Below are 70,786 nucleotides of genomic sequence, written 5' to 3' on the forward strand. Positions count from 1 at the left end.
ATATTTATTCGGATGATTATGTGTCAAAGAGATCTCATGAGGAGAATCTGCCGCAACATCATGAGTCTGACAAGCATCTCCAACTAGCTCATTGGAGGCAGATTGAGCATCAGGAACCGTAGGTGCAACCTCCACATTTTTAAGGATGGGTGGGTCGAAGTGTGACTGCTGACCCATTGGTGGAGAAAACCGACGAGGGATGGGATCAACTAACACCCGACGAACAACCACATCCAAACTTTGGAACTGGCACTTCATAGCCAATCTCACATAGTTCTCCCACTGGTCTGCACACCTAGTTGGGATCATCTTTCTTAGGATGTTGGGAGGGAACCTATATGAAGTACACCCTTCACTGCGATGCCATCTCTATGGCAATGTAGCTCCTCCTGAGCCCTTGCAACCAACCCACTAAATGAAGGCTTCTCATTTAATAACACAGGCACGCTTTGCATCTCAACAAACTCAACGTATCCATAGCGATCTCTTTCCACGGTACCTCCACAATATATGCTCACTAGTTGCCCATCTAGTTCATACACAAATGGACTCACAATTCCTTTAGTCCAATATAAATGAAGCATACTAAGTACAAGATCTCTAGCATGTAATAACTAACTAAATAGATACTATGATACTATCAATTCACTACTAAGTACTACTAACTAAACTATGTCAAGTTACTATCTAACTAACTATGTATATTTAACTAACTATTTTACTAACTATATAACTTATGTAACTAACTATATATCTAACTACGTAAAGTATCCGTCAATCAACCTGTCAATCTAAATATTTTTCTACCGATCTAAATCATTACCTAAGTATCCATCTATCTAACTATCTATCTAACGAAGAAGAAAATTACCTTACAGCCGGTGCAGGGGACGGGGAGGCGTGGAGGCGGCGCCCGGTGCCCAGGCCGGCGGGGAGCGGCGCGGCGCGGCGGGCTGGCGGGGAGCAGCGCGGCGTAGAAAGAGCGCCGAGTGAAAGTTCATATACGAAACTAGACTGGGACCCTCTGTAAGCTAGCTTGGCGCCAAGACGTGGCGCCAAGATCTATGGCGCCAAGTTGGCTGCCACGTCAGCGCCCATGCCGCTAACGTGGCCTCGACCTAAGCGTCAAATCAGTTGGCACCGAGACTTGTAAGCTCGGCGCTACCAACAATGGCGCCGAGCTAAGGGTCTAGATTTTGAAAGCATACCTCCAGGAGCATATTTGTGAAACTTTAAAAAAAAGGCAAAAAAAATAAAAAATTCGGCATCGCCGCTCATTGCACATCCGACGGCAGCATCCGCTGAAACGACTAGCGCTTTCCATATGTGGTCTCACATCTCACCCCATGCTAGTTTGAAAATTCTGTTGCATCTTTTTTTTTGAAAATTCTGTTGCATCTTGATCTTTTAGAGAACTTGTATGGCTGTTTTGCCCATTGGATAGGAGCTATCATATTCATCGTCTAGATACATCTAGTGCACTATACTCCAGAGTCTACATTATTGCTTCTTTAATAGAGTTACGAAGTGAAGAGGACATCACAACTGAATTTACCTAAATCTTCACTAATTAGGTACTTACTATCGTACGGTCTCATGTTGTGCTATTTTTTTTATGTTGCATAGCTAAGCATGGAGTTGAATTATCATGTAAACTGGGATTTTGTGCTTTATTTTTCGCTAACTCTGGATGTGCGATCGGTATAACCGGTTTACGCCCTTTAGTTTTTGGCCCTAGTCTTGGCCCGAAGCTGCTCCCCTCGAGGCATGCCACCAACGAAACCAACATAACAAAGCAAGGTGACGCGATAATTGAGCCCTGGACTCGGCGCAAGTTCCTTCGATTTACCAATCGACGCCGCTCCATCCAAGTCCATCCCAATCCCACCTACGTAGCAGCTAAATTTAGCCAGTGCTGGTGGATTCAAACGGAAGCCTCGTCACGAAGATCCAGCAAATCTCCGAGTAACGAAACCTGGCAGAAATTTCACGACGACAATGCTCCCTGTCATCTTGACGTCATCACCGTGCGTTAGAAGCTCTGTTAAAATCTCAACCATCCGATCTGATAGGGAAGACGGTCATCGTTCAGTTGATGCATAGAATTTCATGCAACATCCATCAGCACCTCTAATCAGCAGGCGGCGTGATTCTAGCAGCGGCGCTTGAATCGGAGCGATGGATGCGAATCCACGGCGGGCAGCGAGATGACGGCGATAGATCGGGCCGCCGGACTCCGCCAAGGGGAGAACCAGGGACCGGCTGTGCCAGAGAGCTTGCCCGCCGGTGGCCGGTGGAAAGCGGGGGTTTGAGCCCGGCGGAGAGTTGGGTCTTTCGAGGGGAGTGTGTGGGCCTGAGCCGGCTAGCGAGGGGAGGCTGGGCCTCGGCATTTTAGGAGGGATTTCCAATAGTTAGGGTAGGTTTGGTTGGGCGGTGGCTTTTGAAAAAACTGCTATGAGCTGTGGACTGTAGAAAAGCAGCTGTGAGAAAGCAGTTATGAGAAAAACAGAAGACCGTTTGATTAGAGCAATTGTAATTTTTGAATAAACTGTCAAGTGAATCCTACATGTCATCCACAGTCCACCCCACCTCACTCTTTCCCTCTCTCACTAACAAGCGGATCAGCACCTTGTTCTTCCGGTGGCAGGGACGGAGCATGGTAAGGTCCACCCGGGCGATGCATGCCCAATCCAGGGACGACACGGCGACGCACGGCTCGCCGTGGTCGATTGCTTTGCTTTGTTCGAGGATGTGCTGCTTCAGGGACCGGATCTCGTCGGCGCGGAGCAGGAAGTTTCCTCTGCTCTGCTTCGTTATCTCTGGTTTGGATGACGTTGACCTGAGCTGTTCGATCAAATCAATTGTTCAGAGCAGACAAAATGGTGTTCAAGAATTGGGCCCTGTTTAGTTACTCCCAACTCCCAACTTTGACACTATGCAAAAAGAAGATTCCCCATCACATCAAACTTGCGGTACATGCATGGAGTACTAAATGTAGATGAAATTAAAAACTAATTGCACAGTTTTGTTGTACTTTGCGAGACGAATCTTTTGAGCCTAATTAGTCAATATTTGGACAATAATTCACAAATACAAACGAAACGCTACAGTGTGCTACAATGTTGTAACAGTAATTTGGCACCTCCCAAATTCCCCAACTAAACAAGGCCTTGCTTGACGTGATTCATCAAGAGAATGAAATTACCAGGGGCAGCGCCGGCGCGACCTTGCTCAGTACGGAGCGGGCAATCTCGGCAGACTTCGGGTGCCAGATGCCCGCCCAGTCAAACGTCGGCTGCACGAAGCCAGGCGTGGTGAGGGAGCCGTGGCCCTCCCGCGACGCCCCCGTCCGTGGGCCTCGTGACCTACACGGCGAGAACCGGGGTGGGCGGCGAGGGGTTGGGGCGGGCGGCCGGGGGCGAGAGGAGCCAGGGGTGGGAGGCGGTGGGCCTATGCATGAGAAGAAAGAATCGGGGAGGAAACGAACTTGGTATGCTCATGAGCATACCAAGTGATAGGTGGGTAACTTTTTGCTCCAAAAGTAGCTGAAAGAAGGGGAAAGGTACTTTTGATTTTGTACTAGAGCAAAAGCAGATTTTGGTCTAAAGCACTTATAGCTAGCTTTTAGATCCTTTGGTTGGCTTTTGATTTTTGTAAAAGCAAAAATAGGTTGAAAAATCCAACCAAAAACATCATAAGTAAGTAAATTGGGGACTGCTCCTGCTAAAAAAATACTCCGAAGCTAGAATTATGGACATCTAGCCACTGACCACAACAATCCTAGCATCTAGAATCCCAGCTACAATCCTGAGATCCACAGTTCCACAAGGTCTGGATTTTTATTATCTAGAATCTCAGATTCTAAAATCTCTATCTATAATCCAAAATCCTTATAATCAAAATCCAATCCAAACGTGGCATGATTATTCTCCAGCTTACAGAAAATCGGAAACTACATGCAAGAGCTCCCTTAGGTAAAAATCCTGACATGGCCCTGCTTGGGAATTCATGCGCACTAGAAATTAGTCCTAGGAATTTATGTACACTAGAAATTGAAGAATTGGTTGGCAAAGGGGACAATCTAGCGCAAAGACCCGTAGCCCCATGCCTGGACAAAACAAAATCCAAAATCACCGATGGAATTCGCCTCCGGAGCATCACCAGTACTTTAACCAAATTCTGACATGTTATGGCCATGGATACTACGGTAAAAGAATATTTTAGGATCATCATGGGACCACAAATAATCTATAAGCTATTCTTGCGTAGATAATTTTAGATTATTTATGGTCCCAAGATGATCTTTTACCCTACTACCTTGAACCATAATCCAATTTATATAATTTATGAGGCAAACAAACAGGATCATGTATCCTTACCTTCCAACCAGACTCTTCTAAAAAAAGTGCATAGCCTGACGCTACCGCTTCCTCCCCGTAGGAGTAAAGTTATGTGTGTATTAATAAAACTGAGTGTACTGCATGTATACGAGCCTCTATGTTATTTCGCGAAAATAAAGTGCACAGCCCGGGATAGTGTTTTCTTTTTTCCTTTTTCACACACACGCTATGCATTTTGCACTCAGTGTGACAGTATTTTTTTGTTTTCACAATTCCTCCGCAGTATCCACCTTTCATGAAACAACACTAAGGGTGCCGCTCTCTAATAACATGTCAGCAAACAAGAGAACTACGCAGCCTGTGCAGTGAGCCAAAATCAATAGACCAGCAATGTCCTTCAGTCCCAGTCTAACGTGTCAACAACTCCCGCAGGCAGGTCCGGTGTGGACGTGTGATCGTCGTGAATCGTGATTCAACATTTTCATGGTTCTACCCGCTCGATCGGTCGCTCCAACTTGTCACCAACCTTCCCCCGTTCTCTTGTTTTCTTTTCACCGCGCGCAGATGCGAGGATCGGATGGCAAATCATCCTGCTGGTTGTTCCCTGTACGCCATGGCCACGTGTGGGGAGTGCATGTGTGTGTTCTCCTTGGAGATGCAGAGGAGAACCAGACAGCTTCAGAAAAAGAGGATGCAGAAAACAAACGGGGAGAAAAACGATGAGCTCTCTCGCCCGTAGACAGAGCATTCCGTGGGAGACGCCATCCTAGGTTGAAGAAGCTTGTCCATACTGATTTTTGCTACTTCCCTGCGTGGATGGTGATCGATGGCCAGAAATTGCCAAGAGGCCACATGCTCTTCTTCAGATTTTGCAGGTACCTACCATTCCAGATGATGATCCAGATCGCGATGACTGTGTTGGAAACCCGCGTCCTCTGGTCTTTGCTCTTCCAAGCTAGCATACAAACTCTCTCGGCCATTTCTGGAATGGGACTCAGGGCGCCTGCTACTGAAAAGAATCAGAGTACCAAAAAGAAGAACTAACACGTCAACAACTTTCGTAGGCAATTAAACCCCGGTGTGGTCGCCGTGATTCTACATTCTTGTGGTTCTTCTACTTGTCACCAACCTTCTCTCCTCCGTTTTCTTTTCACCGCGCGCAGATGCGAAGTAGGAGCGCATCCCTGGCCCCTGATCTCATTAACTCATCACGCTTCCGGACGTAGCAATCAGAAATTTTCTCTGCACGGATCGGACACCATGAGGCCGGGATCTCGCCGTGCGGCTCTGTGCCTCCTGCTCGTCCTCCTCCTCGCCTGGCACCGCGAGCGCGCGGCGGCCCTGACGCTGTCGACGTCGTCGCGGTGGATCGTGGACCAGGCGGGGCATCGGGTGAAGCTTGCCTGCGTGAACTGGCCGTCGCACCTGGAGCCCGTGGTGACCGAGGGGCTCGGGAGGCAACCCGTGGGCGCGATCGCCGGGATGGTCGTGTCCCTGGGGTTCAACTGCGTCCGGCTCACGTACCCCATCGCGCTGGCGACCAACGCATCGCTGTCGTCGCTCACCGTGCGGCAGTCCCTCCTGGCGCACGGCCTCGCCGAGACGGCCGGCGGCGTCGAGGTCAACAATCCCGGCTTCCTCGACCTCACGCTCATGGAGTCGCTCAAGGCAAAGCCCTAGTCATTTCCTGATAGGATCTACGACAGCTAGCGCTGTTCATTTTGATGATCTTGATCGCGACGCAATGCAACGCAGGCTGTGGTGAACACCCTGGGGGAGAAGGACGTGATGGTGATCCTGGACAACCACGTGAGCAAGCCGGGGTGGTGCTGCGGCGACGACGACGGCAACGGGTTCTTCGGCGACAGAGACTTCGACCCCGACGTCTGGGTCGACGGGCTGGCCAGCATGGCCACCATCTTCGCCGACGTGCCCAGCGTCATCGGCATGAGCCTGCGGAACGAGCTCCGTGGCCCGAGGCAGAACACCGAGGACTGGTACACGTACATGCAGAGGGGCGCGGAGGCGGTGCACGCGGCGAACCCCCGGGCGCTGGTGATCATGGGCGGCCTGAGCTACGACTACGACCTGTCCTTCCTGGCGGCGAGGCCGGTGGGCGTGAGCTTCGCGGCGGAGGGCAAGCTGGTGTTCGAGGTGCACTGGTACAGCTTCTCGGACGCGCGCGCGTGGGAGGCCGGGAACGCCAACGAGGTCTGCGCCCGCGCCGCGCGCGACTTCGAGCGCCGCGGCGGGTTCCTCCTCGCCCGGGGCCTCCCGCTCTTCCTCAGCGAGTTCGGCGCCGACCTCCGCGGCGGCGACCTCAGGGGCAACCGCTACTTCCCGTGCGCCGCCGCCGTGGCCGCCAAGCACGACCTCGACTGGGCCTACTGGGCGCTGCAGGGCAGCTACGCGCTGCGGCAGGGCGTCGCCGGGATGGACGAGGTGTACGGCGTCCTCGACTGGTCCTGGACCAAGCCACGCAACGAGACCGTGCTCTCCAGGATCCAGGCGCTGCAGCGGCCAATCCAAGGTCAGCCCTCAGTTGTTGCGTCACAATATCAGTGCTCCCGACCTCCAGTGGCATCCTGTGCTGTGTCATTTTGATCGTTGGCGCGCGTGCAGGGCCTGGGTACGGCGAGGCGCTGCCGTACACCGTGCTGTTCCACCCGCTCACGGGGCTCTGCGCCGCCGCCTCCGCGGCGGCGGGGACGCTGGAGCTGCGCCCGTGCAACGAGACGGACGCGTGGGCGTACGCGCCGCCGTCGTCGACGCTGGTCCGGAGGGACGCCGCGGCCGCCGGGGGGCTCCTCCCGTGCCTGCGGGCCGAGGGTCGCGGCCTGCCCGCGCGGCTCGGCACCAAGGCCTGCGGCGACGCGCTGTCGACGTGGCGCATCGCGTCGGACTCGGGGATGCACGTCGCCGTCGACGCCGCGCCGGAGCTGGGAGGCGGCACGCTGTGCCTGGACGTGGGCGCGGACGGCAGGAGCATCGTGACAAACCCGTGCGCGTGCCTGCGCGGGGACGGGACGTGCGACCCGGAGCGCCAGTGGTTCAAGCTGGTCACGAGCACGAGGCGCGTCGCGCGCACGCCGCTGCCCACGCTCGCCTGAATGTGAATGGGACCCGACGGCTAGCTAGCTACCGTAGGTGCATAGGTCGGGTCTGATTTGGCTATTTCGTTTTCGGTAACGCTAAGACTCTGACGTTCGAAATCTTAAAAACAATCGGGCGTCTCGATGTATGTTTTAATAGTTAAACTATTATTTTCGCATGTTTCACAAATATTGCATGAAACAGAGTGTTAATGTTGTGGTGGAAATTTTCTATCCTAGGGTAGTCAATTTTTTCGTATATTTTTTTATTGTTGTAACTATAGATTTTCGATGTTGCAAATATTTTTATTCAATGTTACAATGGAGTGTCCGATGGGAAAATTCCCATAAGTGCCATTTCCTTTTTGTCGCTGATCGCGTTGGCTGCGAGGCCGTACGAATGAACACGCTTGGCATACGGCGATCACTACTTGGAAAAATTATTATAAAATGGAGGCTAATATAAAACGCACGCAGGTTTTCATGTGTCGCTTTAGCTCTTCAAAGATTCATTTATTCACATAGAGGTCGGATCCGTGGTGGTTGTGGGACTGTTATCTTCTTAATGAAGTGTTACATGATAGTGTTATAGAACAACCACGTTGTCGAAAAGGATAAGTGGGGACTAACAACGGCTTAGGCTATTCCCATGCTCTCTAGAGGTTGCACGTCGTATGATCAGATAAGCATATACAACCCATTCACTGCGCCTTTATAATGACGTTATTGTTTCATAGGAATGACAAGCCGGATAATTATTGCATGAATTATGTCCAAAAACAAGCCTGTGGTTTTTAAAAGTTGGTTTTCATCTCCGTAAAAATACTATGTATATCTCCTATTTAATTTTTGTGTCTATGCTCTTCTTTATAATAACGTTATTGTTTCATAGGAATGACGAGCTCAACTTCTGTGCAGAGTATGGCCGATGAAAGTGCTAGCAGTGACGTTAACGCAGAAACGATCGAGCCCCGCGGCACTCAGCTGAACAGCGCGCGCGGCCTCGGAGCCCGATTTGGCGACCGGTGAAGTTGAACACTGGATGGGCGTGCTGGTACCCGGGATCCGTGCAGATCGAACTAGCAATCCGGGGTCATGCTGATCCGTACGCTATTCCACGCACAGCGATATGCCGATGTCGCAGTAGCGCTTGGCGAACCACCACGTCCACAAACCCCATCCCCATGCATCCGCACACACGCATGAGTTCATGACAGGCACATGATGCGACGAAGTAGACGTGAAAACTTCCAACAAAAACCTACTTAGAAATGATGAAGATGGAATTGTGAAGCGATGCCCAACCGTAGAGCATCCATAAATGCACTTTTATGGCGAAAGCTGAGATGCAGACTCGTTTAATTTCGTGGAGCTTCATAAAAGGTAACAAATTTTATGAGCACGTGCACTTGAAGACAAATTCTAGAAACTCTGTCTCTATCGCCGCAGATGCACCGGAAAATTGTCATTTTTGTTTGATTCTTTTTCTTGATTGTTTTTGCATCTCCACTTGTGTGCGACGAAGTGCGTATGTGGATGATATATGGATATGCACCGTTTCAAAAGTTTGAATACTTTTAAGGCCCTGTTTGTTTCCACCCTCCTAAAATTTTAACTCCTAAAAGATTTTAGGCAGTTTTTAGGCACCTCCTAAAAGTATGTTTGGTTCCACCTCCTAAAAGTGACTAAATGCAATAATAAAGTGGTAGAATACCCAAAATGCCCTTCCTCCACGCCCCTGCATGCCCCCGCTGTTGGCGCTTGGCCCGCCCGCCGCCGGCCCCGGACCGCCCCTCCGCCGGCGCTGGCCATCCCGCCGGCGCCGCCCCCTCCCCTCCTCCCGCTGGCGCCGCCCCCAACCCGCTACCCCTCTTCCTCTCTCTCTCTCTCTCTCTCTCTCTCACTCATCTCTTCCTCCTCCTCTAGCCTTGGAAATACCGAGCTGAGCAGAGCCCGTCCGCCAGCCAAATCCCCGGCCTCCGCTCCACCATCTTCAAATCGTCACCTCCCACAGCTTCCTGACCCCCTCCTCTTCCCTCTCGACCACTCCTTGTCCGCCGCCGTAGCTCCTGGCGCCGAGGATGTCAGATCCCACAGCCGCCATTGCCGCCGGCCCAAGCTCGGGCGCCGCCGCCGAACACCACCTCACCGGCCTCCTCGTCCCCAACAAGCAGCCAAAACGGGGTCGTGGTGAAGCCCCGGTGCTCCTGCGCCCATCACCGGCCGCTCTCCCTCGCCGTGCTGGTCTCCCGGCACCGCTCCCCATCCGCCGGCCAAGGCCACGGCCGGCCATGCGTTGCCGGCTCGTGCCTGTGTGCGTGGGTGTGTTGAGGGTGCTGGGCAGCGGCGGGAGATGGGCAGCGGTGGCGGGTGGCAGGAGATGGGCGGCGGGAGTCGGGTGGGAGAGAGAGGGGGCAATAAATGAGGGGTAGTGGGAGTCCAGATCTAGTTTTAGGAGGTTTTAGGAGGGGGTGGGGGGACTAAAATTTTTGAGGCTCCTAAAATGTCACTTTTTAGGAGGAGTGTTTGGCACTTTAGGCAGATTTTAGTCACTTTTTAGGAGCTAAGGTTTTAGGAGGGTGGAAACAAACAGGCTATGTTTTTTCCTTTTCTTTTGGGGGTTCACGTGGGGAGAATTTGGTTTGCACCAATCATTCACTAAAAAGGTAAATATTTGCACAGAATCAATTTAGAATCAATTGGTCCTCTAGACTTATCGCGCACACTTTTTATATAGAATAAAATAAAAGAACTTATCACACACATACATCTGCTCATTGGGAAACGCAGTTGTGTGATTTTCATCAGAACTGCGCAAACATGACACAACACACACACACACACACACACACACACACACACACACACACACACGTGTGTGTGTATACATACAAGTACTGTATATATGACACTAGACGTATATGCTTTATCGACTCACATGACCTTATTCACCTCAATCTGCACGTACGTCTTCATGAACCCCTCTAGACTGGGTGGCTTGCTTATTCTTCCGTTCTTCCACAGCTTCGTGCTTCGCCGGCTGGACATCCCCCATGTCAATCCACTTGCCCTGTTCGACACGAAACCGATCCATCCATGAGGTTGGTAAACATGTATCGGCTACGTACGAAAAATATACTAGTTTTGGATGCACGAGCAGTCCCGCTCAATTACGGCTTTAGGCAGCCGGCGTTTAATGGAGCACCCACCTGCGGCCGGCACGGCGTGCCCCGGCTCGTGGCGCTGCTCCCTGCGGGCGAAGCGCACCATGAGGCCGTGCTTCATGTAGAGCGTGGTGTTGAGCTTGGGCTTGACAGCCTCCTGCCCCGGCAGCACCTCCACCCGGAACCTCGCCAGCACGGCCGCCGCCACCGCCTTCATCTGCGTGTAGGCGAAGCGCTTCCCGACGCAGAGCCTGGGCCCGGCGTTGAACACCACGTACTTGTAGGGGCTCTCGGCGCCGCCGGCGAAGGCGCCGCGCTTGTCGAGCCACCGCTCCGGCCGGAACTCCAGGCAGTCGGGGCCCCACAGGACCTTGTCCCGCCCCATGGCGTATGTGAAGTAGATCACCCGCTGCGCCGCGCGCACCGCCGTGCCGTCCGGGAGCACGTCGTCCTCCAGGGCCTCCTTGAAGTCGGCGGGGACGGGAGGGTACAGCCGCATGGACTCCGTCAGGGCCGCGTGGAGGTAGTCCATGCTTTTGCCGCTCTTGTCGTCGGCGTCGGCGGCGCGGACGACGTCGGCGAGGACGCGGGACTCCACGTCCGGGTGGGACGCGAGGAGCCAGAAGAACCAGGCCAGCGCGACGGAGCTGGTGTCGCGGCCGGCAAGGATGAAGCTGATGCAGAAGTCGCGCAGGAACTCGTCGGAGTAGCCCCCGGGGAGGTCGGCCGGCGGCGACGACATGAGCCGGGAGAGGAGGTCGCAGCGGCCGGCCAGGGTCCCCGTCTTGCGGAGCTCGGCGCGGCGCTCGGCGACGGTCCGCTCGGCGAACTCACGGACCGCGCGCGTGGCCTCCACGAGCGCGCGCTCGCTGCCCACCCCGAGGAGGCGCTTGGCCTTCCACACGAAGGGCGGGGTGACGAACCGGGCCAGAGACAGCTCGGTGGCGCGCTCGAACGCGCTCGCGAACGGCACGTCGGGGAGGCCCTCGGCGAGGCAGCCGGCGTCGATCCCGAACGCGGCGGCGCAGATGTTGTCGAACGTGAACCGGAGCAGCAAGTCCTGCATGTCCACGGCCTCCCCGCGCTCGGCGATCCGGTCCAGCAGCGGGAGCATCTTGCCTCGCACCAGGCCGCCGATGGTGCCCGCCGAGAACTCGAGGAACCGCGCCGAGTGCATCTCGGTGCTGGCGGCCCTGCGCTGCGCGCTCCAGGCCTCGCCATCGGCGTTGAAGATGCCCTCGCCGAGGAGCTCCACGAACCGCTCCCGGTAGTAGGGCCCCTTGGGGTAGTTTGCGAAGTTGGTCTTGAGGACGTGCTCGACGTTGGCGGGCACGGAGGTGATGACACCCGAGGAGCCCCCGCCCCACGTCCCGCGGTAATGGAACGTGCCACCGGTGCGGGCCAGCGCCGCCGCGCCCCAGTCGTAGATGTTGTCGAAGTGCGCGACGAGGGCCGGGATGACGCCGACCACCGGCCACATCATGGGCGCGCCCGGCTTGGTGGACAGGCGGTTCCTGACCGCGCTGAAGACGAACAGCACCGCCGCTGTCACGGCAAGGTCCGACACCCGCACGTACTCCCGGAGGAACCGCAGCGCCATGGCCACGAGCTCGCTCGCCATTTCGCTCGCTCTGCCAAGCTGCTGATCAGTGTAGATCGTCTCGACGTGCCAAGATGAGCTAGCTGCTTTGGACGATGCAGGCCGTGAGCTCACCCCGGTATTTATACACGCGAGCGCTCGTGCTCGGGCGGTAGTGTGTGGGCCTGGGGTGGTGCACTGGCTGTCTGGCTCTCGGTAGTTGGTAACTTGGTGTATACTAGCGTGTACGTGTGCAGGGGGTGGAGATCGACGGGTATCCGAATGGGACCCGAGCGGGTGGTGGCAGTGCGTGGTACGTAGCCGGGTAGGGGTGCGCGCGCGGCGGCCGCCGGTGCGGTGCGGTGCGGCGGCGCCGGCAGCAGGCGCGCGGTCTATTCGAGCGGTTAGGGAACTGGGACGGAGCCGGAAGGGATGAACTGCCGCATTGATGGTCTGGATCGGATGCCGCCCCTTGGAACGCGAAATCCCCAAGCGCCCATGCGGCACACTGGGGGGCTAGCTTATCCCTGCCGTGTACTATCCATGCCCTCATGGAGTCATGGCATGGGTTTGGGTTACGGCCGGCCTCTGTTTGGTACGGTGATAGAGCCTCCATTCTATGCTTCAGTCAGGAGCAGTAGCGAGAGAGTGACCACGGAGGGTGGCACAATGAAACGGCCATGCATCGCCCTCGCGTGTCACCTTGGGCCATGCATGTGCACTACCACTCCCTGTATCCTTAAATGTAATGGTTTCCCTACGAATTCAAGGACTTGAAATGGCTTAATCCACACGAATAGACAAGCTTTAATACTCTGTCAGCAGTCATGTCTTTGGTTACCTGAATAAGCAAGAATTAATTGGTCATCTACTACTAGAGTAGGTGCTTGATTGAGTGGTTATATATCTTACACGCACTACTCCTTGTATTTGTGCACCGAGGGCGTGGAAGCTAGCTTACGAGTGTCATACATTTTGTTGTTTTCCCCTCTTCCGACGTTGCTGAGCGTCGCGATTTTGTTGTCTATACCGACGTCGCTGCCAATCCGTTACGTGTAAATCTTGTACTTGTAGCGCACCAGCGCTCGCAAACAGATACCAACGTCGTGAGCTTTGGTCCACTACTATTTGAGAACTCACCTTTCATGCGTTCTCTTTTTTTCCGATTTAAAATTAGCCCGTGACTAAACGTGGCGCGTTACGGTAGGCTGAATTGGTGGAGTTTTAGGGTGTGTTTGGATGGAGGGACGGGATGGGATGGGATAGGGTCATCCCTTTTTTGAGGTGTTTGGTTGGGAGTTCCAGGGTATGGAACCATCCCAGATACGGAATATTCCACGTAGATTCGGGATGAAATGGTCCGTAAAAATTGGCCGGACCGATCCATCCCTGTTCCGCGCCCGCATCCCGCCCACGTCACGTGCCCCTCACGCGCCTCACCCCCTCACCTCCCCATCGCACCGCTTCACCTGCGCCTCATCCCGTTTTTTCTTTGCGACTCTCCCGTTCCTCCTCGGCGACGCCGCGGCACGCACCAGGTGCCTGGTGGCGCTCCTCCGCTCGCCGGTCGAGAGTGCGCCGGCCCAGTGCAGATCCGGTCGCTTGTCTACCATCGCTCCTCCTCGTCCATCCTCTCCGTCTTGGTGCAGATCCGTCCCTGCCGCCGGTCTTCCCCACCGCCGCCGGTCTTCCCTACCGCCGCCGGTCTTCCCCACCGCCGGCTTGTTCCTTGACGCCGACTTGTTCCTGGACACCGGCATCTTCCTCGACGTCTGCTGCTTCCCACTGTCGAAGGATCCCAAGGTACGAAATCCTAGCCATGGCTTCTACATAATTAGTGGCATGTATTCCCTGGAAAATAATGGACTCGCATATATGACATAGTGCCATGTATGTTTATATTTGATTGTTGTATTGTAGATGGAACAGAGGATCAAGGTTTTGATTTGTACTGCTGCAGCCCATATGTTTTTATCAATGATGACAATAGTGATTCAATCTAGGAAAAGGAAGAGGGATGTGAGGAGAGAATGCATTGGTTATGGGCCAATTGAACAGAGGGATAGGATTAGAATGGAATACCTAAATGCAAAAATATGGAAGGACGATACAACTTGTGTAAAAATGCTTAGACTCAATAGACCTCGTTTCTTTCGATTTTGCAAGGTTTTTAGAGATCGTGACCTGTTGAGAGACACCATTCATTTGTGTGTTGAGCAGCAGGTAGCTATGTTTCTAAATACAGTGGCACACAACCTTAGGAATAGGCCAGTTACTACTAATTTTGATAGATCCGGTGAAACAGTGAGCCGATATTTCAACATAGTTCTTCATGCCATTGGAGAACTACGAGAAGAACTAATTAGGCCACCTTTATTGGAGACTCCAACAAAAATTGCAGGGAACCCAAGGTGGGATCCTTATTTCAAGGTGTGAGGAACAACCATATCTCAATTTAATTAATTAGTTACCTATATCATTCCTAATATTTTGTTTGGATGTATTCAACACTAATAGGATTGTATTGGAGCTATTGATGGCACACATGTAAGAGCAAGTGTTTCTAAGGAAATGGAACCTTCCTTTCGTGGTAGAAAGTCCTATCCAACTCAAAATGTTATGGCAGCAGTAGATTTTGATCTTCGGTTCACTTTTGTCTTGGCTGGTTGGGAGGGGACAACACATGATGCTCTAGTTTTGAGAGATGCTTTAGAACGTGAGAATGGCCTTTGTGTTCCACAAGGTAATAGACTAATTTTGTAGCTGAATTTCTCCATAGCACTATGTTGATTGTAGATATGTGACCCATTTGTGGTTCATATGCTAGGCAAATACTACCTAGTTGATGCTGGATATGGAGACAAACCTGGATTCATGCCTCCTTTTCGTGCTGTCCGGTATCATTTGAATAAATGGGGAAGTAATCCAATGCAAAATGAGAAGGAGTTGTTCAACCTTAGTCACTCCAGTCTACGTATCACGGTAGAGCGGGCATTTGGGTCACTAAAGAGGAGGTTCAAAATACTTGATGATGCCAAACCATTTTTTCCTTTTCCTACTCAAGTAGATATTGTTGTAGTTTGCTGCATTATCCACAACTGGGTTATACAAGATGGAAGCGATGAGCTAATCATACAAGAATCAAATTAGCCAGTTCAAAATCACTCTACATCATCATCTGGCCAAGCAAATGAACATGCTGCCATGGTTGGTTTTAGGCAGCAAATTGCTGATCACATGTGGGCAGATCGTCAGAACCATAATGGAAACTAATTTATATTCATATGTATGGACAAGTTTAAGTTTGTACCTTGTTTGTATTCATATGTATGGACAATTTTAAGTTTGTACCTCGTTTGTATTCATATGTATGGACAATTTTAAGTTTGTACCTTGTTTGGATTATGTATGGACAATTTTGCTAGGAATGGAGGCTGAGGGAAAAGGGGAGCATTCTGATGGGAATGGAATTGCTTCCTGGACATCAAACATGTCCACTTTCATGCTTTCTTACCTATCCAATTTGATAGTCAGTGGTACTAGGACATCAGGAAATTTCAAGAAAGTGCACTTCAATATGTGTGCTCGTGCTCTGAATGAACAATTCAAGACCAATCTTAATGGAGAACAGATTAAAAATTATTTGAAGACATGGCAGCGCAAGTACAAAAATATACTTAGGCTTCAAAATTTGAGTGCTGCTTTGTGGGATGAAGAAAATAATATAATTTCTCTTTACCAGGAGCACTATAATGGGTATATTAAGGTAAAATCTACTGCTGAGTACTTAAACATATGTATATTTCAGAGTAGTACTCTACTGCTCTTATATGTGTACTATTAATACATTTGGTTTTTCTTGTAGGATCACAAATCTGATGCTGAGTACTTAAACAAACCTTTGGTGCACTACAATGAAATGTCTATAATCTTCAGTAACACCATGGCTACAGGAAAATAAAAGAGCTCAACTGATCCTCTTGGTAATGAAGATGGTGAAACTGAAGAGAAGGAGGACACTCCTGATGAAAATGGGGCATCATCATATGCTAGTAAGCCCAAGAGAGCGAGGACAATTATTGACATTGAAGATGACAGTACTCTGGTTGGTGTACTCAAGTATGTTGATGAGGAGCTCTCCAATGCTATAGAGAAGGTTGCTGCTCCTGCACCCCCTCCTCCACCCCCTCCATCAGATGAGTTGCCTGAAGATCCGTTTAATGTCCTGACAAGCCTTCCAGGCTTTGAGGAGGCACACATATCATACTATTATGCATATCTGGTTGCTAATCCTCACATTGCTAAGGCCTTCTACAAGCTACCTTTCAATCACAAGTTGAACTATTGGCTGCGACCTTTCTTTTGCTTGTACCACTAACAGTGCACTGTGGTTTCAGTTTGCTTTAATTTTGTTAGCTTTGTGGGCTGTAACCCTCTTAAACATGGTACCATGTGATTGGATTGTGCTCACCATTTTCTGACAGCACCAGTAATACTACCTAACGTAGTGCTAAAGATGGCGTGAGATAATACTACTGGTATGCTCATTTCAGTTACTGGAATGTATTCATATGAAGTTCTGGTGTTCTAGCATGAACTTCTAGCGTGAAATGGTCATGGAGTGAGATGTAGTGCTAGCGTGAACTTCTGATGTGATTACTACCTGATGGCGTGTGATGATACTACCTGATGCTCAGTTATGGCGTTAGATGCAAGCAAGCAATAATGGACAAAACATGGGAGGTAACCTTACCAACTAAACACAATGAGTGATTACATCTAGCCATCCATCCCAATTACTCCAACCAAACATGGGACGAGACCATTCGGGTTGGACTCATCCCTCCAATCAAACACGAAACAGGGATCGTCCCGTCCCTCCAACCAAACATGAGTTGGGATGAGATGGGACAAGCTCATCCGGGATGACCATGTCCCGTCCATCCCGTCCCTCCATCCAAACACACCCTTAGTCCCGGTTGTAAATACCAACTGGGACTAAAGCCCTCCCTTTAGTCCTGGTTGTAACGGCTAGATTTTTTTACCACCAACGGTCCCCCCCTTTTGTCCTGGTTGGAAGCTCCAACCAGGACAAAAGCCTCACCCTTGTATCCTGGTTGGAGTTACCAACCGGGATAAAAAGTTTACTCTGTTGGTAATTCCAACCGGGAGTAAACTCCCAACCGGGACAAAAGTGCTTTGTTTTTGTCCCGGTTGGAATTTTCAATCGGGACAAAAACTCCTACCCTATAAAATCGCAAGACAGAGGTCTCTTCTTCCTCCTTCAGCTTGAGCCACTCCACTCCACAAGACAAAGAGCTTCATCCTTCTCTCCATGGCGCCGAAGCAAGCAAAGGGGAGGTGCTGCCCGATTTTTTTCCTCATTTCCATGGGGATTTCACTCATCCAAAGTGTTGTGAAGGTTAGCTACTTCATCCTCCTTTCATTTATTGTTGTTATGCTTTGTTTTATGCTTTAGAGAGGAAGACAAATGAGTTGGTTAGAATGAGAGAGAATGGAGAGGATGTGTGTATGCAAGCAGTGCTAAGGTATGAATTTTTGTACATAGAGATGGCTTCTGCTGCTGGAGGTAGTGGCGATGGTGGCCCATCGTTCCTCTCGCAGCAAGGGGGAAACCATAGTTGGCCCTCATGATAAGCTAAAGAAAATGAGCACGTGGGAGAAAGCAATGCTTCATTATTTGCAAAGATATCATGAAGATGCTATTGCGGTGGGTCAGAAATCTTCTTTTGGTGGTCATTATGCTCCACCGCCAGTCCCGGGTGTTTCACGTCCACTTAATATTACCGTTGCAGGAGGCACAAATAAACCACAGGATGAGGCTGAGTCAGTGAAATCTTCGTCTTTGCCGTCCAAGGATGCTTAAAGTCCTCCTAGATAGTACTCAGTGGATGGTTTGTCATAGTGTATCATGTTGTTTGGATTTCAAATTTAAATATGTGTATTTCTATCTACATCTAAACTTTCAGCATCATTTGCACTACAAAGTTTGACAAGTTCTCAATCATAAATAGCATCTAGATAAGTCGTAAAGCGTATCAAATAACCATCAATAGGCACATAAAGATGAATTTTGATGCGAAATGGAAATGAGACACTTATTCGCAACAAGAGAACCTAATATTTGTAATTATTGAAGGATGAAGAAACAATATATTACATGCATGCTAAAATTCATATTAAAATTAGCTGTGTACAACAAAAATCCAGTAAAAACATATATAAAATCTATTTTGAAAATATACTTGCTAATTTAATATATTTTTCATGTTTGAAATATGTAAAGTTCTTATTTTTTCCATCCTAAAATCCAGTAAAAACATATATAAAATCTATTTTAAAAAAATAGGCGGGAGACGAAAAATGAAAAATTACCCTTTTGTCCCGGATGCAAATTGCAACTGGGACAAAATGCACCCCCTTTAGTTGCGGTTGCAATTTGCAACTGGGAAAAAAGGGTAATTTTCGCCTCCCGCGCGAACGAACCCTTTTGTCCCGGCTGCAAATTGTAACCGGGACTAGGGGGGTCTTTTGTCCCGGATGTAATTTACAACCGGGATAAAAGGAACCTTTAATCCCAGTTGCAATTTGCAACCAGGATAAAGGTGGGGGGGATAAAAGTAACAGTCGTTTTCTCCCTCCTCCACCCTTCAACACTTAGCGGAATTTTCATCACTCTCCAATATTCGCCGTGCCCATTCGCCTCTGTCGCCGCCCGTTCACCTCCATCGCTGGCCGCTGTGCTCCTCGTCGCCCGCCGCCCCGGCCGCCATCGCCTACGCCTAGACTGCCGCCTCCTTCGTCGCCCCGGCCCGCCACCGCCTCCTCCATCACACCCCATTGTCGCCGCCTTCCTCCGTGCCACCTCCTCCTCGTCGCCGCCTCCGACATCCGCGCTGCCTCCGTCTCCACCGCCGGTGGCCTCCTTGTCGTCCGCATTGCCACTCCACCGCCCCGACCGCCGTCGCTCGCCACCCAGGCCGCCGCCCGCTGTCCCGACCCCTGCCGCCCACCACCCCTTCGCGACCCCCGGCCTTCTCCACATGTACGGCGGGGCCATTGCTTACGCAAGCCCCCGACTTGCTGACGCAAGGGTCCTTTTTTATTTTTTTAGTTAGAAAATTAGTATGATTAGTAGAAAATCAGTAGAAAATTACTATTATTAGTTGAAAATAAATTACTATGATCAGTAGAAAATCAGTATAATTTAGTTCAGATGCTTAGTATAATTTTGTATAACTTTTAGAAATTACTATGTTTTATTATAAATGATTCAAAAATTAGTAGAATTTGTAGTAATGCTTAAGACTTATTTAGTATAACTTCTTAGTATAATTTTGTATACATTTAGTATAATTTTTAGTACATTACTATGTTTTAGTACAAATGCTTCAAAAATTCGTAGAAATTTGTAGAAACACTGCAAATTTGGTAGAATTTAGTAGGAATTAGTAGAAAAACTTGTAGAAATACTTCAAATTTGATAGAAATTCCTAGAATTTAGTAGAAATGTGTAGAAACACTTCATGTAGGATTCATTCAAGACATTTCGTGTAAGTTTCATTTAAGACTTTCATGTAACTTTCTTGTAAGTTTTCATGTAAGTTTCATTGGAGACATTTCATGTAAGTTTCATTCAAGACATTCATGTAAATTTCTTATAAGTTTTATTTCGTGTATGGTTTCATGTGTACGTTTCAATCAGTTTGGTTTTTTTCATGCTTGTTCTATGATTTCATGTATATAGCTTAACATACATGTAACTATGATTTCATATGTGTTTAAAGTAGTTGAGATGGCAGACGACGAGACCGCAAGCTATCTAATGGAGTAGATTATTGCTGGTGGTAGTGGTTACGACCTTCCCGTAACGTACACCGATGAAGAGGGTTCCCAAGCGGACATGTTCCTCAACATGTCCGGCGATAGCAATGAAGAGCCCGAGCCCCAGCAAAATCTTGCCGTGATGGAAAGTTCCAGTGAGGTATATATCATTTCCATTGTTTTACCCCATCTATAATGTCTTATTCATTATTACTATATACTAATTAACGAAACTTGAACTGTTAGCTCTCTGGATCGACAAATTGTCAGAAGCCCCGAGGTCGTACAAAGGTGATGGATGGAAGGCTTATCATCATGGAAGTCACAAAAGAGGGCAAGTCGGTTGCTCCCGAAAACGTGGCAAAAAAATTACCCATCAACATCCTGATGGTGCGAACGATGACGACGACACCCCCCTGATCACCGTCGTCGGGACTAAGAGCCGCATTGAGCAAGGAACTTGCAACACGAATTAAGAAGTCGCAACCACCGCCTCCCAAGCCATGACAGAGAAAGAAGAAAACAAAGGAGCTTAAATTGACTCCCGAGGAATGCTAGGCCCAAACCAAAGAAGAATGCACGAAGTGGTTCAAGAAAATGGCCGAAGAAAGAAAAGCAAAGGTGATGGAGCCATCGCTAGTAGATTGAAAATAATTAAATTTTTTTATAAAGATGTCAGAAGAAGCCAAGAAGACGCTGCCACCACTATCAAACTACGACCGGGCGTTAGTCAAGGCTGATGAGAGGCAAAAAAGGAAAGAAAAGTCATGTTCAAGGGGTACTGTCCCCCACCTCAGCCATCTACCAGAAAAAGAGGCTCAAAAGATAGCAGCAATGCCCTTCGATCAACAAGAACCAGTACTGAAATTCATCCAAGAAACAGGAATGTCCCTTTCTGAATGTCTAGGGCAAGTTGAGCTACCAGCTATACAGCCAGTTGTACCCAAATGAACCTTTGAGCTAGGCAAGTCTCTGGTAAGGCCTGAGTTGGTACGGAAGCTATCAACAACGATGTACGAATTCCATGAATGGTACATGAAGCAGTCTGCCGACGACAGGGAAATGTTCAGCCTTAAGGTAAAACTGATAGATTTTTTCCGCGAAGGCGAGAAAGTCCTGTGGCTGGAATTCAAGGATATGTACAAAGTGTACCATCAGGATGCCCTTATCATCTCTCTCATCAGCACCTGGGCTCTGTAAGTGTCCGTTTATCTATACGTAATTTTTGGCTCATATCCTTAATTTTTGTGCGTGCGTCGCCCTACTAACTTCGTCTTCCATTTTATGTAGGATGCTAATTCAGACGTGCCGATAAGAAGCGTACTTCCATGTTAGCTTCATGGATCCATCTATAGTTAACTAAAACAAGATACGGGGATTAGCCAGAGAAAATGTTGGTGGAAGTATACAATTTCCTGGACAAACAATATTACAAGAGTTACGTACTACTTCCGTACAATTTCAAGTAAGTATGTGTATACCGTCTATTTTCGTTTCTTTTTCCTTACCTGATTAATTTTAGTTGGCTCTAATATGAACATTTATGTACGCAGTTTCCACTAGATCCTCCTAATAATTTAGCCTAATAGAAGTCACGTCACTATCTTCGATTCATTGAGGAAACCACCGAAAGAGTACCAAGACATTCAAGACATGCTAGATTTGTAATAAGTCTGGACCTTTATCGTTATGCAAAAGTTGGTTTCCTAAATTTTCACTAACACTATATCATTCATTATTTTAATCCGCAGCGCATGGGGACAATTCATCAGGAAACACAAAGATCCATTCAAAGAAAAACTTACATGGAACACAGACTTATTAGTACGTATGAAGTTTGCACATTTTGTACATTCTATAGCACGGATATTTCATAACTTGTTTTTTCCCCACTAAAGTGTTTAATATAGGAACCCAGGAAGAATCTATGTGGCTACTACGCTTGTGAGCACATGCACAGTTTTGTGGGACCTAAGGGACTAAAGATGACGCTGCACAACTATAAAGTACGTAAAATAAAACTAATTAATTATTTTCTAGCTCATTATATGTAATTGTTCGTGTACTATTTATATATTTCTAAATTACAGATGTATAATATTCAACACAGCATCTTGGAGAAGAAAAGAATATGAGCAATATGTGAAGATCTCATGGGATTCCTGGTGGATGAGGTGGTAAATCCATAAGGAGAATTTTATTACGACGGACGGAAATTAGATGCACCGAGCAACACCACGATGGGAAGATCCAAGAAATGATCGGGGCAAATTTATATATATACACTAATTGTATAAATACTATGCTAAGAAATGTATATATACTAAGTATTGTATATATATAATTGTATAAATACTAGTTTGATTTCATTATTAAAAAAGTCTTAACTACCAAAGGGTAAGTAAAGGTACATGATGCATGAAATTACAGGCGCTATGCAGGAAGGCACCTATGCATGCACTTTAGTCCCGGTTGGAAAAACTAACCGGGACTAAAGGGGCCTGTTCCACGCATGGCGTGGCAGCCTATTTAGTCCCGGTTTGTTCGGGACTAAAGGGTATCTTTAGTTTCGGTTGAGCGACCCGGGATTAAAGACCTCTCTTTCGTCTCGATTACTTAATCTTAGATAGATTTTCAGGAGATTTAGTCCCTACCAACCAGGATTAAAAGTGAGTTTTCTACCAACCGGAACTAAAAGCGAGTTTCTACCCGCGTACGCTCGGATAAAAAAAAAAAAGAGGGAACTCGCCAAACGCGTGACACGGCTCGCTCTGTGATCTCGTCCAAAAGCAGACGACGCCTACGCGAGTCGAAGCGCGCAATCCCGACGCCGATCCGGCACGTCCCCAGCACGAGCGCACACGTTTTCCCGAACCGCCCGGGAAGCGAGCGATGGCGTCGAAAGGGTCCGCGTGACTGCTCAAGAAAAGGAGCAGAGAGCGCGGGAGGCACTTGTGGCGCGGCCCGCGGTGCACTCCACGCTGCACCCCCCCACAGCTAGCAGACCGGCCGGCGCGGCGCCTCCCGCGTGTGCAGCGTGCTGATGCGGCTCGTGGGAAATCCTCTCGCCGCACGGGCATTCAAAGCGAGATATACTCCGTATTTATGCGAGGCAGTTGTACGTCTGGAATACGTGCAGACAGCTCCATAGGGTTCCACCGAGGAAGGTTCTTTTTTAGTCACAGGGTGAGTGCACTCTTTGTGGGAAAGAGGTGCCGGGAGTACATATCAGAGATTCATAGCTGGGCCGTTTTGGTGAAACAAGTGGTTACCGGCCCGCATTGATCGGCGGTCAATGGCCTTGGTCGCACAATAAATTCCAAGTTTCCCTGCTCGCCGATTCCTCCTCCTCCCAGCTGAACATTTTCAGGAGCCTCGCTGTAGCGCTAAAATGGAAACGACACCTACAACGACCGGCTCTTCCTCCGACCCATCCCATCCGCAGTTCCGCACCGCCGCAGCATTAGCGTTCGTTCCTTGCGTGCCGCCTACGCCTTATTACACCTCTCAAGTCAAGTTGGCTCCATCCGGTTGGAGAAGGAAGCATGTCTGGTGAGTGAACAGAACACGCACAAGGAAAGGACAGGAAAAAAAAGCTATGGCCTAATGGCACGCACCAACCAGTGCAGAGCCAGACAACGGAACAAATGTGGTGATGTGTAAAGCTAAAGCCACATGCTCCACCAATTGCACCAGCCATCCAATCAGACGGAGATCGATCAGAGGGGGCATGGCATGCACTATAATCGCCACGAGCTGGAATTCTAGGCTACTTGCCCCGGTTAGATCGAGCATCCAACCGGACCGACACAGGACAAAGCAACCTCCATGCATACCCATCGCTCGGCGCTCGCAGAAAAACGCGACGCCAATCGCCAGATCGTCGTAGCAAATGGACCAGCCTTTCCTTGGGGACTTGGGGTCATAACTGTACGATTTGACCTCATCTGTAGTGTACCCTTTTCAGGTATTGATTCTTGGAAGCAGACTGTTCCCGTCACCGTCGCGTATCCGTTTGTGTGATGAGCTCCGGGGACGGCGTGGTTGGCAAGTGGTGATGTGGGCGCTGTCAAGCGCGCTGCAACAGAGATTGCTCCCATCGGCATCCAATCAGCATTAACATGGACGGATGGAACAGTACGGACTCGGCGCGCGTGTGGCCTGCGATTTTCCTTCAGCATTTCCGTCGACGCCTTCCAATATGTACGCTAGTAATTGCACGCTACAGTAAGTAAAGTATCTGTCACGGACTCACGGTTGAACTGCTACATCCGGAGAAAGGGACCACGCTAGAGCGTATGAAAATACAGGCAACTAAAATTCTGTCACAACGTTGCTGAAAACAAGTGATCTATCAGCCCAAGGAAACAAGTGCTGATGACATGCATTTCTAGTGCATACAATACAACATGCAGTTTTGTTTGCTTTCGAAATTGTACACAAGAAGCATGCTGTATCTTTGACACCCAACGACAAACGGAACTGCAAAAAAAAAAAAAGCACCTGATACGGGCAGCAGTTCACTGTACTCGATATGGACTAGCTCTGATCATGATGAGCCAGAACGCACGCACGAAAGAATATTTTACACGCTGCAACAATTTGGATCAGGCAACAAGTGGTACCCGGGAAGGTCACGTCTTTTACAACTACGAACACAACCATATTCCTAACGGAACAAGACACGTGCTTGAGAACTTCAGCATTTCTGCCTTCAAATAAATGCACTGAAAACAATGTGTTTACCCGGTTGGATTGGACTATAAATGGACACTGAGAAATCCAACCGGGCAATAATTGGTAGTCAAGAACAACAATTTTTCAGGCTGTACATAATGAAATTCTGAGATGGCTGAAAATGAGGTGGTACAATGAAATGGTGGATATGTTACAACTCCTGCAAACTGAGTGTGCCCTAGTGATCTCACCTTCATCCACTATGCAGGTAGTGGCTCTTCCAAAACTGCTGGCACAAAATATATCATCAATGCACAATTAAAAAAAGACGTACCTAATAGAAAGAAAACTGGCTAATGAAAGTATTTTGGGGATGACAATAACCTTTCGTTTTTTCTGGAGCTTGTGGTCTCTCTGGCGCTTTCGTAGGCACATCAGGAAGCTCAATAACCTCATCGATGTCCTCAGATGCAGCTTCTGTGTCAGCTGGTGCTTTCATTTTCTCTTCGGGGCGTACTTCAGTAACAGGAGCATCTGGCAAAGACTCGACAGCAAGCTGAAAAGGAAGGCAATGTAAAATTTGAAGATAGATCTGAAACAAGCAATACGGAAACAAAGCTGTATACATCTTATCAAAGAATTTGAATCTTTTGTGTGATTGCTCAAGATGGAGCATGGACAATGTCATGTATTAAAAGTGGTCTGGTAAAAACATTTTTGGGCCTTTTAAGAAGTGCTCACGTGAATAGAAAAAAAATGAATCAGAAATTCAGAATAGCTGAAAATGATGGGAGAGATACTGATCAGAGATTAAGCTCCCTAATGACTTCTGTGATGATTTCTGAATTAGGTGGTTACACACAATCTAGGGGGCCTTCTTTCTTTTACAGGCCCATTTCTAACTCAGCACGAGCAAAGACTGTATAACCTTTATATATATGAGAGAGGAGGATTCATTGACCATGAGTGATACAATTTAAATTTTCAGTCTTGTTTGTTTAAGTTGCAGAATTTTGGGTTCCTTCTCAACAGATGAGAACTCTAGGAGCTTCGTTGAACAAACCTGAGCTTCCAAATTCTCAAACTCAGTCATAACAGCTTCTTCATCCTCAGCCGATAACTGCTCGCCTAGAACAGCATTTATTTCCTGAAACCAACCGTGATTGGATAAGTCACCAAAAGGATGAATAGACCCGCTCATTTGCAGTTGGGGCAACATCACAGCAATTAAACACAAAGAAAGCTTTTTATGAGGCACTAAAAAGGAAAGAAGATAGAACTACTTGTATATAGACCACAACCCATATATGTGATATAGACCCAATCATATTTAGTCATTTACTACCTAACCATGCGCAAAACTAGCTTTTGATGAAAATCAGAAAATATGCACAAGATCAACGTTGCACCTAACGACTGATATAAAATTTAATCAGGTTAATACTTGTGGATTCAGACAGGATATGGGTGCACTTCATAATGTCACTTCAGAATGTTGCTATCATAATTGCTATACAGTATAACAAGTTGCATATGAATGAATAAAAAATTGGACCTTCAAAACATCTGACCTGAGCTGCAATCATATGTAAAATTCAACTCTAATTACTGCAAATGAAGTTGCTTAGCAAAGACAATAACTCCCAAAACGATTAGCAGAGGATGAACTCCAAATGCACAGCACTCCTATAGAAATGGTCAAATAAACGTACAGTTAGAGTTAGCTGAACTTACATCTTGATAAGCCTTAGCCTCAGCTGTGTCATCCATCAGCTTTTGGACATCATCAATGTTTATCTCATTCTGTATAGACTTAAGGGCAGCATTTCCAGCCTTCAGGCTTTCAAATACAGCCTTTTGTTTACTTGCTAGTTCAATATCTGCCAGCTAAAGCAAGCAACGAAAATAGTCTGTCAGATTATTATACATCAAACTAAGAAACACAATGCTCATTAACTCCAATTGATTTCAACAAGAAATGCGGAACTCTGGCCCTACACGACAGTATTTAATTCATATTTAGAAACAATTATATGAATGAACTACAAACCTGTTGTTCAACATTTATTTGCCATGAGTCAACTTGTTTCAACAGCTCTTCCTGAGCCTTCTTCTTCTTCAGAGCAATCAAAGCTCTGTCTCTCTTCTTCTGTTGAACCAACTGCCGTGCAGCTTCCTTTTCTGCTTCGATTACCTTCTCAAGCTGGAAGGGAAGAAAAACATACATAGACAAACTCATCAGAACCTTCTATACTTTTAGCAGAGGTGATGTTGAAATGATTAAATGTGAGGAACCGAGGATCATAATCAAAATAAGCAGCACTTGACGACAACACCGCAGGTCATATTTAGCTAGAATCAAGAGACTACAACAAATTCATTGTATCAAGTTGTAGTACAAGATTAAACTGACTGTACTAGCAAGCAACTTCCACAAAGCCAACACCGATGACTGTAATGCACAGTAACAAGCAGCAGAAGCAAATCTGATTTTTGGAACACGCTCCAGAAATTGATGTGCTATTGTTTGGACAAACTGGCGTAGCAGTTTTCACATTCACCGGGAATCCTGGACTATAGCAAAGTTAACACAGAAAATTTTTCTTCACTCCCGATCAGACAGGCAGATATCTCAACCTGGATCAGTGCTGTGACACAACTCCCATCCACGGGTGGACCTGCCACTAGGGCCATAGCCCTAGTCTTAAGGTCCAGTAGCAAGGGATACCCATATGTATTCAGCCTGTAAATGGCTAGTGGGCCCACCGCAAAGTCCATTCCAGCGGTAGCCTACTTGACTAACTATTGATCGAGACCACACATGCAAGCGTATCCTTCCCCCCCGTCTTCCGTTCATTCGCATTGAGCAGCTGCTGCCGGTGGGATTCCTGTCTCAACCATACTTCACCGAGGGCCAAAAAATTAGCATAAGCAAATTGGCAAATCCACCGGCACCTGGTACTCGGAACCGGATCCTCTGCAATAGTTGCAACTACTTCAGAGGGACGTCCGAGCCGCATCACCACTCGTTGCACATCCGACAGCAGCATCCGTGAAACGACTAGCGCCTTCCATATGTGGTCTCACATCTCACCCCATGCTAGTTTGAAAATTCTGTTGCATCTTGATCTTTTAGAGAACTTGTATGGCTGTTTTTCCCATTGGATAGGAGCTATCATATTCATCGTCTAGATACATCTAGTGCACTATACTCCAGAGTCTACATTATTGCTTCTTTAATAGAGTTACGAAGTGAAGAGGAAATCACAACTGAATTTACCTAAATCTTCACTAATTAGGTATTTACTATCGTACGGTCTCATGTTGTGCTATTTTTTTTTATGTTGCATAGCTAAGCATGGAGTTGAATTATCATGTAAACTGGGATTTTGTGCTTTATTTTTCGCTAACTCTGGATGTGTGATCGGTATAACCGGTTTACGCCCTAGAGTTTTTGGCCCTAGTCTTGGCCCGAAGCTGCTCCCCTCGAGGCATTTCACCAGAGAAACCAACATAACAAAACAAGGTGACGCGATAATTGAGCCCTGGCAAACTAGCAACTCGGCGCAAGTTCCTTCGATTTACCAATCGACGTGGCTCCATCCAAGTCCAGATCCCAATCCCACCTACACGGGCGCCCCGCGCGACGAGCGACGCGGACACCAAATCTGATACGATCCCGCGGCGCTACAGGGGCACGGCCGGAATTCGATACAGGCGAGGGCGATGGACCACCCGTAGCTCAGGGCAGGGCATGGCGCGGCGCGGCGGAAGGGGAGGCGAAGAGGGGAGAGGGGGGAGGCGGACCGACCTGCTGCTGGAACTGGGCAAGCTTGCGGCGCTGCGTCTTGAGCGTGAGGATGGCCCTGTCGACGTCCGTGATCTTGGGCTTCTTCACGAAGATGTTCCCCATCTCCGCGGCCCGGGGTTGCGCCGGCGGCGAGGTGGCGTGACGGCGGCGGAGTAGGGGAGGAGGAGGGAAAAGGTGGACTGGACGGGGACGAGACGGTCACGGCATCACAGTTGAGCGGTTCGCTTCGGTGCCGGCGGGGCAGAGGATGCGGGTCGGGTCGTGCTTCCGTGGGACCCACAACCATTGGACCGGCAAACTTCCTTTTTTTAGAGAGAGAGATGGCAGAAGTTGGATGCGGCAAATGAGCGGGCCGTCAGCCCAGACAGTTGTAAAACCGGCCTGCTAAACAAACCTCCCCCCCGTCCGTGTCGAAGAAAAAAGAAAGGAAACAAAGCCTATGCAGCAGCCTCATCACGAAGATCCAGCAAATCTCCGAGTAACGAAACCTGGCAGAAATTTCACGACGACAATGCTCCATGCCATCTTGACGTCATCACCATGCCTTAGAAGCTCTGTTAAAATCTCAACCATCCGATCTGATAGGGAAGACGGTCATCGTTCAGTTGATGCATAGAATTTCATGCAACATCCATCAACACCTCTGGTCAGCAGGCGGCGTGACCGTGGACCGTGGTGATGCACGGACCGGCTCTGGCTCCGCAACTGTAGCGCATCGGTGCACGAGCCAGAGCTGGGGAGCTGCTTTCCCGCGGTTTCATCTGTTCGGCAGTTAATTTTGAGCAGGAGAAGGAAGAATAGCTCCGTGCTACCGTTAAGATTGGGCGCAAAATGCTTCTCCTCGGTTTACTAAAAAAAGACCGGGTGCTCGATGCCAATGCCACGGTGGCGGCGCGCAAGCTGGAGCAGTGGAGGTGTGTGCGGCGCGGTGGCGGGTGGGCCCAGCTGTCATCGACACCAAGTGGGCTTGCAGAGTTGCACCTGCTCGCGGCCAGGCGGTTGCGTTGGCAACTGGCCGATCTCTCCCTCTATTTAATGCGGACCCGCATTGTGTTTTCATAACAATTGGAAACATTCCTCTTGTGTTTTGCTGATATGGTTCAACATCCATAGCATTCAAGGTTCAGATTTTAACTGCTGTAAACAGTGTATGGTTGTTTAATCTATTTTAGGGCAGGTAAAACCTTAGCCATTTGTCTGCCAATAAACTTGAAGTCTATGGCTTGTAGGCACATCAACCTATTGAAGTATTCTGTTCTATGATTTTCAGTGTCTTCCGAGTGATTTTTTTATTTGCAAGCTTGTTGTTTGATGAAGCCACCAATCTGGTTAACTACATGCTTGATTTGAGGGTGGAGAGAAGGCATCCATTGAATCCTGTAGCATGTGAGTTCGAGGAGTGTGGTGGACACATGAAGTTAGCTGACACTCTTAAGGTTATATGTGATATTTACGACAAGTGTCCTGGGGAACATACCTCTGCTGAACAGAGGAGAATGGTTAGGGAAAGCAGTAACTTCTGATGTGCTGTTCCTTATGACTATGCATATCTTTGCAGTGGAGAATATGGTAAATTATCCTGCTGAAATTATATGGAGGGCCAAATAACTGCACTTGACAATAGCATGATGATGATGAACTCCTGAATGAGTTAGGGAACTGGTAATTATCTCTTCTACTGTGTAGTCTCTGCAGTGTTGCCATTGCGTTTGTGGGAATGCTGTTAGCTTGCTAATTCCTCCATAAATGCTTATCAGGTGCTTGTGGAAATGCCTGTGTGCGACGAGCTGGTGATTCTGATTTCCAAGGACTGCTGAAGAATGAAGGGAAGGAGAGGTACGGTGTTCTGTACAAGCAGTGGCAGAAGAATGCTGCCAATTTCAGCATTGACAGGCACTACCCAGTGCGGGAGCTACGGGACCGTGCTCAAAGCTGCTGGGAGAGGATTCCAACACACGAGGGCAAGTCGGTACTTGTATCTGAAGGTCATTGGCCTGGCTGGAAACAAGTTGGGAGATGTGATTCCTGGCTCCATCGCAAACCTTTCGATGAGTATGGAGTACTTGAGCATAAGTAGCAACATGCTACCATATTGTAAAGTGAAGGTAACATATTATGAACAAACGTATAATAATGTGAGAGTAAGTAATGACCCGTAGCAACGCACGGGCATTTCTGCTAGTCAACTTAATTTAGGATAAAAAAAACCAAGTCTAGAGTTTAATCGAGTGCAAACTGAGAGAGACAGAGACAGAGAAAGAGAGAGTGCGTAGAGGGCTACCATCGCTCTTAGCCGAAGAGCTCGCCATGAGAACGCTAGTGAGAGGAACCACAGCGGCGGCGGCGTCGACGAGTGTAGGCGGCGGTGGCTTGGTGCAGGTGGCGGCGATGCTTCCCGTTGCTGCAGCGCTGAGTAGATCGGGTACGGGGTTTTGTCAGGTCGGCGAGAGGGCACGGCAAACTTCGGCGTGCGTGCCCCCGGCCCCCACCTCTCCTTTTACGGCGTTGTGCGACGGGAACCACAACCACGAGTTAGTTGTGCATCCCTGATCAGGGCGTGAGATAGGATCCGACTTGATTGTTGGACCGAGTCGGTTAGAGATCAAACTCTAACATGCCAAATTTTGGCTGGCATACTAGTTTGCTGGTTTTGTTTCCTTTCTCCGTGGAAAAAGAAGATACATAGTTGGAAGTTAACTTTGGTTGCCATCCAAGTTCAATTCCCACACGACCGGTCTCGTCGTTTTTATATAGGTTTTTTAAATTAGCTAGGGAAGAAAGAGGAAAATAAATCCAATTCCGAGCGCTAGCGGAGCTGTGCGATCGACGACGATCATGGATGGGCGCCGCAGCCGCAAGCTTGATCATGAGACCTGTTCTTGTCGCCGTCTCAAGGTACTACTACCCTACACAGAGGATCTTAATTAGCGTAGAAATTAAAACCCAGATCACGGCCGGTGGTCTTAGTTTCCGTCGGTTTCCAGCGTCATCGTGTGGCATTGGCATCTACTCCCTTGACGTCGCCAGGGCACAGACCGGCCTCATTGGAGGACCTTCCCGAGGTACGAAGGAACCAAAACTGCTGAAAAACAGCTCTAGTGGTCGGTTCATAATCCAGTTTTCATCAACTATCTAACCATCCAGTTATAACAATCTGTGAAAATTTTGCATAGGACCTGATACACAGAGTGATATCGCGGCTCACCGTGACGGAAGCAGGGCGAACAAGCGTGCTATCATCTCGATGGAGGAAGCGTTGGACATACCACTCGAATCTCTGCTTCGACGGGACGTGCTCCGAGCTTGCCGGTTACGGCACGGATAGATTTGTGGCTCATGTCACCACGGTGTTGCAGCACCACAGCCGCTTGGTGGTGGATAGGTTTGAGCTGCGATCGCCTCTGCTCGGGAAAGAGCACGCCCATCACCTGGATCGGTGGTTCGACTTCGCCGCCTCCACCAAGGCGAGGCATGTCGCTCTTGATTTGAGCCCACTCCATTACGAGCATCGGATTGTTGCCAGCCCAAACAAGTACAGGTTGCCGGCGAACCAACTCGCCGCCCCTGCCGGCATCGTGTCTCTGCTCCTCGTCAACGTGTGCTTGGAGCTGCCGCCGGTGTCAGATGGCAGCCGGCTTCTTGGGTTCAAAGCGCTGAAGAAGCTGGAGCTGAAATTCGTTGTCGACCTAGGGGATCTCACACCCTTCTTAGCCAGCTGTCCTGCTCTTGAGTGGTTGAGCATCTCTAGCTCTTTAATTGGCCATCTTGTCGTGCCCCGTCAGGCGCGCTGCCTGCGGTACCTGCGTTTAGATTGCATTGGCATGCATAGCATCCATCTAGATGCTACGAGCCTGACAACATTTGAGTACGTCGGGACCTCATCCATACCAATCAAAACCAACCATGGCTTGAAGCTATCACAAGCAAGCATCTTTATTCCCTGGTTCTTCGATGGTGTCAGCTATTTTTGGGATGAACTCTCCTGCTGGCTAGCTCCTGTTGATCGTCTCCTCCTGTCACTTGGCATGGATGCAGAGGTTTGCTTTGTTCAGAGCAGTATAATAATGCCCAGCTAGGCAATTTATTAGTATTGTTGTCTTTTAACACTTGCATTTGCTTCCCAGACAAGGAGATTTGCCAAGAACCCTACAGAATTTATTCACTTGAGGCATCTGACACTGTTTTGTCATATCCTTCGAGATCCTGAGAGCCCACTTGTTGTCCTCCGGTTGACTCAAGTTCTTGAGTCAGCACCTCAACTAGAGCATTTAGGCCTTGTTTAGTTGGCCAATTTGGGAGGTGCCAAATTACTGTTACAGCACTGTAGCACACTGTAGCGTTTCGTTTGTATTTGTGAATTATTGTCCAAATATTAACTAATTAGGCTCAAAAGATTCGTCTCGTAAAGTACAACAAAACTGTACAATTACTTTTTAATTTCATCTACATTTAGTACTCCATACATGTACCGCAAGTTTGATGTGATGGGGAATCTTCTTTTTGCATAGTGTCAAAGTTGGAAGTTGGGAGTAACTAAACATGGCCTTAGTGTTGCATGTAAGTTCTTAATCTACTTCATAGTATGTTAATTTCTAGCCCATGCGCTATCTTGATTCCTTTTCTTTTCCTTCCAATTCTTGTTAGTTTTCTTGCCCCCTAAAACTTTTATGTCGTAACCAGAGTGTTTTCATTCCAATTGCCGTTTGTCCTTGCAAAAAAAAAATTGTCCATGTGCCTGTATTAGTCATGAGTAGAAATTTTTCTCGCCTAATCTTATGATTTGCCGGTCCACATAGATGAATATACCTTGAATCAAGTATCACCGCCGCACTAGACAAAATACAACGGCAAATTCAGGGACACTAGTACACTTTTGTGTGTCCATAATGTGTAAGTCTGAGCAACCGATTTTCAGAATAAGCAACTTTTGTTTGTGGCGCCATGAAATTACATATATCTTCCTTTCCATTTCATATATTTTACCGTGAATATATATGTAACTAGTGTCTTCGTGATGCAGATGAACAGTAGCGATCCGGTGCCCTTTTTGTCGAAGGCACCCGACTGTAGTATCCATCCACACGTTCACCATCACCTCAAGACGGTCCAGATGACAGGGGTGATTGGATTATCAGGTCAATTGGAGCTGGCAAAATACATTCTGCTGAGTGCCACTGCTGTGGAGTATATGACCCTTAGTCTAGCGACGCCCAGATATCGGCGTGTACGGTACCTGTGGGAATATAGACGCTTTACAAGACTCGAGGAATTTGCAAAGAATTACCTAGATCCGCGACGGGTGTACCGTAATGTTTTGAAAATTGTAGGCCCTAATGTTTGACTTGTCGTCATTAGGATGATGTCAATCTGCAATGATCACGCACAGGGGCGAAGTCAGATATATATGTACTATATGTAAGAGATATTAAATGACTCTCTGTTTTTCTTTTATAAACCACACAAATGCTTTTGGAAATAGATTTTGAACTTCCTCCAACTATATTCAAACCGTATATTTTCTGCCCTTCAACTACACGCAAACGCAAGGCAGCATCAGACGACGAAACTGCTGCACATGTTGAACTTCCTCCAACTATATTCAAACCGTATATTTTCTACCCTGTTTGTACATACTTCACCTCGAGATCGGACTCTTCTCCTCCTTTATGTCGATGATATGATCATTACTAGAGATGATTCTCAGTATATTGCCTTTGTCAAGGCCCGTCTCAGTAGGAAGTTTCTTATGTCTGATCTTGGTCCTCTTAGTTTCTTTCTTGGGATTGAGGTTTCTTCTATGCCCGAAGGCTTCTATCTGTCTCAAGAAAAGTGTATTCAGGATCTTCTTGATCGGGCTTCTCTTACTGATCATCGGACTGTTGAGACTCCTATGGAACTTAATGTTCATCTTCGCGCCACTGATGGTGAGCCCCTTGAGGATCCCACTCGTTATCATCATATCGTTGGGAGTCTTGTTTATCTTAGTGTTACTATCTCATGCTGTGCATATTCTAAGTCAGTTTGTTTCAGCTCCTTCTCATCTTCATTATAGTCATCTTCTTCGCGTCTTACATTATCGTCGTGGGACTATTTCACGCCGTCTATTCTTTCCTCGCTCTAGTTCCTTACATCTCATGGCTTATTGTGATGCTGCATGGGCTAGTGATCCTTCTGATCGCCGGTCTCTTTCTGCCTATTGTGTTTTTCTTGGTGGTTCCCTTATTGCTTGGAAGACTAAGAAGCAGGTAGCAGTTTCTCGTTCGAGTGCTGAGGCTGAGTTGCGTGCTATGGCGTTTGTAACGGCAGATGTGACTTGGTTACGGTGGTTGCTTGAGGATTTTGGTGTTTCAGTTTCTGTGCCGACTCCTCTTTTGTCTGACGGTATAGGAGCTATCAGTATTGCTCGTGATCCAGTGAAGCATGAACTTACTAAGCATATTGGTGTGGATGTTTCTTATACACGTTCACAGGTTCAGGATGGGGTTATTGCTCTTCAGTATGTGCCTTCCGAATTGCAGCTGGCTGATTTCTTTACCAAGGCACAGACACGTATTCAGCATAGATTTTTCCTCTCCAAACTCAGTGTTCTTGACCCACCATGAGTTTGGGTGAGGGTGTTAGATGTATATGTACTGTTGGTGTTTACCTTTTCTATTAGGGGGTTTTCTGTATATTTTCCCCTTCTTGTACCTATATATATATATATGGGCCTAGAGCCCCTGTTATGAATACAAGTGCTATTCCTAACAAATACAAAAATAAAACCCGAAAGATATATAGCCACCTAAAGTCCTCCAATCTGAAACAATACAAAAAAGATTGAAGGAATCAGTTGATGCATTTTATATGTGATTTTGATTCTGTGGACCTTAGGAAAACAACATACGAAAATAGAACAAAGGAAAAACATGTGTTGTACACATAATAGTTAATTAATTAATATTTAAACAATAGAACAAGAGAAATTACCTGTACCATGTAGATGATAGCAGCCACAATCAGTGGTCCCAATATCATGGACAGTAAAATGAAGCAATCAACAGAAAGGCTGCCTACTCAACCAAAAAAAAAACTCAAACTCTTGATCTATGCACCTTGTACCTTCTTTTTAAACAAAATCTAAGCATTTAGTGAAATGTTAAATAGATATGTGGTAGTAATATGAGTATATGACAATAGATAATCATGTCATCTTCTTTTTTTAGTTTTGCTATAAATAGAGATTTCACAAACATAAAACCCCAGAGATCTATAGCCACATAAAGTCCTCCAATCTGAAACAAGTTCACAAACACAAACACAAACACAAACACAAACAAGTCCTCCAGAGCTAATCTGCATGATATTATAAAAAGAGAAGAACAAAGCTTCCAATCACAAACACAAGTTCACAAAGTAAGTTGACTGCAACAATCTTAGTCGATTAGCAGCTCACAGGTATACCTTCACTCGCTCCACTAGTCAAAATTACAGACGCTTCTCCCTGCACTCATCTCTCACCCGATGACCCAAACCCGATAAACCAAAAGGATCGAGACACCAACTAGATGGAAGGATCGCACAGTGCACTACTCTTCAAGAGGAGGACCACACCCCATGAAGGTGGGGTGCCTCATCTCCACCTCGAGTTCTTCCACACTCTTGGTTAGGGATTTGTTGAGTGATGCCATGGTGGCGGCTGCATCTTGAATCACACGTGCGACTTCTTGGGCGATGGATAGACGGCTCAAAGCAGCCATCATCTTGATCTGTTCCTCTGACGGGCCCTTCTCCGCCTCCGGCATTGCCTCGTAAGCTGGCTTGACCTCATGGTATAGGTCCATCATCTTCTCAGCGTCCTTGACCTTGGGGTTGGCCAAAGCAGCCAGACGAGACGCCTCACTCTCCACCGTGCCCCTTGTGCGTTTGATGTCTTGGAGAAGGCCACGGGCAATGTTGTATGTAGAAACCTTGTTGTCGAGGTCGTTGGCGTTGTGGACGCTAATGCACCTCACTTGCACCGGCAGTGGCTCGACACCCAAGACCATGTTGGAGACCAAGTGGGCATCATGGAGCGATGCGGTGGGCATGACGTACACCCTCAGAGGAAGTTGGCGGAGATCCTATTGGCATTGCGAAGAAGAGGCGGTGAGGGCATGACGGAGGGCATCGGCGGAGACAAACTTGACCCAGTAAGTCTTGGTAGCCTCGTGGAAGCCGTGTGCGGCGGCAGTGGCGGCGTCGACCAGGTAGAGGAGGTCCTCCTTAGCATCGCGAAGCCAGGGCGGCAGCTCGCTTCCCTTGTTGAAGATGTTGGCCGAGGGCACGCTGGGGAGGAGCTTGGCGACCAGGTCGGCGACACTGTTGCCGGACATGGCTAGGTTGCGCCGCAGTCGCCGCTTGGGGGATCGGAGGGGGGTGGGAGGAGGAAGGGGATCGGGTGGTCGGGTGGGAGGAGAAGACGAGGACGAGCCGATGAGTGGGGTGGTCTGGCGGTGAGAGCTTTGTTCTACTCCCTCCCTTCCCAATTAAAAAGGAATAAAGCTGCCATGCCTGCGTCCGGCTAGTCTCGGACCTCCTCTTCCCTCACCCTAGGTCACCGACGGATGGCCCCCACTTTCTGTACGAGAGATAGACGCACAGATAGGGTGGCCAAAGATTTGGTAGCAAAGCATTTTGAAGAGAGAGGGGACGGGGATGGGGCCGGTCGGAACAGTAAAAAGTCGTCAAAAGCACCGGATGGGATAGAGCGGTGCGCCAGTGCTTTGTGCCTTTGGCCAGAGAAGAAGAAGGTGTACCATGCATGTGCTACTTTACCGAAAGCTGAGCCCAAAGTGCAAAGTGCAAATGATGGATCAATTAGGCTTAATAGATTCGTCTTGTGAATTAGCCTCCATCTATGTAATTAGTTTTATAATTAGCTCATGTTTAATCCTCCTAATTAGCCTCTAAATATTTGATGTGAAATGAATTTTAGTCCGGACTAAAGATCCAAACACCCCTTTAACTAGGTTAAATTTTGCTTTAACATCTCTGTAAAATTGTATTTTCAAAGGACTTGAAAGATGTGAAAGGAGACATGTCACATGCTAAAATATCTTGGGTAAAGCAAAAGACTGGAGCAACTTCAAGTGATCCAAACTGGGAGGACAGGTTTGATGTCAGTGGATGCTTTTTGTTCGATGCAGCTGTGGAAGTTAGCCTGTGACTTTGTGATCACATGTTAGCTCTTCATGTATATTATTGTACTTTCTGTTTTCTGATATTATTAGCTACGTAAGAAGGTAAAAATAAAAATGTACTCTGTCCGTTCCAAAATGTAGGTTATTTTAGCGTTTCTAGATACATAGATAAAATCTATGTATCTAGACATAATCCAGGTGTATAGTAATATCTATGTATCAAGAAAAGTCAAAACGACCTACATTTTGGAACGGAGAGAACGGAGAGAGTACTTGTGAAATTCATAGCCATACGCTGCAATAACATCAGTAAATCAGCGGCGGTTTTTTTAGGAAAATTCAAGATGTAGCACTACTAGCTGTTTTCAGAGATTTTTTTTAATCCTTGCTATATGCATTGATCTGATAACCAGAGGAGGATATTTTAACTAGCAGAAGCTTGCACTGGTTTTCTGGTTATTTTGACAGGTGAGTTACCTCTAGCCGGTTTATGAGGTCTGAACTGTTGACCAGTTCCAGCACATCCCTTTTGGTTACCTTGTTATTGTTTTTCTTTTCTAGTGGAGACCGTGCACTTTGTAGGATTGCTGGTACTAGTTGTCGGATTGTGTCTGTGACACTTCTCGGTACGATAATCTTGCATACATGTAGATGTGGACAATCCGTAATTCTGCTTTGGTTCTGCTGTTGATCTTTATCTAACACTATGGCCTTGTTTAGTTGGGGAATTTGGGAGGTGCCAAATTACTGTTACAGCACTGTAGCACACTGTAGCGTTTCGTTTGTATTTGTGAATTATTGTCCAAATATTGACTAATTAGGCTCAAAAGATTCGTCTCGCAAAATACAACAAAACTGTGCAATTAGTTTTTAATTTCATCTACATTTAGTACTCCATGCATGTACCGCAAGTTTGATGTGATGGGGAATCTTCTTTTTGCATAGTGTCAAAGTTGGGAGTTGGGAGTAACTAAACATGGCCTATCAGTGGTAGTTTGTACTTTGTACACAGGCTGGTCTAGAAAAAGAACTTGTTACATGATTAGTTTTGCAGGCAATTATGCCATGCTCTGGTAGGAAACAGATGATTATAACCATGATAACAGAGTAAAAAAAAAGGTGTGCGGCTGCCCACTGGTCCACTACCACATAGTAGTTTTTATGTTGCCTGAGGAATCTATTCATATCATCCTGCAATGCTACTACGCATGTCGGCATGTGCATGTCCTAGACCGCGAGCTGGAGAGCCTTTGTGCTACAGCAAGGGGTCGTTCCATCTTGCTTTTACTCACCCCCAGAAAGTATTGAGGTGGTCAATAGTGCCCACAGAAAATAATTACTGGAACCCTGTGACGGTAAATAGTGCAATGATGACGGCCATTTGGTATGTACTAGTAGAACGTGTATACAGCGCGAGGCTTCTAGGCAGTGTTTAGCTCGTGATTGGTGCTTTAATTGTGTTAATCTTGGAATAGTAGCTCAACAGTGGCTTTGAAAGTGAAATGCGAACTGGACCTGTATAGTTTCCCTTGCTTTCCTGAAAATAGACTGGTCACTAGGAACTGGATTACTGGACCAGCAATACTTTTCCCTGGCTTTCCTTCAGTGCGAACTGATAGGCAGGCTAGCTGCTTGATTGGACTCAAGCAAGCATATGGACATATGGTTCAGACTTCAGATTAGCCCAACTGCACTTGGGCAGGAGGATTTCATTATCTCATTCCTGGAATTATAGACGTGGTCAACATTGCTGACCAATTAGATCTTTGTAATCACACAAAACTTAGTGAAGAATTTTATAGAGATTTGCCGGAAGCCTGAGACTTGTCTACGGGGTGTTTAGATACACCTGCTAAAATTTAGTGTCCATCATATCGGATGTTTGGATACTAATTAGGAATATTAAACATAGTCTAATTACAAAACTAATTGCACAGGTGGAGTCTAATTCGTGAGACGAATCTATTAAGCCTAATTAGTCCACGATTTGACAATGTGGTGCTACAGTAACCATTTGCTAATGATGGATTCATTAGACTTATTCGTCTCGCGAATTAGACTCCACCTGTGCAATTAGTTTTGTAATTAGCTCATGTTCAGTCCTCTTAATTAACATCCGAACATCCGATGTGATCCTACTAAAGTTTAGCACCTCGTACCAAACACCCTCGGAATTGTCCTCTCCTCCATTCCATCGCATCCATGGGCCATGGCCATCCGCCCAGCGCGGCAGCGCCCATCCAGAGCAACACCAGCCAATAGGAGCCAGTCACAATTTGTATTGTTTCTCATCAGTCGTGATTTCTTTTTCTCAAATTAGAAGAATGCTCAGTTTAGAAATGTGGAGTAGTGCTATGATTCTATCTCCTGGACTCAATGGGAGTCATGTGATATGCTGCGATTCGCACGGCGCCTTTGGTCATGCCCCCATGTTCGATTCAGCATGGCGTTACGTAGAAACAGAGCAGCTACTGCTGGAGGCCGGTGCTATCGTGCTATGTGCCACTGCTCGCGGTCACAGAGGTTTTTCCTCTGATGAACATGTAAAAGAAATATTTGAAGAATTTGGATGATGAACTTTAGAATCAGATTAGAAGTTAGACTGCTTTCGGTTTGAATACCTTCGAGATGCAACAGCCTGTTCGCTTCAGCTTATAAGCTGGCTGAAAAGCTGAAATGGCTGATTTATTGTGAGAGGAAAATACTGTTTGGTGGCTGATAAGCCGGCTGAATAAGCTGAAGCGAACACGCCGCAAGTTGGTAGTAGTGAGAACTGAGAAGATTGGTCGCATTTCTTGAGGAAGACTGCAAGCAAGTCTAGGAACAAGCTGTCGTGACCAGGCTTGAACGTTTGTATACCTGACACCAGACAAAGTTTGTATTTATTTGAGATGATTGGAGTAGTGCTCGAGTTTTGTTGTTCTTCATAAACTGGTTGTCCTTCTCAGCACGTTTCATGGATCGCCACCCGTTCGCTCCACGGTTGGACCATGCTCAGAAACATATTTAGAAGAACTTGCCGTAATACGATTCATTTGTGAAGTCATACGGATGCCTAAAATCCGTTCTTCTGTAGTCCCGTCATGTGTTACAAATAGTGCTTCAGTTTACTTGGTGTCGCTGACCAGGCATGTTGCAAAAATGAAAAAAATCTAGATAACCCCTAACGTATCAATGGTAGACTACTTAACCCCCTCAGTGCACACTGAAATAGTTGAAACCGGTTAATTAACCCCCTATGGCTGTTTTGCAGGCCGGTTTTGCCGTCGTGGCGCGCCACGCTAGTTCCTGCTCCACGCTGGATGCCTGGCCCACTTGTAAGAGGTGTATTGGGCCTCTTCTACATTCTTGGAGAGGAAGGGACGAGACTTCATACATCTCTGCTCCTCCTCGCTCCCTCCGCTCGTCTCTCCCTCCGGCAAAGCGAACGGGGAATCCATGATCGCAAGGAGGTCTGGTTGCAAAGATTGATACAGGAAGTCGAGGTGAGTCTTCGCAACCCAAACCCCTAGCTTTTTTCCCCTAATCTGGTGCTAGATTCGAACGGGGTAGGTTCTTGGATTGGGGTTTTCTTGTGGGTCTTGTGCAATCGGTGATTGATTCGAGCAATTTGAGATATTATTCGACAAAGATGCCGATCTTGTGCCTCATGCTGCTGCGCGCCACACCCGTCTATCAACCGCGGCTGTTTTCAGCCTTCCTCTTCCATCCCGCCCTGTAGCTTGCTTCCGCCTCGGCGGTTCCTCCACTTGCGGCGTGCTTCAGTACGCCGTCGTGCATGGCTGCTGATGGCCGACCCCATCCGGCTGTCAGTCCAAAATTCCAAATAATTGCCAAGTTACAGGTTCATTCAAATTGGGGTTTTTGTTTTTTTTTTGTGAATATGATTGCAGGTTCTGTGCAATTTATTATTAAACTTGATCGTTCCATTAGATGTAGCTGAATGTTACTGCCAACAAAATTTGATTCGCTCAATCTTATTATTTGACTACTTAGTTTTGGCTTAGATATACAGTTTATGTTGTAGGAGTCTATAAAGTTAGGATTTTTGTGATTGATGATGTGTGTTTTGCTGTCTGGATGGATAATTTGGAGTTCCTTGCAGTCAGATTCCACTTTCGAGGGGAATTCATCCTCTCTCCAGGAAAATCACAGTATGTGAGAGGCCGTAGCGCAATGTCGTATATTGAAATGGACAAGCTTTCTCTTCCTGAGATCATTGGGCATCTTGGTGATCATATGTCTTCCTCTGATGCACTGCATTTGCATTGGTTGCGTCCGGGGAAGGAGTTGGTCAATGGGCTTATCCTATTGGCTGATGATGCATCCTGCCAAATGATGCGTGATCACATCAACACTGGTGGAGTAGCAGATATTTATGTAGAGGATATTTCTATGGAGGAAGGTGATAATGAGGGATCCTACAGATCACCGTCACAGCCAGGGAGTTCAAACAGAGATGTACCTCAAGGTGAACCTGATAGCAGAACAGAATGTGAAGATACTGACACTACTTCAGATGAAGATTATGAGCAGCTTGTAGAGGACAACAGCTCTGCAGATGATGATGAAGCAGAACAGCTTAAGAAATTTGCCAAGGACATAAAGAGAAACATAAGGGCAGATAAGCTAGGAGTCCATGGAAGCCAAATAGAAGGGGAAAATGCAAATGGGTACCTACTCTATTAGCTGAAGTAGATGACTTACAAGATGTAGCTAGTCCCTACTATGATTCAAGTGATGACTACTCTTATGGATTCTAGGTTCAAGCCAATCATTTTTATGCATGAGGCTATAAGATGCAAGGTTATGGTCAGAATCCAAGAGAACAGGGACAAGACAAATAGGTGGCAGGGAACAATATCCCAAACATATTCAGAAAGTTGAAGCTCAACATTGTGAGATCCAGCAACTGTCAAGTGTTATATGGAATGGACAAGATGGGTTTGAACTGACTGAGAATAACAAGTGGAGGTATACTGTCAATTTGGAGCAGAAAGCATGTAGCTGCAGGTATTGGCAACTCTCAAGTTTGCCATGTTGTCATGCTATCAGTGCAATATACAAAGGCATCCAAGCACTTGGATGATTTCATAGCACCATGTTTCTCAATATTAGAGTACAAGAAAACCTATCAACATTGTTTGCATCCAGTTGAAGGGCAACACAATTGGCCAATTTCTAACATGCCAAGGCCACTTCCTCCTGCTTATATTAGGATGCCAGGGAGGCCCAAGACACAAAGAACAAGGGAGCCAGGAGAAGCACCTAAGGGAACAAAGTTAAGTAAGGTGGGAATCAAGATGAGGTGTAGGATGTGTCAGAAAACTACACACAATTCAAGGACTTGTCAAAGAAATCCAGAAGCAGGCAAAAAGAAGAATTCCTACATCAAGAGAGATGCTAGGAAAAGGAAGAGAAGTGAGGAGCTGACATCGGTTGCAGGCACATCAAATCCAGGGGTAAGTTTGAAATATCTACATCACTTGTATTCTCACCAGTACTTGGACTAACCAAATTGTTACTTGTAGGGTGGAGTCGGCACACAGGAGAGTAGCACTACTCAACTTGGAAGAAACAACAGGGCAAGGAGGGAACCAACTCAGCCTGGAAGAAGAAGCACGGCAAGAGGGGCTCCAGTTCAGACTGGTAGCAGCAACAATATGTCGAGAATGGCACACCTGATATTTGGGAACAACTACTGAAGTAGCCGAGGAATCAGAAACTAGGATGCTTTTTGTACAAGCCTGTTATCTAGGCAGCACATGTAGCAGCTTGATTACCTTTTGTTTGTGAATATTTGAATGCTATGGCAAAACAACATTAGCTGTTGAACATGTATGGATGGTTAATTTGCTGGTTACGTATGATTTTTGGAAAACATCTGGTGGCTGGTTATGATTTATAAATATGTGTGCCTTTGAACATGTCATCCATCTACTTATATTTGTTGATAATTTGTCATCTATGTTTCAGTCCGTTTGGCACAACAAAAGCACTTGCATTACTTTGTCATCCATCATAAATCTGGCATCCATACAAATTGCCATGACTCGCATTGCACTTAACATGAGGCCAAAACATAGGCCAAAGGCTAACACTTAAGAAGCTAGCTACTTTGGTGAGCAAGGCATCACGATGATCCAAAAGCAAGAGGACCCTCCGTACGCACGCACAGGTGAAGAGTTTGGCGCCATTTATCCGGTTCAGGAGGGAAAGATCCCTGTCTTCCCGCCATTTTGACTGGGCCACGCATCCGGCGTGGAGAAGGAGCCAGCGTGGCACGCCAGGCATCCGAATCATCACCATCAAGACGGTAACGACGTAAGGGGTGTTTGTTCCGCTAACGTTTAGTCCAGTCACATCGAATGTTTAGATACTTAGGGGGTGTTTGGATCCTGGAGCTAAAGTTTAGTCCGTGTCATATCGGATGTTTGGGCACTAATTAGGAGTAGTAAACGTAGGCTAATTATAAAACTAATTGCACAACCCCTAGGCTAAATCGCGAGACGAATCTATTAAGCCTAATTAGTCCATAATTTGACAATGTGGTGCTACAGTAACCATTTGCTAATGATGGATTAATTAGGTTTAATAGATTCGTCTCGTGATTTAGCTTAGGGGTTCTGCTATTAGTTTTATAATTAGCTCATGTTTAGTTCTCCTAATTAGCATCCGAATATCTGATGTGACAGGGCTAAAGTTTAGCCCCTATCTCCCAAATACCCCCTTATTAGGACTAAATATGAGTTAATTATAAAATTAATTGCATAGGCTAATTCGCAAGACGAATATATTAAGCTTAATTAATTTATGATTAGCACATATTTACTGTAGCATCATATTGTCAAATTATGAACTAATTAGACTTAATAGATTCATCTCGTGAATTGACCTCCACCTGTGCAGTTAGTTTTATAATTAATCTATGTTTAATACTTTTAATTAGTATATAAACATTCGATATGATAATTTAACACCTTCGAAGAAGAAGGCGCGCGCCTGCTTATACCATCCCTGCCGGCGGCATCCACAAACGGCCTGCACTGCACACACACACCTCTTTTTTCTCCGTCATCTCTGGTTGAGCCGCCTGGAGCTACCTCTCTGCTACTCCATGATTTGGTAGTTGGCAACCACTTCAATTTAGTATTTTCCCGAAGAGGAGAAGCGGTGCTATCAAATTGGCTACGTTTCGCTCGTTTTGTCCCTGCCTGCTGTCCTCTTCACTGTCCATTCCAGCGTACCATGTGACCATCGAGTGATATTGTACGGACTACGGGATGCACTGAGGCCCATCTCACAAATCCAACCACCGACTCCATCCATTTGGACGTTTGGTTATTAGCTAGCCATGCTCTTGTTTAATTTTCTATTTACATGACATGCGTGGCACCACGCTGAGCATGCAATCCTAGCTAAAACCAATCACACTAATCGGTAGGAGTAAGCTGTTTCATGCAGAACTTACATTGCAAACATAACAAATTAGTGTAGCATTATTGACGCCTAACGTTTGGATGGGTTAAAATAGGGAAGCTAAAGTTTAAATATAGGCATGCTAATGGCCTAAACATAGGTTAATCAGGATTAATGGACTCTAACCACCAATTAGCCATTATCTATGTAACTAGTACAGTAATCATGCATGTTTAATTAGGGGAAAAGCTATACATTTATCCGGATGTTTCTGGCGACTTCATCGCCTTTTTTTTTTTGCGCTGTCTGATCCTGCCTGTTTTCTTCGGTGTCCATCTGATCTGCTGACTGCTCTGCTCGGTTTGCTTTGTTTTCTTTGACTCGCTGACATCATGGTCCCATATGACAGCCTCTCCTGCTTCTTTTTTTACTGCACCTTTTTCTATCCTTGCGTTGTGTGCTTGCTTGAATTCTTTTCATTCCACCACTGATCCTGCCGCTGCGCTCTCCAGCAGACCCTAAGGTGAGGCGATTAGCCCCTTCCCCCTTTGATTCATCGAGTAAGTGATCGGCGGTCCGAAACAGAGGGATTCGAGGAAAAAGGTAGAGAGGAGCAAAGAGGGTGACATGCAGGCCCGTAAGTTGGAAAACCAACAGAGCCACTGACACCAGTTAGGGAACAACCCCACGAAAATTAAAAAGCCCCATTTTATTAACAATCATTTGAAACTGATGCAATGCCATGATGCTCATTATGCTTAATGAAGTGCTTTAACCCTATAATTAACACCCGGGTGTTACTATTAGTTGGATTTCCTTTTTTTTCCTCCCTGTTTTTTGCTCTCCAGGCGAGGTTCCTAGGTCAGTTGATTCGTCCACCTTTCTCTGATTTGCTATCCGCTCCTCTAATTTGCTCCTCTGTTGCTTGTTTCAAGCAAGAGTTTGTTTCAACGATTGGTTTGCTCATTTGTTTAGTTTGATTTCGTTTTCCCCCTCTGTTTCCTGCTCTCCATGCGAGGTCCTGAACTGAGTTGAGTTGCCTCCATTTCTCTTTGATTCATCTAAGTGCTCCTCTAATTTTGTTCCACTGCTGCTTTGTTTGATGGGTGAATTTGGAAGAGCTGGTGATTTTGCTTCGTTCGAAATACATTGTCCTGCATATTGTATTGTCTCATTAAGTTTTAATTTAAATTTAGTTGTTATGCCAATCATTATTCCCTACTATATTCAATTGCTATGTTGCAATGCTGTATCATTGTAGGGTTTGTGTTTGTAGTCATATGTTTCTATATGATTTAGTTACATGGATGTTGAATTTTTGTTTCTAATCCATTGTCATGCTGAATGTCTATCCTGAGCATGAATCATAAGTAATCAAAGTGTTATGATAGTCATTATTTCCCTTCTGAATTGACATCTTAGTTAACATTGTTGTTCATCAAATTGTAGCCAATGTTTATGTTTATCTGATTTCCTGTGTCATTATCTTGTGTTAAACAGATGGCCCGTAAGAGGCGTAGAGGTATAGATGATTTTATCTACAATGAATCTGATGAAGATGTTCATACCCATAATTTTCATGAAAACTTATCTGAAGCAGAATATATTGAGATATCCAGCGGCGCTGATGATACTGATAATGAATCATGTAAGATTTGTTTTGTGTTTTTTTGCTTCACTAGTTAGTTCTTTCTTTTCTAATCACTTATTGCATGATATTATTCTATTTCTATTTGTCACATTGTGGATTGCATTGTTTCCCTGTATTTCCTGCATTTAATTTAGTAAGCTGATCTGTATATTTAAGTCTTATTATTATATAAATTTTTCTTTTAAATTTTACACATGATATTTTTTTTAGGATACTACTTCAAGTGATAAACAAAATGACTTTAACATCCACCTATACCAGGAAGTCATAGCTGATGTAAGCCTTTGAGCGTTTTTATTTTCTGCTTCAATTTTTATATTTATTTCAATATCATGACTTTTTTTTAACTTCAGTACAAGAAATTTAAGATGTTGAAAAGCAAAATGAAGAATAGATTGACTAACAGGTATGTATCATTTGGCTTATTTATTATCTTACATGTCCCTTATACTATTCGGCACCTCCAACACCTAATTTAGTTAATTATACATCATTGTAGCTTATCAAGAAAAAGTCTGTTAAGAAGCCAAAATTTACTTTCACTCGATTCTCAGTTACTGATTTTGATAAGGTCATTAAGAATTTGACATCTAATCAGAGAGGAAGGTTATTGAAAATTATGAATTTGGCTCTCTTTTGCTATTCGACAAGTGCTTTGTTCCTAACAACTTTTCTAAGTGGGTAGCAAGACTTGTTGATTATAAAACTGGTGATATTGTTGTTGATGGTAAAATTATTTCTCTCAGTAAAGAGTCTGTGCATAATGTTCTTGGAATACCACTCGGCGGGAGACCTTTTCCAACTGATATACGTAATGGCAAGTCAATTATTTTGAAGAAGTTTAACAAGGAATCTATCCCAAGTGTTGAATTTTTTATCAAGAAACTTTAGAGTAAAGAAGAAGTTATGTCTGATGAGGATACATTTTATTTGTTTCATTCTGATTTCTTTGAATTCCTTTCTATGTTCCAATGCTTCTTTGACACCAACTCATAAACATTTTGGTATTTTTGATGATATTACCAACTGCAAAGATTTTGATTGGTGTGGATATATTTTAAGTTGGTTGCTTAAGCACATTAAAATATTCAACAAGGGAAAAACTAAAGCTGGTAAAGAACTAGGAACACTTGGTGGATGTCTCTATAACCTAGGTGTAAGTATTTCTTTCCTCTGCAACTTCCTATTCTATATCAGTATTTAGTGAGAGAAATCAATATTTATCTACTATTTTTCTTTCTTGTTATTCCAGGTAATGTATCTCGATCATGTTGATTTTGGTTCCCGACATGTTGAGGATACTTTGTCTAGGATTAGTGTTTGGAAAGGCAATATGATACAAACTTATTCTAATTTTGACATCAAATCTCGAGGTGTTTATGGTTTTAGGCCAATTCTGGACTTTTCTGAAACCTGTTATGCAAAAGTTTGCAACCTCCTGTCCCTAGATTGTTCCTGCAAAGTCAAATTTATTTTGTCTATTTATGACTAATTTCTTATGGTCTGCCTAGTCTTCATCTTCCCAATTCTTATGATTTTGAATTCTTGGACAAGATTGATTCAGTTTTTGAATGTAAGCTTCCAACTGATTTAAAGACCTCAATTTGCAAAGCCATTAAAAAGCATACCTTCAGTTTAGCATTGCGAGTCAATTTGGATGTCACATCAATTTCTTCTCTTCCTGAGCATATATTTCATACTTTCACGAAGCTCCTGCAATATGCTTCAAGTACTAAATCTAGAATGAAGAATATAGTTTTGGAAATTCTCAAACTTGTTACTCAATATCCTCATGAATCTGCTGCTGCTTCCCCCCAAGTTTCATCTCCTAAAAATAGTGATCCAAATAACTCAAACTGATTGTCATAGAAAAATCATATGGATTTTGACAATACTACAGGTGTTCACTTCTTCTCCTATTTTTTTATATGTTGCATATTCTCTTAATCACTGTTAAGGTATATTCATAGCTAATACAATTTTCTACCTTATTTACAAATTACAGCTCATAGCTCTCTTGATGATTTTGATTATGAACATGATCTACCTCTTACTCAATCTAAGGAATTTAATCCTTATTCTGATATCAAATAAGTACATTATTCACATGTTATTATTTTCAACAAATAGTATTTACATATCATTTTTCTAAATACCCTTGTTTTTTGTTTTTCAGAATTCTCCTATTGTCCCAATATCTTCCTTGAAATCATCCAATGAAGCTATTGCTCCAATCAAATAAAATATTCTACCATCTTCATCAAATTTCAATTCACACAAGGTCCAATTTATATTCTGTTTCTGAAGTTTTTTATTTTTTCATTTACTAAATCCCTACTAGTTTTTAATTATTGTTTTGTTTACCTTCAGCCTAATCAGGAACAAGTTGATAGAGTTATCCAAAACTTGCAAAAGCATACTACACCTACTCTAATACAGAAAAAAATCATTTGTTATGCCCCCAAGTGGATACCCAAAAGATCGTATGCATCTACCTCATTATTTTTCCATTTCATTAATTTTCATAACTTTTTATGTACTCTTTTCTAATAGGCATGTATTTGTCTTTGTCAGATCATGTTTATAAGAAACCCAGGTCTAGGATGAATGATTCTGAAAAATTTATCACTAAAACAGACATAGCTTCTTTAAGAGAACCTCTTTGTGATATTTTTAATGTTGATTTACCCCTAACCAATTCATAATCCAAGCCACTGTTTAGAAATTCTGTTAATTTGGATATCAATGATGTTATCTCTCTTGAAGATGGTGAAGAAGATGATGTATCAGGTTCCTTTTGTCCAATTCCAAGATCCAACTCTAATGAGGTATATGTTCTTCATTTTTATTTTCAAGCTGTTTCTGATATTTTACTCATCTCTTATTCTGTTTACTTTCTGATCATTCATGCGCGTTAGTAGTTGTATTTCCCATTCTATTTTTATTATAATACTAAGATAATCTTTAATTTTTCTAAAGCAATAAAGGTCTTTTTAACAACTCACCTTTTTGATGATCCAGAGAGTAAATTTTCTTTCTACACATGATGGCCTTTTATCTCATATTTACATATGTTTATGAACTCATCTAGTGTTCTCAGTTGCCCAACAAGCGCAATGTGAGATTTAACTACTTCTTTGAATCAAAATTCAAATGTATGGTCACTTATTAATATTTACAATTGTTCGTACTAAATTTCCAATTACTTTGCTCCTATAATTCTTTAATATGCATCATGTAATTATTTTTTGTTCTTATTATGTTGTTCATAGCACAATTAATATATGGATTTCTTGGTTCATTCAATAGTTCTTAAATTTAATTTTTTATTATGTTCCATTCTCTTCCAGGAATCTCCATAAATCATAGTTCTTGATGAAAAAACTTTAACTCAAAATGTTTGTGATATGATAAGGAAATTAGATGAGGTGTACAATTTGAAGTATTCTGATTCTAGTCCATATGTAAGAACACCAATTCACCGTGTTGATCCTGATTTTCATGAACCTGAATCAAGCAGTGACAGGCCTTCTGGTTATCAGCCTTATCTTTCAAGAGATTCCTCTACTGGTGGCAAATTACCTTTGTATGGTCCTAGAAGGGTTGTAAAGCCTTCTGCTTTATCATGGTGAATTTGAAACTGCCATACAAAAGATTGATGTTTTAAATTAAGAGTTGAAGAATTATAAAGCTCTTTTCTCACTGGCTTCTTCAAAGTTCAGCAAGTATGTTTTTCCTGTATTATACTAATCAATTCATTTATTTCTATCCTCCACTAATTTATTAATAAATATATGATTCTTTTATACATTTGTGAGAATGTTGTACGTCTTGGAAAAGTTATATGCACTTTCTGGTCTCTTGGAGAGTCCTTGAAGCCTGGAGGTTTTACAAATCATTTTGTCATATCAACATTTTTGCTGATATTTCAAAATCACATTTCTTCTTTCCAACATTGGTGTGAGTATGCATTTAATCTTCCAAAATATATTTGTTCTATGACTGACTATAGTTAAAAATTTGTTTATCCGTTTATTTTGGTTATGCTGGCAACTATTTTGGTATACTTAATCATTTACATCTAATTAGTCATCAAGTTACAGTATTCTGTAAATCAAACTATTATGTTCTGTAATTTAGAATCTGGTTATATTTGAAGGTTGTGTTTTCATCTTAAGGGTTTTCACTATCCCAAAAAAATTTATTCTCTGGTTAACTATAGATAAATATCTATGTATTTGTTCAATTTGTAATTTGTACTTTGGTTAACTATATATATGTTTAACTATGCTCTTCATTTGTTGATGCTTGAATCTTTACATTTGCTTTGATTGCTTAAGAGTTGTCATAATCCTAAATGTGATGGTTTTCACATTTTCACTGCAGCATCGTCATCTTGGTGAAAATGCTTTTGCCAGGGAAGATGTTCCTATCACTCGTGACAATTTGTGCTATCTCGGTATCATAGATGGTCCTCAGGAATGTCTGGTCTTAGCTTGGTCACAAACTAATGGGAACAACAACAGGTGGATGACAACAGTCCGTGCTTTGGAGAGTGTGGTTGGCCATAACAATCTTCCATTGTTCAGGGTTGCAATTGACCCAGGTAATCTTCCATTATTTACCTTTTTTAGAGTTTAGTTTGGCATAACAATTTTACATATCCGGCGATCTTTAACATTTTTCTATTGTTCAGGACGCAGATTTGGTTTTATTCTTTGCCCAGATAATCAGACTGCAGAAGCCATTCGTGCTCGCTATGTTGAAGTTGGGCGAGAAAAGATTTTCTTTGACCTGGTGAGGAGTGTCAAGAAACTGTCCTTCATTGATGATCGCAATCAACATCTTAGGGTTTTGAGGTGGATCTGAAGAAGTCTTCTCAGGGTCAAAGATGCATCTACCAATTATGTCGAGTGGCTGATTCTAGAAATATCAGACTAAGAAGATGCAGCAACTAGATATGTCTTTGAATTATTCAAATATCTGGATGCAGCATTTTGCCTGCTAATCATGAAAAACTTGTTTTATAATCAGTTTGTATTATGCAAATTTGAAGAACGATAAGATGCCATATGTGGTTTTCCTTTTTATTATTCAAGTCTCAAGTAGGAAAAAATATGTATGAACAAATCTCTATTTATGTAATATTAACTATGGAGTCATGATGTGCTGCAGTGTGCTTCTTCTATTTAGGATATTTTTAGGTAATAATTATATATATTTTTGTTAATCGTCTGATTAGAATCTTAGGGTCAGAAATTTCGGGTGACAGATCTCTTTGTAGCACCTGGATTTTTTTAGTTCAAAATCAGGTGTTATTCCCCTGCAAATCACCCAGGTGATGGTGGCCAGAATCAGGGCCGGCCCTTGGGGGGGGCAGGGGGGGCGGCTGCCCTGGGCCCCCAAATCCCAGGGGCCCCACCCCAGGTGCAAGCCTGCCCAGGTGTACGTCACGTACACGTACGGGACTGCCGGCCGGGCGACGTAATTAGCCTGTGGGCAGCAGATCGCACGTAGCAGCAGATCGCACGCGGCACGCAATTAGAGCCTCGCAGCGCCGCCGCCGCACGCGGCACGCAATTAGAGCCTCGCAGCGCTGCCGCCGCACGCGGCACGCCGCACTACCGCAACGCCGGCCAGGGACCGAGGGACGCCACCGCACGCGTGCTGCGCGCCTGCGCCCGCGCTCCCAGCGCATGCACGCGCGATCCTCGTCGTGACTCGTGCCGTCGTGCGCGTGTTGTTCCTGTTTGACTGCGTCAGCACACAGGTACGCTGCTCGATTACCAATTCCACAATTCTCCATATCATTAATTATTAATTCACAAGTTATTTAATTTCAACTGATTTATAACTATTGTATATTTATAATAATTTCAGCACCGTGGGAATTGGGATATCATGTCGTCTAGAAAATATGAATCAGGCTGCGAGAAAAGGAAAAAGAAAAGACGTGTGGATGAGTTGATAGAATCACAGAGAGGAGCTATGGATAAATTTTGCAAGAGTTATCATGGCTCTAAGAGTAATACGGGCGCCTCGACGAACCCAGATGAGTTGGCAATAGTTGTTGCGGATGAACCAACTAATGGGAATCAGGAAGAAAATGTTAACATCAACGTCGATGATAACAATGTAAGTGACTCTCAGACCACAGTAAATGCATCAGGTGCACATGCACAGTCTGCTAATGTTGATGAGGAACCAATTTACACTTCAGATATTTATGATCCAAGAAATTGGGATAATCTTGATAATAAAGCAAGAGACATATTAGTCAAGAAAGGGCCTATAAGAGAAGAAAATATCAAATTTCCTCTAGATGCTGCCTCAAGACATTTTTCATATGCTCATTATTCTAGAAACTTAACAATGGAGAGGTACATGATAGAAAATGGTTAGTTTATTCAAAGCATGTTGACAAAGTTTTTTGTTTCTGCTGTAAGATCTTCAAGTCTAGCACTAGCAAGAGTCCTAGTTCCTTAGCAGGTGATGGGTTAAGAAATTGGAAGCATATCAGTGAGAAGCTTAAAGAACATGAAAATAGTGTTGAGCATATTAGTAATATGAATAGTTGGAATGAATTAAGAGCTAGACTGCGGAAAAAGGAAACAATTGACAAAGAATAACAGCAGCAAATCACAAAGGAGAAAGAACGGTTGAGGCAAGTTTTGTTAAGAATAATAGCCATCGTGAAATTTCTTGGTAAACGCAATTTGGCTTTCAGAGGAAGCAGTGAGCAGCTTTATAATGATAGTAATGGTAATTTCTTAGCTTGTGTTGAGATGATTGCAGAATTTGACTTGGTAATGCAAGACCACCTTAGACGTATTCAGAACAAAGAAATTCATTATCATTATCTTAGTCACAAAATTCAGAATGAGTTGATCTCTCTTTTGGCTTCTGATATCACAAGTTATATCATAAAGGTTGTTAAAGAGGCCAAGTATTTCTCTGTTATCCTAGATTGTACCCCTGATGTCAGTCATCAAGAACAAATGACTTTATTAGTTCGATGTGTTAATTTGTCTGATGGCAAGATAAAAATTGAGGAGTACTTTTTGGGGTTCTTGAAGGTGGATGACACATCTGGTATGGGGCTTTTTAATGTATTGCTTGAATCTATGGAGTCCTTTGGCCTAAATATTAGTGACATAAGGGGTCAAGGATATGACAATGGTTCTAATATGAAAGGAAAATACAAAGGGGTAAAAACACGGTTACTTGATATCAATCTAAGAGCATTGTATATGCCATGTGCGTGCCATAGTCTAAATCTTACTCTTTGTGATATGGCAAAATCTAGTGGGAAAGCTGTTTCATTTTTTGGAATTGTTCAACGCATATATGTGTTATTTGCTGGTTCTACGAAAAGATGGAATGTTTTGCTTAAACATGTTCCTAGTCTAACTGTGAAATCATTATCCAATACTCGTTGGGAGAGTCGAATCAAAAGTGTTACAGCAATAAGATATCAAGCTACTGAGTTAAGATCTGCTTTGTCTGAGTTACATCATGATTCTGACGTTGAACCTAAGGATAGAAGTGATGCAAAAAATTTATTTGATGCACTTGGCAGCTTTGAGTTTCTAATTGGTATGGTTATCTGGCATGATATTTTATTTGCTGTAAATAAAGTGAGCAAGAAGTTGCAATCACCAGCCATGTTCATTGACTCTACTTTGAAGCAAATACAAGGTATAATGCAATACTTTGAGAATTACAGAAATGAGGGATTTTCTTCTAGTCTGATCATCGCCAAAGGTATTGCAACAGACATGGGTGTGGAGGCATCATTTCCTGAAAAACGTCGTGCTACGAGGAAGAAACAATTTGATGAAAGTAATTGCCAAGAAGAAATTCTTGAAGCTGAGAAGGCTTTTGAAGTTGAATATTTTTTTGTTTTGGTTGATATGGCAATCGCTTCTTTGAAGAACAGATTTGAAGAACTCATGATGTTTAAAGATATATTTGGATTTTTGATGAGCTCAAGTACTTTGAAGTCATTAAATGATAATGAACTTGAAGAATGTTGCATTAAATTTGCAGAAACATTTTCTTTTGATGGTTCATCTGATGTTGAGGTATATGATCTTATTTCTGAATTGAAGATTATGAAATTCACTTTGCCAGATGACGTAATGTCTGCTATGGAGATTTTTGAGCATGTCAGAGATGTGGATTGTTATCCTAATGTCTCCATTGCTTACCGACTCTTATTTACTGTGCCTGTGACTGTCGCATCGGCTGAAAGAAGCTTTTCAAAGTTGAAGTTATTGAGGAACTATTTGAGGTCAACAATGACTCAGGAGAGGTTAAATGGTTTGGCAACATTATGCATCGAGAAGAAATTATTGGATGAGATTGACATAAACTCTATCATAAGTGACTTTGCATCGAGGAATGTTAGAAGAAACTTTTAAGGTAATACGTATAAATAATTTGATATGAATATTGCTTTTAGATACATTTAATTATGTATTAGTAATATTTTATATATATTTATATAATATTTATATTAAAATGCCCCAAATTTTACTTTCGCCCCGGACCTCCTAAATCTTAGGATCGGCCCTGACCAGAATAACACTCGGGTTACAAGTAGACAGACCCTTAATTAGTCCTCCTATTAAGAGGGCTAAAATTTTGCATTTGGATTCAAACATGACCTGAGGAGGAGCTAGGTAGAGAGAATGCGTCAGGCGCTATGGGCATGGACCGTCAAATGACATGGCACTATTCTTCTAATAAGGAAAAAAGAAGAAGAAGAAGCAATGGGCGGTGGTGAGAGGGAGGATAAGTCGATCCTGTCCATCTTCATAGATTGTGTGGCTAACGACATCGGCCGAATAATTGCTAGTATATTCAAATGTATCACGCTTGTTATTTCTTTTACGTGTTAGAATTTTTGGAAGTCTTACTCGCAATTTTTTTTGGAAGGTCTTCCATTAAAAAATGAATATTTGGGAAATTTCGACTTGGAGGGGCGTGTCGGTTGGCACCGTGGAACGGCAACTTTTTGGACTTATAAATAGCGCTTCAAAATCTTCCGGGTCGCTTTCCGACCGCGTGCACCCTGTATATAAAAACTCAGTCCTTCGGTCCTTCATCCTAGCTGTGCCTGAGCTCATTCTTTCGTTCTTTCACACTTATACTCATTCTTTCTAGCGCAGCTTTCCTCTCTGGTAATCCTTCCAGGTCTTATAGATCGCGGTGCTCTTGAATTTTGCTATATCATCCCAAGAGCAGAGGCACACGGGGATCCTACAGCAAGTTCTTTAACTTGCAATGGCGCCGCGCGCGGATTTCGCTGCGCTCCGGGCGTCGCCGGCCGACGTGCGGGTCGTCACGTCCGACGGGAGCAGCATCCCGGCGCATTCCTCAGTTCTTGTGAGTGCGATTTCTTTGTTGATTTTCTTGTGTGGATGGATGATGAATCACCCGCCGCTGATCGGATTTCTTCGTATTATTGCATTGGGAATTCGATGGCGGATCAAAGGCCGCGGCATCGCCGGTGCTGGAGCGGATGATCGTAGGCGCGCGGCGCGGGTGGGACGCCGACCGCACCGTCGTCCGCGTCCTCGGCGCGCCGTCCGACGCCGTCGCCGCCTTCCTCCACTTCCTCTACTGCTGCCCCGATCCCAGCAGGGAGAAGGCGGCGGCGGCCGAAGATTGGGCGGAGGACGCGTTGGGCGCGCACGGGGCGGCGCTGCTGGCGCTGGCGCACGCGTACCGCGTCCCGTGGCTGAAGCGGCGCGTGGAGGCGGCGGTGGCGGCGCGGCTGACCGCGGAGCGCGCGGTGGACGCGCTGAAGCTGGCGGCGCTCTGCGACGCGCCGCGGCTGCACCTGGCGTGCGCGCGCCTCGCGGCCAAGGACCTGGCCGCCGTCCAGCGATCCGAGGGGTGGCGGTTCGCCGGCCGCCACGACGCCGGGCTCCAGCTCGAGCTGCTCCAGCTCCTCCACGACGCCGACCAGGTGCGCCCCTCCTCGACCTAGCTGTTACACGGCACTTGTTTTATTTATTTTTCGGATAATAAAAGAAATAAGTTTTTGTAGATAAGAATAAAGAAATAAGTAGCCTAGTCATGGCACTGTCAGATTAACGTTTTAGAACAACTGCCGGTGTATTGTAGATTAACGTTTGATACGGTAATCTGCATATGATTTCACATCTGCATGATTCATCTTTTAACTGTCAAGTGATGCCATTGGGGATTTTAAAACAACCTCTTGATACACCAAGATCACAAGACGCATTGCTCCTATAAAGAATTATACGACACATCAGCTTCTGCTGGAGATAGTTCCTGGCTTCCTGCCCACCTAAAATCGGGTATTGAATTTGCATAGGAAATCTGATTTGCATATAGGCAGATACACTGATATCTCATTATCAATGCGACAAACCACTAGCTTATCATTTATCAATCTTCCAAAAATCTAACCCTGAATTCCGTTCAGTTTGACGCAAGAGTTTGCAAGTTTGGCCACATGCTCTGGTACAGAAGTACACTCCAAATGCTGCTTTTTTTTTCCGAACACACTCCAAATGCTGCTACACTTCAAAGTCCAAACGAACACCGAAATCCAAATAGACCACGAGTTCCACGATTCAACAAATCTCCTCCAATCCCCTGACACGGACACGTCGGTCTCAACCATTTCTTTTTTTCTGACAGAGAAAGGAGAGGTGGGAGAGGGAGCGCGCGTCCCAGCACGTGTACCGGCAGCTCAGCGACGCCATGGTCCTCCTGGATCACATCTTCGCCGCCGCCGACGGCGCCTGCGAAGCGTGCAAAGAAGCCTCGCCGTGCGAGGACGGCGTGCGCCGGGGCCTCGAGCAGCTCATGCGGCACTTCGCCGCGTGCGGCGGCCGGAACAGGAAGCCCGCCGCCTGCCAGCGCTGCCGGCGCGCGTTCCAGCTCCTCCGGCTCCACGCCTCCGTCTGCGAACGCGCCGGCGGCGAGCCTTGCAGGGTTCCCTTGTGCAGGTAAATGCAGTGCATGCACTTGAAACTATCACACGTCAATGTCGTGTGGAATTTTGGTTTCTTTTTTCCTTTTTTTGGTTGTGCGTGTGAATGGTCGTGACTGTAGTGCCAGTTGGTAGCAATGCGCAGGAACAGTGCTCAGTTTTGTGGTTGCAACTACTTGCAACCTGCCACTGTTCTGTCCCTACTGAAGATGTACTTTTCGGTCACGTTTGGTGCAGTTGCACTTGCACATGAATGGCATGAAAGAAAAATGAAATCTGAACGACCATCTGACTATTCCTGAAAGTGCACATGGCCAAGAGGCACGTGTGACGTGTCTGTAGATGGTATTCAGATTCAGTTATTCACCATAACCTTTATAGGGCATATTTACAGTGACTGTACATGTGGCTTTACAAAAATCATTTGCTCTCTCGTTTCAAAAAAAAAATCATTTGCTCTGAATCTGAAGGATTTCTTTTCCTGTTCCAGCAACCTCAAGGCCAAGATGCAGGAAGAGGGAGTTGACAAGACATGGAAGCTTCTGGTGAAAAAAGTAACCAGAGCTAGGGTGATGCCTGCGTTGGCCAGCAGGGAGGTACCAGAGGCTGTGAAGAAGTCATGGGCGAAATACAGCAGCCGTAGAGCTGGTAGATTCAGATAAAAAGGGAAGAAGATGGAGGAAACAGTTCTGCAGATAGCCAACGCAAATCTTGTTTTACATTGTATGCTTTGGCACTTTGGCAGTATTCCTTCTATAGTTCTTTTGGGAGGAATACTGAAATTACACACCTGCATCTACGCGTGGCCAAAGAAGCCCGATGCCTACAATATTAGTATGTGGCATCCTTGTGAGTTGTGACAGTGTCGGAGTCGGGATGGCGCCAAAGTTCAACCTGTACCCAAGAATACATTCATATTCATTCACTAATTCCAAATCGTCCCGTAAGTTGGAGTAGAAAACAATGCAAAGTTCTACTGCAAAGTTGCTTGCATTCTGAAGTTGCTCCGTATGCAGAGAATGCAAGCAAGCCAGCTACCTCGTTTGACTTGGCGGCCAATGCAACGCAAAAGCATCCTGTTTTTGCAAACACCCAACAACCATTTCGTACTACGAAGGACCACGGCGTGGAGAACAAAGCAGCATCTTTAGGTTTAGGAGATAGACGACGGGTTGGCGAACACGAGCCTCGAGTTATGGAACGAAAAGCAGAAACGCCACCGACTTTTCCCGGTCTGAAAGAGGAGGGTCTTCAACGGCTTCTGAATAAGAATTTGCCGATTTGGTGAAGCTTTTACTGTTCATGTGCTACTCTTTCAGTCTTTCTACTAGTTCAGCTAAAGATGATACTCAGCAAGCTTTTTTTTTTTTGTATATAGGGGAACTCAGCAAGCTAGTGATATGCGTAAGATACTCATTCGAGACGAGTGTTAGTGTCTACCAGGAGTAACAGCTCTGAACCTCAGTTTTCAGCCAGTGTCCTACTGCACCTGCAGAAGACACAGCAGATAGCCTACGCAGGCTACGTAACCACCAGTACATAAAAACAAGTAGTGCCCGTTACGTTTAATCCGTGGTCAAAGTCCTAATCACTTGCTTGACTCTAGTCTACCACGGAGCCCTAGATAAGCCATGTGATTTTCACTATGATCAATGCCGCTTCTTGGGTTTCACAGTACGACCGTAGCAAGGCGTGCATGTGAACCAGGAGAAAGGATTAAGCTGTTCCTAATTCATTCCGATCGACATTTCCATTAGTCGACCTGCCCGAACCGTTTTTGCCGGCTTTGAAGCCTGAACTCTGGACCAGGAGAAACGATGGAGGGAAGCCTGAACTCTGAATCAGCTTGCAACCATGTTCGCTTCAGAGTTGAGAGAGACGAAACGAGAGGATACCAAACTGACTTGTTCGCTGAACTATCAGAGCATAGCAGCAGCTTCACAGATTTAAAACCAGTAAATAAACCGCAACAATTCGATCCTCCTCACAGGCTTCAGCGGAACGAAAACATTTTACTTCTATATAAAAAATTATAACTTGACTCCTACCACTGCTATCTATGTATCCTACTATGGTCAGGGGGGCAAAACTTGTGTGCGTTGAGTGAGACGACTGCACACTGGAGACCAAGGATGATCAACAACTTGTTTGATCGGCCAGCGCCATCCGCCATCGTCGCTAAGGATCCAGCCGGTTGTTCCTCGGCGTGTGCCGCCGGGCCCGCGCGTAGTCCCTCGTCATGAACCACCGCATCCTCTTCCTCTCCTCGGCCCACTCCTCGGCGTGCTGATGACGCTGCCGGTTCCTGCCATGGCACCCGTTCGCTGCTGCTGCTGCTGCACCTTCTCCTTCCACGAAACGAAAGAAAAAGTTTCAGTTCAGACTTTCTGTTACAGAGAAGCAGATGGCCACAGCGAAACGCAGCTGGTGAATCACGCAGCTAATAATCCAATGGCTAGGGTACTTACCAACAAGCACTTGCTGATGGAGCAGGGACCTGAAGCTGAGCAGGAAGATGAGAGCGACCAGGCTCACGAGACCAACGAGCCTCATCCCTCCTTCTGTAGCTGCTTGTGCCCTCAGCCTCTCGCGCGTCGTGTGCGCGTGCGGCGTGCGTGTGTGAATATATAATGCAGCCTATGCAGGGTGGCTCGTGTCAGAGCATTCCAACAAGAAGGTGACAGGTCAAATGACATATGGATTTTTTTTTTTGTCAGTAGAGTTGTGAGCACAACGCCTCTGCCATCTCGCCTTTCTCCCGCCTTGGGCTTAAACTAGTCTCCCAAGAACTAGATGTCCTGCGAAGAATCTCTTGTTTCCGGAGCCTCATCGGTTAGCTGAATCCAAGGTCGCCCTCGCGGTGGCTACTTCTTGCGGCCCCCTCCATCAGACTTCAGAGGCATAGCTAGTTTTAAGACGCAGGCAATGCGACGACGTCTCAATCAGAGGTAGCCAAGCAGCCAGCGAGCCACATGGCATGATCTAGCTTGCTCCACGCAATTGGACGCCGTGGTTTGATCATTTTGTGTAGTTGAGTTTACTGTTTACCATGCCTTGGTCAGTTGGTCTAGCTGCTTCTGATCAGTCCCAGCTTGGCTCCGTATGAAAGCCTCACACAAGGATCAGGGTTTTGCCCTTCAAGAACAACATCAGTTCTGTTGGGTTCAGATTAGTCTTTGTAGAGAATTCGGAAACACCTCACAGTCACACCCTTGGACATTTCATATATATAGCCAATGTGGCTTGGTGTACAAGGTACAACACGTACATCGTTAGCATGGCTATACAATCTCTAAGAGTCTTCTTTCTTCGCTGTCTGGATCCTCCAGAGCCTGAAGCCTTTCCACAAGAGGTGGGTGGGAGTAGTGATGATATGAAGAATACCATGGGTTGGTGTTCATTGCAGACAAGTTCTCTTCCTGAAATTTTAGGGCATGCTTCAGGTTACTGAATGCAAATATTGTGGCAGTTTAACACTACACTGCATAAACCAAGTAACCAACGGTCTCACTAACGAGTAAAACAAGGGATGCCAGTGAAAAATGAAGTTGCTCGATTGCAACGGGAGTGAAAGCATGCAATATATATGATCACCTTGCGTTGCATTTCAGATGTCCTTTGGGAAAAAAAACAATACAGTAATGCCATTGCCAACTAAAAGAAACATAGGTTCAATTAAAATGGCATCTAGATGGTTACCTGTAGTTTCACAAGGGCTGCTCGAAGCTGAGGGGCGTATCCAAGGTTCTTGGCAAAGGCGTCAGCCTAGAAATTGGATTAAAGTGAGTGCTAGCAAAAGCTTTAAAGCTATCAATAGCAGGAAACTTGAAGGCAGACCTGATATTCAAATGCTCTGCTGACAAGGTTGAAGCAAAAGTTCAGAAGGTGTTGGAGAGGCATTATGGCATACTACAATCAAAGCAACGCATGCATCAATTGAACAACAACGATAACAATGCTGGAAATTCATAGAACTACCACGCACCTCAATTTTCAACGTGAGTTTAAATGAAAAGTATAAACATCTATGATTGGATTCCGTTTCAAACAGATTTGTCTTGTTAGCCAGATCTTGGTAGTTGGCACCAATAATCTCGAGAAAGAATAATATAGAATGACAACGCTTGTTTCAAAATATGTTCATAACATACCTGGAAAATGATCAATCCAATTATTATCGGCTGATCACTGAAACCAAAACTTTTAAATAGACCTTTGGAGTTCCTTACTAGAGTATATCCTCCAAATTGGAGAAACATAAGGCTAATCCCAGTGGAAGTTTCATAGAGATTTCATGCACATTAAATACGGTGACACATCAGCATATGTGATGACATGGCAGGGTAGTTATGAAGTGAGAGAGGGAAGGGGTTTCATCAGGATGAAACTGTGTATACACTGTTTCCAAGACTATGAAACCTATTGAAACTTGCATTGGGGGCTATAGAGTTTCATTTCAACTAACCATATCCAATCACATGCCTCACAATTAAATGTTATGGGCATCCTATGAAATCGTGAAATGAAACTGTGCACTGGGACTCCCTGTTTCGTTCATGAGAATACACCTCATGGGATGATGTGGTATCCTTGGAAACAGTGCAATGAAACCTTGCACTGGGACTAGCCTAAGTAGCTGCACAAAAAGATGGTGAAATGAAAGGCTAGAAAGATAACAGTCTTTCTCATTTGCTTCAGGCACCTAATGCTAGGATTTGCTTTCTTAAATACTCATTCATTTAATGAGCCCGCCTGCCTGAGCTTACTTCAGCTGTTCTAAGCAAGGAACTTAATCTTGCAGCCACCCATCATAACACGTCCCCTGAAAATTGGTGACCAGTTCCAGTGGCCGACCACTTATATGTGGATACACCTTTCTTATCAGTAGTCCCAAGCCCCACCCCCAACCATAGTTTTCAGTCTTACCTTCTAATACAACGTGGTCACGGAAAGCGATGCTACATTCCTTTGAAGGAGAAGCCATGGAGGACCCGTTTCTTTTGGGGCGAACTCACATCTTAAAGAAAATCTCACTAGATAGCTACATTCCTTTAGCTAACAAGTACTCAAATGCTAGTGCAACACAACTAGATAAATAAATGGTATGCAAAGGTGAAAGGTCGTAATTGGTTATTTGAAACAGAGAATACCTGGAAAGCTAAAAAGGAATATAGAGCATGATTGAGTTTCCAGTGCCCAAGTTCATGTGTAATAACAGAAACTATCTCATCCTCATTACTACTCTGAAATCAGCAAATAGAAACAGATTAACTTTGTGCACGCATGCCAATCTTTTTATGAAACAAAGTAAGCGGTAAATGAAAGATATTCTGAGGCATAGAACCTGCTGAATCAACGCGTCATAGAGTACTATTCGTTTATTTTTGTAAAACCCGTACATGTAAGCCTGAAACAGAATTGTTAGTTCTAATAGCAGCATTAAACTATCGTTTACTAGTTGAGTTATCCATGAACCAAGACTCTGGACGTAGAGTAATCAACATACATTACCTTGGCTTGATCTGGTAGAGCCATCTACCACGAAAAGCTTTTTCAAAGGAAACTTGAGGGAAGCTGCCAACTTCTCTATTTTCTCCCTGAGTACTCCTCCAGGAAGCTGTTGACACCAGTGCAACCACAAATTCAATCTTAACTCAGAATAACCTTTCGACTTATAAGATAAGATAAAGCTAATTTACTATGAAACAAGAACTAGCGGATGAAGCACTATGGAGTTATAACTAAAGTATAACGAGATACTCACAGGAGTGAACTTGTTGAACAGAGGAGCTATCACGATAGGGTATATTGTCACCATCAAGAGACCTAATACTGTTAGATGTATATGTACTGTTGGTGTTTACCTTTTCTATTAGGGGGTTTTCTGTATATTTTCCCCTTTTTGTACCTATATATATATGGGTTTAGAGCCCCCTGTTATGAATACAAGTGCTATTCCTAACATGGTACAGAGCCGAACTAGGGTTAGGTTTCTTCCCAATTTGCCCTAGGGTTCCTTTTTTTTCCTCCGCACGTTGCACTTGCGTGCTATTCTCCTCCGTCAACTCCGGCCGCCGCCCGTCCGGCTCTCCACCCGCCGGACTCGTCGTCGTCCGGCTCTCCACCCGCCCGCCGGAGTCGCCGCCCATGCCGCCCCGGCGCTCCGCCCGTCCCGCCGGAGTCGCCGCCCACCTGCGTAGCCCCGACGCCCCGCCCGCCCGCGCCGCTCTGCTCTAGCGCCTCGTGGCCACCCCGCTCGTTCGCATGTGCTGTGCGGTGCGGTGCAGACCACGTGACAGGATAAGACTCCTGTGAAGGAGTTAGGTCCCATAAAAAAAACTGCGCCGCTGCTTTGTGCTGTGCGCGTGTGTTTCTGGAAAAAAAAACACGCTTGCGCCGCTTTTCTTCTGCGCTCTCGCCGTCGCCCGCCGCTATTTTCCTTGCGCTCTCGCTGTCGCCATGGCTCCTTCGGCTCCTTCGTCTAGTGGTGTCCCAGTGTTACGTTGCCCGATACTGTTCAATGGCAACAACTATCGCGATTGGGTTCTTCATCTATGGATTCATATGCGTGGTCTTCGTCTTTGGGAGTTTCTTACTGGCGAGTTGCCTTGTCCACCTCGTCCTACTGCTTCTATATACCCGGTGCTTCCTGCGAAGCCAGTGATTCCAGAGAAGGCTACGGCTGAAGAGATGGATCGGTTGCTTGCTACTCATGATGCAGATGTGGCGAAGCTCCTTGCTGATTATGATGATGGTCTTACGTCGTATGAGTCTCAATTTACTGCATACCGGACATGGGTTGATGAGGATGCTCGAGCTGCTTCTATTCTTGTTGCTAGCATTGAGGACAGGGTTTCGGCTGATATTATTGAGCTTGATTTTGCACATCAGATGTGGGCTTTTCTTCGCACACGTTATGAGCCCACTGGTCAGTCTACTTTTCTTGCAGCCATTCGTCAGGAGCAGCTCGTTCGACAGGGTGATGGTACCGTTGATGATTTCTATGGTCAGATTTCTACTATTTGGCGCCAGCTCGACACTCTTAGTCCTCCGTTGTCTCCTAGCACCTGCTAGTCCTGCCTGGGTCAGCAGCAAGCTCTTGAGCTTCGTCGCACCTACGACTTCTTGACGCGTCTTCGGGATGAGTTTGAGCCACTTCATGCACAACTGCTTGCTTGCCATCCCTGTGTCTCCCTGATGAAGGCTCTTGCTGTTGTTCGTAATGAGGAAACTCGCCTTCTTGTTGCTGGATTGATGCGATATTCTTCAATTTTGGCTGCCAGCTCCTCTACTCGTCCTGCGGTGCCTTCTTCTGAGAGTCGAGGGGGTGGTCTTAAATGTGATTGGTGTGGCAAGGATAATCATGTGGAGGCATTTTGTTACTGGAAGAAGAAGGCTCAGCCTCGTGAGGGTCAGTCTCGCTGCGGTGGATGTTCTTCACAGGGTCCTGGTGCTCCTGATGGTTCTGCTCGTTCTTCGCTGGGTGCTAGTGCTACTGGTGGTTCTGGTTCTAGAAGTCCTCAGAGGAGTTCTGTTGGTTCTGAGACATAGGAGATCATCAGGTTGCTCAGTCGTCTTGTTACCTCTACGTCACCAGGCGCTGCAGGTTCTGTGACTCAACCCTCTGCACCTATAGGTTCTGCTGCTACTTCGCAGTCTTCCACTTTGGGATCACCTTCCATGTCTACTCCAGGTATTTGTCCATGGATTCTTGATTCTGGTGCTTCGTTTCATATGACTCCTGATTGCACCTGTCTTTCTTCCATACGGTCTCCACCTGGTTCTCCTACTGTTCATACAGCCGATGGTTCTTCTCTTCCTGTTGTCGGACATGGCACTCTCCTATCTGACTCTTTTCATGTCCCTAATGTTTCTTATGTTCCCGATCTGACCATGCAGCTCATGTCCACTGGCCAGCTTACTGATCATGACTGTCGTGTCATTCTTGATCCTGATTTTTGTTATGTTCAGGATCGTCGCACGGGTCAGCTGGTTGGGATTGGCCCTCGTCGTCATGATTCTCAGCGTCTTTGGGAGCTTGACTGGCTTCGTCTTCCTTCTGCTGCGCTCGTCAGTCTAGTTGGCTCCGCTTTGGCTGCTTCATCGACCATATCTTTTGATCAGTGGCATCATTGCTTGGGTCATCTATGTGGCTCCCGTCTATCTAGTTTGATTCGTCGTGGTCTTCTAGATTCTGTTTCAGTTCATGAGTCTTTAGCTCAGTGTCAGGGTTGTCGATTGGGCAAGCAAATTCAGCTTCAATATCATTCTAGTGAGTCTGTGTCACATCGTCCTTTTGATCTTGTTCATTCAGATGTCTGGGTTCTGCTCCCTTTGTTACTAAAGGGGGCCATTGATACTATATTATATTCATAGATGATTTTTCTCGTCATGGATTTATTTTATGAAACATCATACCGAGGCCTTATCCATCTACAAGTCTTTTACTTCTATGATCCGCACTCATTTTGACACTTCTATCCGCGTTTTTCATGTTGACTCTGTAGGCGAGTACCTTTCAGTAGCCCTTCGTCAGGTTCTCTCTGAGTAGGGCACTCTTGCTCAGTTTTCTTGTCCTGGCACCCATGCTCAGAATGGTGTGGCCGAACGCAGACATCGTCATCTCCTTGAGACTGCTCGTACTCTTCTGCTTGCTTCTTCTATTTCGCCTCACTTTTGGGCTGAGGTTGTGTCTACATCCACTTATTTAACTAACATTCAACTTTCTTCTGCGCTTCATGGTGAGATTCCTTTTGAGCGTCTTCTAAATAAGGTGCCTGACTATTCTAGTCTTCGTCTCTTTGGCTGTGTGTGCTATGTGCTTCTTGCACCTCATGAACGCACGAAGCTGACTGCTCAATCTGTCGAGTGTGTTTTTCTCGGCTATAGTTCTGAGCATAAAGGATATCATTATTGGGACCCAGTTGGGCATAGGATGCGGATTTCTCGGGATGTTATTTTTGATGAATCTCATCCTTTCTATCCTCGTCCTTCTTCTGATGTTTCCCCGGAGTCTTTGGTCGATCCCCTCTCCTTCTTAATATTACCTGATACTTCTATTGCTATCACCCCTTTATCTCATCCGGCACCTCCTCAAGTGGTCCCCTCTTAGTCTCCTCTCCTATTCATCGTGCTGATGTGCTTTCCCCGGAGTCTACTTCTCCGGAATGTGCTACTGATTTTTCTGTGAAGCCACTGGTGACACATGTCTATACTCGTAGAGTTCGGCCCTCTGATGTGCCATCTTCTTCTGATGTGCCATCTTCTATTGTGCCCTCTTCGTTTAATATGCCTTCTTCTCCTACTGAGGCCTCTCTTTCAGAGGAATCACCTCCTGAGCAGCTTCTTCGTCATAGTCATCGTCTTCGTAGGCATCCTGATTGTTATTCTCCTTCTGCTTATGCTGTCACTGTTCTTTCAGAGCCGTCATCTTATCGTGATGCTCTTCCTCATCCGGAATAGCAACACGCTATGGCTGAGGAGATTGCCGCTCTTGAGCGCACTCACACGTGGGACCTTGTTCCTCGTCCTGCCAATGTGCGCCCTATTACATGCAAGTGCGTTTATAAGGTGAAGACTCGCTCTGATGGCTCTCTTGAGTGCTATAAAGCTCGTCTTGTTGCTCGTGGTTTTCAGCAGGAGCATGGGTGTGACTATGACGAGACTTTTGCTCCAGTTGCTCACATGACCACTGTTCGCACCCTTCTTGCTGTGGCCTCTGTTCGTGGGTGGTCCGTCTCTCCGCTTGATGTCAAGAATGCCTTCCTTAATGGTGAGCTGCGTGAAGAGGTCTATATGCAGCCGCCGCCTAGGTGTTCTGTTCCTGAGGGTATGGTTTGTCATTTCGTCGCTCACTTTATGGGCTAAAACAAGCTCCTCGTGCTTGGTTTCAGCGTTTTGCCTCCGTGGTCACTGCTGCTGGGTTTTCTGCCAGTGCACATGATCCAGCCCTATTTGTACATACTTCACCTTGAGGTCGGACTCTTCTCCTCCTTTATGTCGATGATATGATCATTACTGGAGATGATTCTCAGTATATTGCCTTTGTCAAGGCCCACCTCAGTGAGACGTTTCTTATGTCTGATCTTGGTCCTCTTAGTTTCTTTCTTAGGATTGAGGTTTCTTCTATGCCCGAAGACTTCTATCTGTCTCAAGAAAAGTATATTCAGGATCTTCCTGATCGGGCTTCTCTTACTGATCATCGGACTGTTGAGACTCCCATGGAACTTAATGTTCATCTTCGCGCCACTAATGGTGAGCCCCTTGAGGATCCCACTCATTATCATCATATCGTTGGGAGTCTTGTTTATCTTGGTGTTACTCGTCCTGATATATCTCATGTTGTGCATATTCTGAGTCAGTTTGTTTCAGCTCCTTCTCATCTTCATTATAGTCATCTTTTTCGCGTCTTACGTTATCTTCGTGGGATTATTTCACGTCGTCTATTCTTTCCTCGCTCTAATTCCTTACATCTCACGGCTTATTGTGATGCTACATGGGCTAGTGATCCTTCTGATCGTCGGTCTCTCTCTGCCTATTGTGTTTTTCTTGGTGGTTCCCTTATTGCTTGGAAGACTAAGAAGTAGGTAGCAATTTCTCGTTCGAGTGCTGAGGCTGAGTTGCGTGCTATGGCATTTGTGACGGCAGAGGTGACTTGGTTACGGTGGTTGCTTGAGGATTTTGGTGTTTCAATTTCTGTGCTGACTCCTCTTTTGTCTTACAGTACAGGAGCTATCAGTATTGCTCGTGATCCAGTGAAGCATGAGCTTACTAATCATATTGGTGTGGATGTTTCTTATACACGTTCACAGGTTCAGGATGGGGTTATTGCTCTTCAGTATGTGCCTTCCGAATTGCAGCTGGCTGATTTCTTTACCAAGGCACAGACACGTATTCAGCATAGATTTTTCCTCTCCAAACTCAGTGTTCTTGACCCACCATGAGTTTGAGTGGGGGTGTTAGGTGTATATGTACTGTTGGTGTTTACCTTTTCTATTAGGGGGTTTTCTGTATATTTTCCCCTTCTTGTACCTATATATATGGGCCTAGAGCCCCTATTATGAATACAAAGGAAAAACATGTGTTGTACACATAATAGTTAATTAATTAATATTTAAACAATAGAACAGGAGAAATTACCTGTACCATGTAGATGATAGCAGCCACAAGCAATCAACAGAAAGCCTGCCTACTCAACCCAAAAAAAAAACTCAAACTCTTGATCTATGCACCTTGTACCTTCTTTTTAAACAAAATCTAGGCAATTTAGTGAAATGTTAAATAGATATGTGGTAGTAATATGAGTATATGACAATAGATAATCATGTCATCTTCTTTTTTTTAGTTTTGCTATAAATAGAGATTTCAAAAAATCATGAAAATAAATCAGCCCAACAAAGAGCAGGTGGAGGGAGAGTCGAACATTTTTTGACTCAAAAGTAGGGCATCATGAGCAACAAGGTGTTGACACCGGTGCAACCACGAAATTCAATCTTAACTTAGAAGAACCTTACGACTTATAAGATAAGATAATGCCAATTTACTACAAAACAAGAACTAGCAAATGAAATGAAGCACGATGGAGCTATACAAGTATAACGAGATACTCACACGAGTGAACTTGTTGAACAGAGGAGCTATCACGATAGGGTATATTGTCATCATCAAGAGAGCTAATACAAACATAAAACCCCAGAGATCTATAGCCACATAAAGTCCTCCAATCTGAAACAAGTTCACAAACACAAACACAAACACAAACACAAACAAGTCCTCCAGAGCTAATCTGCATGATATTATAAAAAGAGAAGAACAAAGCTTCCAATCACAAACACAAGTTCACAAAGTAAGTTGACTGCAACAATCTTAGTCGATTAGCAGCTCACAGGTATACCTTCACTCGCTCCACTAGTCAAAATTACAGACGCTCCTCCCTGCACTCATCTCTCACCCGATGACCCAAACCCGATAAACCAAAAGGATCGAGACACCAACTAGATGGAAGGATCGCACAGTGCACTACTCTTCAGGAGGAGGACCACACCCCATGAAGGTGGGGCGCCTCATCTCCACCTCGAGTTCTTCCACACTCTTGGTCAGGGATTTGTTGAGTGATGCCATGGTGGCGGCTGCATCTTGAATCACACGGGCGACTTCTTGGGCGACGGAGAGATGGCTCAAAGCAGCCATCATCTTGATATGTTCCTCCAACGGGCCCTTCTCCGCCTCCGGCATTGCCTCGTAAGCTGCCTTGGCCTCGTGGTATAGGGCCATCATCTTCTCGACGTCCTTGACCTTGGGGTTGGCCAAAGCAGCCAGACGAGACGCCTCACTCTCCACCGTGCCCCTTGTGCGTTTGATGTCTTGGAGAAGACCATGGACAATGTTGTATGCAGAAACCTTGTTGTCGAGGTCGTTGGCGTTGTGGACGCTGATGCGCCTCACTTGCACCGGCAGCGGCTCGACACCCAGGACCATGTCACTGAAGCAATCAACGGAAAGGCTGCCTACTCAACCCAAAAAAACTCAAACTCTTGATCTATGCACCTTGTACCTTCTTTTTAAATAAAATCTAAGCATTTAGTGAAATGTTAAATAGATATGCGGTAGTAATATGAGTATATGACAATAGATAATCATGTCATCTTCTTTTTTTAGTTTTGCTATAAACAGAGTTTTCAAAAAATCATGAAAATAAATCAGCCCAGCAAAGAGCAAGTTGAGGGAGAGTCGAACATTTTTTGACTCAAAAGTAGGGCATCATGAGCAACAAGGCGTTTATAGAAACCACGATTCACAATGCTCCACTCACCAGTCCTCACTCCTAAGTCATACCAACTACTAACATCGTACCCATAGATGATCCAGCATTGGAGTTAGAGCACAATAGAACTATCGGTTCAATGAAAGGAAGCAAATATCTGCTTTATGCATATTCCATTTTAAGTGCCAAAAGACTATTGAAGCTAATCAGAATGCAATATAGATAGGAAAAAGCATAACTGAATTAACATAGATCATGGCATAGGAGGCGGGTTATTAATACCTGTAACAAAACCATGGCACCAGCTAA

At 45.4% G+C, this 70,786-nt stretch overlaps 4 protein-coding genes, 2 long non-coding RNA genes and 2 pseudogenes across 6 annotated transcripts; 5 read left to right on the forward strand and 3 right to left on the reverse strand.

The window, feature by feature from the left end:
* The first annotated feature begins 5,599 nt into the window (after window positions 1-5,599).
* On the forward strand, window positions 5,600-7,573 carry LOC101776534. The gene is made up of 3 exons (XM_004954992.2): window positions 5,600-6,008; window positions 6,096-6,870; window positions 6,963-7,573. The coding sequence occupies exons 1-3, from the start codon at window positions 5,601-5,603 to the stop codon at window positions 7,448-7,450; spliced, it is 1,671 nt and encodes a 556-aa protein (XP_004955049.1). The 5' UTR covers window position 5,600; the 3' UTR covers window positions 7,451-7,573.
* A 2,547-nt stretch (window positions 7,574-10,120) lies between these two features.
* Window positions 10,121-12,278, reverse strand: LOC101775847 (cytochrome P450 86B1). Its single transcript, XM_004952925.2, has 2 exons — window positions 10,642-12,278; window positions 10,121-10,502 (listed from the first exon to the last, which is right to left on the reverse strand). Exons 1-2 carry the CDS (start codon window positions 12,215-12,217, stop codon window positions 10,489-10,491), a joined length of 1,590 nt encoding a protein of 529 aa, XP_004952982.1. The 5' UTR covers window positions 12,218-12,278; the 3' UTR covers window positions 10,121-10,488.
* A 2,468-nt stretch (window positions 12,279-14,746) lies between these two features.
* Window positions 14,747-15,448, forward strand: LOC101777357 (annotated as a pseudogene).
* Window positions 15,449-24,603: 9,155 nt separating this feature from the next.
* LOC101776247 (vacuolar protein sorting-associated protein 20 homolog 2) lies at window positions 24,604-28,771 on the reverse strand. The gene is made up of 6 exons (XM_004952926.2): window positions 28,509-28,771; window positions 26,748-26,900; window positions 26,432-26,584; window positions 25,761-25,844; window positions 25,082-25,253; window positions 24,604-24,983 (listed from the first exon to the last, which is right to left on the reverse strand). Exons 1-6 carry the CDS (start codon window positions 28,608-28,610, stop codon window positions 24,958-24,960), a joined length of 690 nt encoding a protein of 229 aa, XP_004952983.1. The 5' UTR covers window positions 28,611-28,771; the 3' UTR covers window positions 24,604-24,957.
* An 890-nt stretch (window positions 28,772-29,661) lies between these two features.
* LOC111255937 lies at window positions 29,662-30,674 on the forward strand. The gene is made up of 2 exons (XR_002676102.1): window positions 29,662-30,170; window positions 30,266-30,674. It is a non-coding gene; the product is annotated as an uncharacterized LOC111255937 (long non-coding RNA).
* A 10,355-nt stretch (window positions 30,675-41,029) lies between these two features.
* On the forward strand, window positions 41,030-43,594 carry LOC101776650. The gene is made up of 3 exons (XR_214509.3): window positions 41,030-41,154; window positions 41,775-43,131; window positions 43,201-43,594. It is a non-coding gene; the product is annotated as an uncharacterized LOC101776650 (long non-coding RNA).
* A 12,271-nt stretch (window positions 43,595-55,865) lies between these two features.
* On the forward strand, window positions 55,866-58,661 carry LOC101777336 (BTB/POZ and TAZ domain-containing protein 2). The gene is made up of 4 exons (XM_004952927.3): window positions 55,866-56,129; window positions 56,239-56,715; window positions 57,420-57,730; window positions 58,205-58,661. The coding sequence occupies exons 1-4, from the start codon at window positions 56,028-56,030 to the stop codon at window positions 58,374-58,376; spliced, it is 1,062 nt and encodes a 353-aa protein (XP_004952984.1). The 5' UTR covers window positions 55,866-56,027; the 3' UTR covers window positions 58,377-58,661.
* A 1,005-nt stretch (window positions 58,662-59,666) lies between these two features.
* LOC101778181 overlaps window positions 59,667-70,786 on the reverse strand; it is a 12,169-nt pseudogene continuing 1,049 nt past the window's right edge.

This window comes from Setaria italica, chromosome I, assembly GCF_000263155.2.
Source record: "Setaria italica strain Yugu1 chromosome I, Setaria_italica_v2.0, whole genome shotgun sequence".
Lineage (NCBI taxonomy): Eukaryota > Viridiplantae > Streptophyta > Magnoliopsida > Poales > Poaceae > Setaria > Setaria italica.

Bases quoted from the DNA above. Each gene is read 5' to 3' on its own strand.
- LOC101775847 (XM_004952925.2), bottom strand. From the start codon at position 12,217: ATGGCGAGCGAGCTCGTGGCCATGGCGCTGCGGTTCCTCCGGGAGTAC.
- LOC101776534 (XM_004954992.2), top strand. From the start codon at position 5,601: ATGAGGCCGGGATCTCGCCGTGCGGCTCTGTGCCTCCTGCTCGTCCTC. The intron at 6,009-6,095 runs GCAAAGCCCTAG...AATGCAACGCAG, and splicing joins CGCTCATGGAGTCGCTCAAG to GCTGTGGTGAACACCCTGGG. The intron at 6,871-6,962 runs GTCAGCCCTCAG...GCGCGCGTGCAG, and splicing joins GCTGCAGCGGCCAATCCAAG to GGCCTGGGTACGGCGAGGCG.
- LOC101776247 (XM_004952926.2), bottom strand. From the start codon at position 28,610: ATGGGGAACATCTTCGTGAAGAAGCCCAAGATCACGGACGTCGACAGG. The intron at 26,901-28,508 runs GTCGGTCCGCCT...CTTCCCTTCCAG, and splicing joins TTGCCCAGTTCCAGCAGCAG to CTTGAGAAGGTAATCGAAGC. The intron at 25,845-26,431 runs GTAAGTTCAGCT...GGTTGGTTTCAG, and splicing joins AGGCTAAGGCTTATCAAGAT to GAAATAAATGCTGTTCTAGG.
- LOC101777336 (XM_004952927.3), top strand. From the start codon at position 56,028: ATGGCGCCGCGCGCGGATTTCGCTGCGCTCCGGGCGTCGCCGGCCGAC. The intron at 56,130-56,238 runs GTGAGTGCGATT...GGCGGATCAAAG, and splicing joins CGGCGCATTCCTCAGTTCTT to GCCGCGGCATCGCCGGTGCT. The intron at 56,716-57,419 runs GTGCGCCCCTCC...TTTTTCTGACAG, and splicing joins TCCTCCACGACGCCGACCAG to AGAAAGGAGAGGTGGGAGAG.